At 48.1% G+C, this 71,024-nt stretch overlaps 3 long non-coding RNA genes across 5 annotated transcripts; 2 read left to right on the top strand and 1 right to left on the bottom strand.

Annotated features, from left to right (window-relative positions):
* The first annotated feature begins 14,860 nt into the window (after positions 1-14,860).
* LOC124228786 (uncharacterized) lies at positions 14,861-22,756 on the top strand. Its single transcript, XR_006885787.1, has 2 exons — positions 14,861-19,138; positions 19,244-22,756. It is a non-coding gene; the product is annotated as an uncharacterized LOC124228786 (long non-coding RNA).
* Positions 22,757-23,268: 512 nt separating this feature from the next.
* LOC124228785 (uncharacterized) lies at positions 23,269-39,105 on the bottom strand. The gene is made up of 3 exons (XR_006885786.1): positions 37,553-39,105; positions 27,302-27,434; positions 23,269-23,530 (listed from the first exon to the last, which is right to left on the bottom strand). It is a non-coding gene; the product is annotated as an uncharacterized LOC124228785 (long non-coding RNA).
* A 5,508-nt stretch (positions 39,106-44,613) lies between these two features.
* On the top strand, positions 44,614-49,668 carry LOC124228460 (uncharacterized). 3 transcript variants are annotated; one of them, XR_006885721.1, is made up of 3 exons: positions 44,614-45,321; positions 45,636-46,898; positions 47,841-49,668. It is a non-coding gene; the product is annotated as an uncharacterized LOC124228460 (long non-coding RNA). The 3 variants fall into 3 exon arrangements; XR_006885723.1 differs by having other exon boundaries at positions 44,617-45,321; positions 46,039-46,898; XR_006885722.1 differs by having other exon boundaries at positions 45,273-45,321; positions 45,957-46,898.
* The last annotated feature ends 21,356 nt before the right edge of the window (positions 49,669-71,024 follow it).

Below are 71,024 nucleotides of genomic sequence, written 5' to 3'. Positions count from 1 at the left end.
CCCAGTTGTAGATTGCCTTTTTGTTTTGTTTATTGTGTTTCAGACACACAAAAGTATGCAGTTTTGCTGAGGTGGTCACTCTGGTTTCTGCACTTGCCGTTAGCTTAGCTCTCTCCTACCCCAAGAGTATGTAACTATTAATCTGTGTTTTCTGTGACACTCGCATGGTTTCATTTTTTACATTTAAACATCTCATCCAGCTGGAGTTTCTTGTGGTCTGCCTGTGTGTGCGTGGCAGGTCTGATGCCCTCTCAGAGCCCCAGAGCTCTCTCGCTCCCAGTGCCCACCTCCCTGTGGCCAGATGGTGGCACAGAGTGGCAAGAGAGCCCCGTCAGCCTGAGGGTTGTCACAATGGGACAGTTCACTGGAGAAGACCTCGGGGGCAGGCAGGATGGTCTCCTCAGGGGATCCTGGTGGTTGCTCCTCTGCGACTCACCATTCCCCCATCTTAACTGGTTTGGACCTGTGGTAACCGGAGTGGGTGGGTGGGTCAAAAGCAGGTTCAAATGGACCGGTCTGGGTCCTACTCCTAACTTGGCCACTTGGCAGCTTTATGACTAAGGAGCAAGTCACTGAAGCTCGCCGAGCCTGTTTTCCGTGTCTGTGAAATGAGGGTCAATAAAGGTAGGATGTGTGTGGCACACGGCTGTTCTTCACCCAGTGCTTCCAGTGACCCCTTCCTCTCCTGTGTTGCCCCCCCTCAGATCTAGCCACTTTCTCCTGGCTCTCTCTCTCTGTCCTCTAGCTGCCTGCCCTGCTCTGGGCCTTTCTTTTTGTAGTGGTGATCACCGTGCATATTCTGGTCTGTTCCGGTTCTCTGTTTAATTTTGCTACTGTTCACATTTCCCTGTATCAGCTGAGTCTACAAACACGCTGGAAGTGGCTTTTTCTCAGCATTGTTAATTCTCCCACAAGAATTCCATGGATGGGCTTCTAGAGGTCTGTGGTGCTCTGAACTTGTATATTTTTCTGTGGAAAGCAGAAGCTTGCTGAAGGATCCGTGCCCCTAAAAAAGATCATGAATGAACAATCGCGTTATTTTCTCCCATTGTGCTTATGCTGTGGGATGTTTAGTCAGCCTCTCAGGTTGTAAACAGTGTGTGTTGGCTAACTTCGCTTGTGCCGCTGTGAGCATCTCTGATTTGGTGTGCTTGCACACTCCCCAGAGTGGCACCGCCTGGTCGGTGAGTGTGCACAGACTTAGAACTCCTGTCACCGCTCATATACTCTCCAGAAAGCTTACACCTCCTCGTGTGAGTATCTTCATTTCCCTGCATAGTTGCTACCATCAGGTTTTTTCTATTTTATTTACTCATTGCTACTTCCTAAAAAATTTGTGGTAAATTACACGTAACATCAATTTTACCATCTTAACCATTTTCAAGTTTACAATTCAGTAGCGTCAAGTATATTCATATTGTTGTGAATATAACCAATCTCCAGAACTTGTGCATCTTGCTGAACTGAAACTGCATCCATTAAACTACCCATTTCCTTCTCCGCCGACTCCCTGGCAACCCCCTTCTACTTTTCTGTTTCTATGAGTTTGACTACACCAGGTACCTCATACCAAGTGGAATCATACAGCATTTGCCTTTTTGTCGCTGCCTTATTTTCCTTAGCCTAATGGCCCTTAGGTTCATTGATGTTGTAGCATGTGTCAAATTTTTTTTCCTTTTTAAAAGAGCTGAATAATATTCCGTTGTATGCATATACCACATTTTGTTTATCCCTTCATCCATCTGTGAACACTTGGGTTGCTTGCACTTTTTGGTTATCGTAAATAATGCTCTTATGAACATAGCTGTACAAATCCCTTTTTAAGACTCTGCTTTCAGTTCTTTTGGGTCTATACCCAGAAATGGTATTGCTGGATCATATGGTATTTGTCTTTTTAACTTTTTTGGGAATCACCATGCTGTTTTCCATAGCCGCTGCACCATTTTACATTCCCGTCAACAGTTTACAAGGGTTCCGGTGCTCCACATCCTCACCAACGCTTGTTACTCTGTTATTTTTTTATGGCAGCCTTCCTGATGGGTGCGAGGTGATATTTCATCGTGGTTTTGATTTGCATTTCTCCAATGATTAGTGATGTTGAGTGCCTTTTCATAGGCTTGTTTTGTATATCATCTTTGGAGAAATATCTTTTCAAGTCCTTTGCCCATCTTTAAAAATAAGTTATTTTTTATTGATTTGTAAGAGTTCTTTTTATATTCTGGATATTAACCCCTTATCAGAAATGTGATTTACCAACTTTCTCTCCCATGCTGTAAGTTGCCTTTTCACTGTTGGTTGTGTCCTTTGATGCACGGAAGTTTCTCATTTTGATGTAGTCCAGTTTATCTATTTTTACTTTTGTTTCCTGTGCTTTTGGTGTCATGTCCAAGAAATCATTGCCAAATCCAACGTTATGAAGTATTTGTCGCTACTCTCAAAGGTACTTTGGTAGTCAGTCTGTATTTGTGTAATTACGGGCTAGTCTGACTATTTTACCACTTGATTTATCGTCTGCATTTATCCACTTTGACCACTTAGCATTTGAAATTTCTGTATTGATTTTTGTACTGATCATGAATTCTTTGTAGTCGGGAAGGTAAGCTTTTGCCAATTGTGATTGTCAAACTTATTCTCATTTTTCCTTTTATTATTGAAGCAGAAAGTGTCTACTATACAAGGACTTTTAAGAAATTAGTCTGTTAAAGTCTAATAATGACTAATAAGTCTGTTGGGTTTGTTTCTGACTACTTTTTCTTTAGTAGCCACACATGGATGTGCTCCCAGAGTTACAGTAAATACTTTTCTCCATTTAAGGAGTTATGAATCCAACCTAGGAATGGGTCTAAATTAATTATTTACACGGATAAAGTTGAAATATCAAACTTTTATTGAGTAAAGACTGTCTTTGCTATTTTACTCTAGGTCTGTCAATATTAGCTTCTTAGAATTATCTGCCTGCATCTGTTTCTAGAATTTTTAGTCTCTAATTTTTATCGTTTCTAATCAAATACAATGAATTTTAGTGACTGTCACTTAATTAATGCTTTAAAATCCGTAAGTCGAAGCTGTGATGCCCCTCAAGGTAAGACGTTCTCTCTCCTTGTCGGAACTTGAGTACACAGACCTGGCTTAATCTTGGCTTCATGACGTAACGTGGCTGTCTTTTATTGGCTTCCTTGATGTTTTTCATAATGTGGTAAGCATTTCTGAATCTTCTATTCAGTATAAAAACTGGGACCTTAGACAGTAGCTTCCTCCACCTGTGTGGTCGCCTCCGCCCGCCCCCAGGCCAAGGTGATCGTCATCCTGAATACTGGCTTTATCTTTTACTTGGTTTCTTCATATAACTTAAAAAAAAGAATTCTTACCTAAATGTGGTTTTTAAAATATATATTTTCATTTTAGTTATTTCTAACTTTATACAACACATATTATGTTGTATGTAATCTTCTGGAATTTTTCTCATTTGATATGGCATTAAGGTTCATCTCCTGCCTGGTGTGTATTTCCTTTGGTTGCTTGCTGGGGAGAGGCCATCATGTGACTCTGCCCCAGTTAGTTCATCGATTTTCCCATCGCTTCTCTTATTCTAAGTGCAATTATATAAGTGATTGGGGCTGCTTGCTTCTTACACAGAATTAAAACTTGAGCAACAAAGTTGGCACTGCCTATCCTGTCCCCCCACCACCAGTGGTGCCCAGTGTTACCCCTTTGCTGTGTTTCCTGCCAGACCTTTTTCTGTTCATTTATTTCCACATCTAAAAGAGAGATTGTTTTCTTTTCTTTTTCTTTTCTATATAAGTGGGGAAAATACCACTTTAAAACTGTGTGTCATTGTTGACTTGCTTTTTCAGTTAACAGTGTGAGACTCATATGAGTACAGACGGAACTGCCATCGTTCTGTTAATCACCTGCGTGTTGCTCATTGACGTGGTTGTGCTGCGAGGGATTTAGCTGTTCTGAAATTGATGGACTTTTAGACTGTTTCCAATCTTTGTGAAGTGGCAACAATACTGTGTGATCATCACAAACACCCCCTTGTGCCCACGCGTGAGTGGTTCTCAGAGTAGATACCGAGGAGTAGAATTGCTGGGTCCTGGGACGTGAATCGGACCTGTTGCTATATTCTGCCCTTTTGTCTCCCCGAGTGGGTGTACAAATTTGCCTACCTGAGGGTAAGAGTATCTGCTTGTCCATATCCTCTTCGACACTCTACACAGCAAACTTTTCCATTTCTGTCAGTTCCCTTGTTTGATCTGTCCGTGTGTTCACAGTGACCTACCGAGACTTTAATTGGTTCAATGGATTCTTGGCATCTGTGGGTTTATCTGTGGGTGTAAAGCTGATGGGAGCCACAGGTTCCTGGACACATTATCATGTTCCTGAGGTGTAATTTTTTAAATTACTCATGTCTTGAGGCTGCTGAGGATGCCCAGCCTAAACTCTGCATCCGTGTCACACTGTGGCTTTCTTCTCTGCTTATCTCTGCATTGCAGCAAGTCCTCTGAAGGGACCAAAATTTTGCAAATTTAGGTAAGGCCATGACTAATGTTGCTATATTATATACTGTTGTATGGATGGGGCTATGGAGTGTATGTTACTGGCAGAATTTATTTTAATCTCTTTATAAATTACTGGTCTTGTATTTAAAATTCAAACACTACAGAAAAACAGTAGAAAAAAATTCCTCTATGATTCCTCTCCCAAGGTAACGACTAATAACAATTTATTTTCCTTCCGTGGACATACTAAAATTTATCCTATTATTATCTCCTTTAAAATGGAATGATACAATATGTACTGTTCTGCAACTATTTATTATTTTCATGGCTCCATAATATTTAATCTTGTGCATGTTGATATAGTTCTTTTAACCATTTTCCTACTGATGGGGTTTTAGGTTATTTCTCGGGTTTTCTGGCCATTGCCAACAGTGCTACCGTGAGCATCTTAAAATGCCTCTGCAGATGCTCATGCATGCCCTGGGCTCGTGAGGCCTGGAGGAGGAGTGAGACCTGTTTTCACAAGCTCCAGGGTTCACACCCGCTCTGGCACAGCCCATCAGCGCTCCCTCCCTCGTGCTGTCTGGGTCTGAGGTGCTTGGTCTTCTGAGGTGAGTTGAGAGTTTCTGCTGCCAAAGTCGATGACTGCCGGCATTCTCCTAATGTGCCGTGGAATTCAGGTAAAATTATTCAGTTGCTAAAACTGCTCGTCTGTACAAGAATTTAGCATAGGATGGTGCCAGACTTATTTTAACCCCAAACCAGAATGGACCCAACAAGCCTCAGAGTCCACTTCCTGGTGGTCTTTCCCCTAAGCAGCTTGAAAAACAAACTGTTCTAGGAAGGCAGTTGTGGTATTTGCAAAAACCATTGTTCAATGACAACTTGCTTGTTGGGGCTGTTGAAATCTTCTCCCCTGGCATCGTCTGCAGGCGTTTCTAGGCCTCAGTGGAACAGGAGGCCCCCTCCTGCCCTGCCGCACAGCACAGCTTTGGCTGCTTTCTGGTTTACGTACATGCTACCTCTCTCCTTTAAGAGGCCACCAAGTGCCAGGAACACGGTATGGACCCCACTCTGGCTCTTACAGGGTCCCAGGGAGCTTTCTGTGGGGAACTGCAGGGCCCAGGATCTGCCCCAGCGGCCTGGTTCTCTCCCCTCGCAGCCTCTGGGGTGATCTGTGCACTGTCCCTCTTACTCTTCTGTTGATGTGACAACTGTGTGACCCACCAACTGTGTGTCAAAGCAAGGCCCTGCCTCTGCCCCTGCTGACCCCAAGGGCAAAGGCTCTGTGAGTCTTCTTCCAATTTATTTAACTGAGGGGTGTGAAATGTTCCGGGTGATCCCTGCGCGTGGTGACAGTTCAAACCCTGTCGGAGATACGGTGAGGTTTCTCTCTACTCCCTGCTTCCCTTCCTACAGAGGCAACTGTTGTGGCCAGTTGCTGGTTTCTTTCTAGAGAGTTCTGTGTCCATATTTCGCTACAGTGGTCCTGGTATACTGCATACCCTGGCTTGCACTTTGGGTTGTGTAGTTAACGGTATGTCTAGGAGCTCACTGCGATCTGTATTTATGGTCTGCCTTGGGTTTTTCAGTGCTGTATGGCAGTCCATGTTGCATCATCCATTCCTCTTTCAGGGAGCATTTGGGTTGTTTCCAGCCATTTTTATTGTGTATAAGGCTATTCTGGGTACCTGTCTACATGTGTTTTTATGTATAAGGGCAACTCTGACTGTGTGGGAAAGTTTCCTTTCAGGGGAATTCTGGGTCCCAGTCCATGTACCTTTCTAAATATGAGGGACGCCGCCAGCTTACACATCCTTAGGGAATTTGTTCCAATTGACATTCCCTACACCTTTACCGACATTGTGTTCTTGAACTTGGTGATTTATAAATATGAGAAGTAAAAATAGCATTTCATGGTTGTTTTGATGTGTATTTCTACTAGGCTGTGTACTTACTGATTTTTCAGATCTTTATATATTAAAGAAATTAACCCTTTGTCATTTGTGTTGAAAATACTTCCCCATTTGTCGTTTGATCTTTAAATTTTATGCTAAAACCTTACTGTTTAGAGTTTTAAATATATACATACTCATTTATCAGTGTTTCCTTTTATGGCTTTTGGATTTTATGAGTAGTTTAGAAAGGCTAATCCAGCTCAAGGTTATTTTTTTGTTAAACTCCACGTTTTGTCCCAGTTCGTTTAAGATTTTATTTTTATTTTCTATTTGACTCTTGGATCTATCTGGACTTTGGTGTAATGAGTGTTTTAGGAATAGTTAGCCATTGTCCCTACATAATTTACTGATGAGTACGTCTGTTCACCATTGATCTGTCAATTCATGTGCTGGTTCCAACTTTAAATATCGTAGTTCTCTACTCAATACATGGGAAGGACAGCCCTACCTCATTACTTCACTCTTCCTGAATTTTCCTGGCTATTCTTCCACGTTTACTTTTCCTTCCCTGCAATGTCTTCATGCTGTTGTCTTCCTGGGCAAGAATAAGATGTGTCTTTTCATTGCTCAGGTGTGCTTAGTGGGGCTCTGTAGTACGTGGAAAGCTGTGATCAGTGATGCTGGTCTTGGTCTGTCTGCCCTGGTGTCCGGGTGTCCTACCCTGCCCCCTGGCAGCCCCCATGCCCATCTTAATGACCACCCCTGTCACAGAGCACCTTGTGTTTTTTGCTGTGCCTAATGATTACTAGCTGCTGTCAAACTGACAGTGTCCAACTCAGTGGACTTGCAGATGCAATGCTCCTGAACACACTGGCCTGCTGAAAACGCCCGTGCGTTTGTGCAAACTCAGCTTGGGGACAGAATTGGGCCTGTTCTACGTGGAGGCCGGGAGGGTTTCCTTCTCTACCTCTGCCCCTGTGTGCTGGCTCCTGTCACTGGGAGGTTGTGTACCTGTGATGTCTATATGGAATCCTGTTCTGGTGGCCAGCACCTGACCCCGCGCTCGACCCCTGAACGGCCTTTTTCTCCTGTCCACGGCCAACTGGAAGTGTTTACAAAATGGGTCGAATGCTTCCCTGCCTTATCAAAGAGATTACACAGACCAGAATTTGCCATTTCTTCAGTGACCCAAGGCCACTCTCATGAACAGGTTGTCCTGTGTGGCACAAAGTGGTTCCTTTCGGGGCTGCTGAGGCGGAGTCCATTTGTCCCCTCACTGACTGTCCTCACCGGCCCAGCCATTCTAGTTAAGGGGCTCCTGTCACTTTCTTGTGGTCAGCCTACCCGTCCTTTACCGGGCTCGTGTGTGTTGTAGTAGAGGCCGAACTGAGGGTGCCTGGAAGCGAGACAACCAAGCCTTTGCTCCAGCTGCACCCCTAGGTCGGAGGTGGCCTGCATCTCTTCGGAAGTAATGTGTGCGGGCTTGTTTTTCAATCAAACTCTTCTGCTTTCTGCTGATTTTTTCTGACTTACTATTTAAATATAGTAGGATGCTTTTCTGTTTCCTAAGACATTGTTGTGCACAAATATGATTATTTCCTCAAGGGAATTTCTTGGCAGTGATATTACTGGCTCACAGAGTGTGACCAGTGTGAAGGTTCGACTCAGGTTGCCAAGTGTCCTCCTTAAAGTGGGGCACAGCTCAACCTTTGCCAGCCAGCAACATCAGCGGCTCTCCCATCCTTTTCCTGGCTCTTTTTGTTTTTATGTTGACTGATTGGAAGGCAAAAAACAGTGTCTCCATGGTTTAGCTTGTACCTTCTGCTTCTGTGAGGCTGAATGAGCACTGTTTGTGTTTGTGGCTGATCTCTGCATCTGCTTTGTGCTTGTGCGAACTCCTCACATTAAGGACGCTTACCCTCATACGTCATAGAATGTTTTTCAAGTCTGTAGTTGGCCTTTTTAATTTACATGCGGGATCTTGCCGACAGTTTTTCATTTTGTAGTCAAGTCGATTTTTATTATCATGCTTTCGTCCTTTGGTGTTATGCTGTGTTTTCCACTGGTTCCTTTGTGGTTTTGTTTTTGACATTTAACTCTTTCATTGATCTAGAAGTTGTTTTGGTTACAGATGAGATAAGAATCTAATTTAGTTCTTTCAAAATGGCTAGTCAATTTCCCCAACACCGTTTGCTGAATAATTCTGTTTTTTCTACTGATTAGAAATACCACTTGTTAATTATTGTTAATTAAATACTTTAATATAATTGAGTCTGTTTCTGAAATTTCAAGTGTATTCCACTGATCTGTCTTTCCTCATAGTTAACCCAATGTTTTTATTATTTTAGCCTTATAATATCTGATTTGACTATATGGTAATAGAGGTCCCTGTTATCCTTTTTTAAAGTATTCAGATTTTTATTGGAATTGTATTTCTTTTATAAATATATCACACTACTAAGACTTTCTATTTAGGAACTGGCCTCCCTGTTCATTCAGGATAGGATGATTTCCATGTCCCTCAGGCATTTTAGACCTCTCTTATGCCAGTTACGCACATTTATGAAGTTTGTTCCTGGAAATGTTATATTCTGTATATATATATGTATATATTCTGGCAATACAGCATCTCGGCTAAAAGTGTAGGCTTTCCAGTCAGATGACCCTGCTCTCATGCTGGACCCGCCTCTTACTTGTTATCTGTGTGACCATCTCTCTGCTTCAGTTTCCCCATCTGATAGAGGGGATAATCATATTATCTACTAAGAAGCAGGGTGAGGGTTAATGAAATACCATGAGCATAGTGCTTGGTGCTCTCCTGACAGCGAGCAAGCACTGTTCTCTTGGGGTTTCCAAGAAAGTGACAGTCATCTGTAATGATGACGTTGTCCCTGTGATGCGTTCCACTTTTCATGCGTCTCCCTCCTGCCGTGTTGGGATTGGCTGTAATTACTAATGAGCCGTGAGCACTGTGGTCTTGTTCCCACCTGAGCCTCTAGTGGGGTCCATCACAGTGGAGGAGGAGGGGCGGGCTGGGCCCCGGGAAGGGCGCATAACCCCTAGCAGCCCGCATCAAGTCACCCAAGGGGTGACTGTCCTGCTGGTGGTCCTCAAGACCAGTTGGGTGATCTTCCAATGGACATTTTAAATTTTAATATTTATTTATTGTAACAGGTATTTGAAAATGTCTGGTTTCCCATTTGTGGTGGTAATTATAAAGTTTCCTTTTAAAGTAAATTTCTTTTTTCTGTTTTTAATTGAAATATCATTCACAATACCATAAAATTCACACTTTTGAAGTGTCCAAATCGGTGGGATTAGGCTGTTCACAGTGTTGTGCAACCGTCACCGTTGTTCATTTCCAGAATGTTTTCATCGTCCCAAACAAGTTCACTCCCCATAGAACGATAGCTTCCCATCCCCCCTCCATCCCCAGTCACCTTTGTTATACTTTCTCTCTCTGAATTTGCCTGTTCTTGGTACTTCCTCTAAGTGGAATCAGACAGTGTGTATCCTTTTGTGTCCATGTTATTTCACGCAGCATAATGGTTTCAAGGTTCTACCTTGTTGTGGTGTGTAACAATACTTCATTTCTTTTTATGGCTGAATAATATTTCATCGTATGTAAACCACATTTTGTTTATCCATTCATCAGTTGGATATTTGAGTTGTTTCCACTTTTTTGGCCATCATGAGTAAGGCTGCTATGAACATTTGTGTACAAGTTTTTGTGTGAACATAAGTATTCAATTCTCTTTAGTATATACTTAGCAGTGGAATTGCTGGGTCATATAATACTCTGGGTTTAACTTTTTGAGGAACCACCAAACTGTTTTCCAAAGTGGCTGCACGATGTTACATTCCCACCAGCAGTTTATGAGGGGTCCGGTTTCTCTACAATCCTCCTAACACTTGTTTTTGTCTGGCCTTTTGGTTATAGCCATGCTCATGGGTGGGAGGCGGCCCCTCAGAATTTTGATTTGCATTTCTCTGATGACCAGTGACGTCAGGCATCGTTTCATGTACTTGTTGGCCGTGTGTCTGTCTGTCTTTGGACAAGTGTCCATACTGATGCCTTGCTCACTTTTTAACTGGGTGTTTGTCTTCTCATTGTTGAGTTGTAAGAGTTCTTTACTCTGGATACTAGACACTTATCAGACATATGGTCTGCAAATATCTTCTCCCATTCTGTAGGTTGTTGATTCCACTTTCTTGATAGTGTCTTTTGACATAAAATAAATTTATATTTTAAAAAGGAATTGATTTAAGGAAAAAAGTATAGGACTGACTGTACTCAGATGTGGCATAAAAATCTGAAGGTGTCATGTGAATGACTAAGGTGTGGAGGGTGTCCCCTATGAGGCCACAGGCGCCTGGAGGCAGCGAAGAGGGTGAAGCTGAAAGGAGAAGCGCTGCCCGGGGTCGGCAGTGCGAGGTCAGCGGCTCCCCTGTTGGGTGTGCTGCGACCGTTGTGTGTTCGATGGCTCGGAAGCGGTTTTGTTTTTAAGTCAGTAATAGATACTGGATGTATTAAAATGTCCTTCCTTCATCTTTTGGGATAAGCATCAGGTTTTTCCCTTTCATCTTCTGACGATTAACCATATTAATGGGATATTAAGCCCTCCTGTGATTTCTGAGACAAACCGCTCCCGGGCCTGGAACTTTGGTGACACAGAAATGAATGAGAAGGCCCACTCTGACTTCAGGGTCTCGTCAGGCAGGTTTGGTGTCACATTATCAGGAAAGGCAGAGACACAGTCAAGAGCAGTGGCTAAGAGGACAGCTTTGACAACTTGGTCTCTATTCCCTGCTTTGCCACTTAACAGCATGTGATTTGGGCCAAGTTTCTTAAATTCTTGAAGCCAGTTTTCCCTTGGTTTGTGTGACGCTGCAGCGAGGTGGCACGGTGCAGGCACCCAGTGAGTGAGGGGCGCGCTCTCTCCTGTCCCTGTGGTGACAGAAACACCGCAGGCAGGTGCCCAGGCGACTCTGCAGGGATCGCACAGCCTGGAGTGTTCTGTAACACCGCCCGGGGCCGCCCCTGCTTTCTGGAGGTTCAGGGCTGCTTTGAAAACTTTGTCAATTTCTTCCTGAGTCACTGGGCTGGTCAATATCTATTTCATCGTAAGTTCATTCTTCGAAGTGATGTTTTCTAAGAAAATTGCCTTTTCATGTTTATTAGTGTAGAATATCTATTTACATTTTCATATCCTCTTTATGAATAGTTTTTTCACTTTGTTCTTATTCCTAGTTTCTCTTGCATAGACTTCCAAGAAATCTATTTTATAGGGCTTTTCAAAGAAGCAGCTTTAGATAAAATAAGCCATGCTCCCGCTTTCATTTTGTAATCCATTGACTTCTACCTTTATTTCATTAATTCTTCCCTCTGCTTTCCTGGGATTTTGTTTTGTGGCCCCTTTTCTGGAGTCCTGCAGTGCATGCTTCATTCACGTTCAGACGCGCCTACTTTGAATGGTAGAAAGGAGAGGCGAAGTGTGGTGACAGAGGCTGTGGGTGACAGCCCCCTCCAGCCCTGCTGTGCCGTCACCGCTGTGACATGGACAGGGTCCTCCGTGTTGAGGTGTGGGGCCACCCAGGAGGGTGTGGGCGTTCCTGCTGGCGCCAAGGCCCAGCAGGAGTTCAGCAAAGTGAAGCAGTGAACTGCTGTTGCCTCATCCCACGGAGTTCTGATTTCTCATGGTCCCTCCAGCAGCATCCTCCATGCCCAGACACTGAGCTGCTCCCCACGGTCACAGGCAGACAAGATGACCTGTCCTGCCTTCATGGTGCCCTTCTCACAGGGGACAGGCCTCAGGTGGTGATTATACAAATCATGAGTTAATGCAGTTGCTTAACAGCCACAAAGGAGTGTAGAGCAGCCTGAGAGTGACAACAGAAACCCCCAACCCCAGGGAGGGAGGGGACCTTTGGGCTCTCACTTGAAGGGCAGGAAAAACTGTAAGGAAGAGCATTCCCAGCTGAGTGAACAGTGTGAGCCAAGCCTCTGAGCTGTGAAGGGGACTGGCTGGAGCCAGGGGGAGTGCACGCTGAGGCTGGCGGGGCCCTGTGTGAGGATTCAGAATGGGACCTCTGAAGGCCCATCTGTATTTGGGAAGGGTTTGTCCTTATTTTCTATGTGCTTTGTAGTTTCAGTTCAGATATATAATTTTGCCATAGTTATTTAAGAGTATGCTTTAAAATTTCCAAGTGTTCAGAAATTTTTGTTTTAACTATTGCAGTCAATTTCTAGTTTAATGAATGATTATCTGAGGACGTGACCTGCAGAGTTTCTGCCTTTTTGAATCTGTGACTCCCTTTCTTCATTGCTTGAGGTATGATTACTTTTATAAATGTCCCGTGGCAGGTGAGAAGGTATTTCTGTCATGTTCCACGTTCTGGACCAGCCTCTCTGGGTGGTTTTGGGTCCAGTCCAAATCCACTGTATGCTTGTGTGCGTCTGTCCTCAGCACCACCTCTGGTCCTCTCCCCTTCCCCCGGGACGCCTTGCCAGTGTTGTTAATCCACTCAGGGCCACAGGGCCCACCTGCCCCTGTACCCCCTGCGCCCCCACCCCACAACCTGGCCCTCTTGTTTGCATTTGACTGAAGTACCTGTCAGGGGGTTATTTTCAATTTTTGAACATTGGAATTATTTTTACATGTCTTCTGCTTTCTGCCCATATACGTGTGTGTATTTTACCCATTGTGATTGGCATTATTTTGCTTTTCCAGTTTCGGGTCATGTTGTGGGCATAGTTACCCATGCTGAAAGAACCCACCCGTTGTGATTGAGGCCCTCTGGGCCATTCCAGGGTGTGAGCCTGTCACTTGTGGGCCCTGGGGGCCGGTTCCAGCATTTTGTGATAAGAAATCCCGCTGTCACAAATGTCTTTGGACAAATCCCCTTTTAACCCTCAGGCTGCTTTGGGTTCACGTTCCCCACTGGCCTGGTTCTCCCTGCTCCCCGCCCTGTGCCCTCCACGTGGTTCTGAGTGGCCGGTTACACCTTCCTGTCTTCCCCACCGCCCTGCCGACACAATTTTTAAGTCTTTGCTCAGTGACTGTGTGTGTGTAGTGGCTCCTTGAAGCCATTTTAATGTTCACCCTTTTAGCCGGTGGCACGTTTCCCTGTGCAGGTCACCCTCTGGGTTCCCCACGGTACGGACCGTGAGGGTCTCGTCACTGACATGTTAATTCTTTGCTCATCTCACACAGGATGTTTTGACTCCCCCCATTTCTCAGCCTTTTAAGGCCAGAGCTTTGTTGCTTTGTCATCAGGTTGGGACTAGAAGGCCGCGCACGTTTCCTCTCTCCTGCTACACTCAGTAAGTGCCTGCTCGTTGTGGTGTGTCTGGGGGCTGAAGCTGAAGGGAGGCTGTGAGGAGATGGGCTAGGAGGAGGGACAGGGGTGTGAGGGAGATGGAGGCTCTGAGCCACCCCGGTGGTCCCCAGACCGTGGCGGGTGTGTGTGAAGTGAGGCAGGCTCTGCTCACATTCCTCGGAATGAGTAGAGGACCCTGTTCTCAGCCTGACCTGATGCTCTGTGACCCTGAGCAGGTTTCAGCCTTCTCTGAACCTCAGCTTCTCATCTGGACCTTGCTGGAAAGGGGCTTCTCAGCTCCTCAGGCTGACGGGGGCGTCCAGGGGCCCTCTCCCCATGAGAGGCCGGGACAGGACTCCTGGACGATGACCGTAGAGCTTGTGGGGGGCGCTCCCACTTGACCCGCTGCCAGCCCAGGGAGGGCAGAGCGTGGTCTGAGAACAGTGGGTGCTACAGGCAGCGGGCTGGGAGGGTGGCCAAGGGTCCAGGGTGGGCTTCATGTACCCCTGGGGCTCTGGTGATTTAGACTTGTCCTCCCTGGAACTCAGACTCTGGGGTGAGAGTTCATGTGAGGAGAGAGGCTGGTGGGGGCACGGTGCTGCTGACTTCCGGTTCCCAGGAAGATTCCACAGCTGCCGATGGCGGAGAGACCCGAGGACCGCAGGTGAGGCCGGGGGCGCATCTGTGAGCCCGTGCGGCCGGGGCACAGCAGACCTGGAGGGCCATTGGCCTGTGAGCGAGGCCAGAGTGCTCAGAGTTCCCCCTAGTTCTTAGATTTCCTGTTCTGATGAAAAACTCAAGATTTTTGCCTTTAATTATAAAAGTAATCTGCATAGCGTTAAAAATTCAAGCCACGGAGAAGGTATAAAATGAAAGTAAAATCCTCTCCCCTCACCCAGCCCAGCCCTACTACACAGAGGGGGCCTCTCCGGTTTCTTAGAATCTTTCTGGAACCTTGTATACACACACACAGGCTTGTCACTGCTGACGCCGTCCTAGAACAAGCAGGATTGTAACTGGTTCAGTTTGCCTGTCTGACTTCACGCGCTCCTGCAGTGGGACGTGCAGCCCGCACAGCGGGAAACACGTGGACACGGAGCCGAGGGGACACGTGTCGTGTCCCCCCCCCCCCCCCCCCCCCCCCGCTGCACTGTGAAAGGGCGTCAGGGTGGGGAGGCTGAGCCTGGGAGGGAGGGAGGTGCGGAGCCGCCGCAGGTGTTTCTTTTACTGGATGCGGCTCATGGCCGCATCCAGGTTTTGCTTTTCACCTTTGAGTCTGTGAGAAAAGGAGCAGGAAAAAGCAAAAGGCGCTGGTGGCAGCACACCCAGCACTGCTGGGCCGGGGTTCAAGTCCCCGTGGCGTCCCTGCTTCTTTCCTGCTTCTGCTCCAGGCCCTTGCCCACCCCCCCATCAGGGGCTTCCTGGTCCCCCAGGAGAGAGGTGTCAGGGTGGGGTACCTGGGGCCCTCTCCCAGGAGCACTCCTGCTCACCCCCGTGGGGCAGTGGGGCCAAGACAAGAGGGCAGGGTCCTGCGGGTCCTCTCAGGAGCTGCCCGTCCCCTGGGCCACATGTAGCAGGTGAATTAGCACCATCTGCCCACTCCTGTGGGAAGGGGAGGAGGAGAGCCTGGGACCTCCGAACCCCAAGGCTGAGGGGCCCTGGAGTGGCCACACTCCTCAGGGTGTGCTCCCCACCTGGCCTCTCCATCCCGGGCTCCCAGGATCAACTCACCACCACCCTCATCTCTGCCTCCGAGGACCAGGATGGCTCTTCCAGGGAGGACTGGGTGGATGAGGTCAAAGGGGAAGTGGTCTGGCTAGAGGCTAGTAGGGCCAGAGTGGCCCTGGGGGAGCAGGAAGAGAAGGACCAAAAACAGGCCCTGGTGCAGGAAATGCAAATGATGGTGGGTGGCAGGAGGGGCCAGGGTGGGCACTGCGGTCTGAGCCTGTACTCCAGGCACCTGGGACCTGGAGGAGGATCCAAGGAGACCCCCCCCCCCCCCAGCCCCACGGCTTGGGACCCAGCAGGAGCAGTGTGCTGTGATCTTAAGCTCCCACGCAAGCTCACAGCGGCTGCCTCCTCCTTCAGTCTCTGACATTCTCTGCTCCTCTCCCAGCTTGGGCCAGCCTCCCCATCCCTCCCACCCCCCCAGAAAGAGGTCAGAGGGTCACAATCCACTTCCTTGGCCATCATGCTGATGCTTCAGCACCTTGGAACAGGGCTGCTGGGCTCCAGCCTGACCCCATGATTCCCCAGGGGCCCCTCCCATCACTGCAATCATCTCTTCCTTTAACAGCCCGCCTCCCAGAGGGAACAGCTCACCCACTAGCCAGACGTCTCCCTCTCTTCTCACCTGGAGCTTGCTGTGGGTGGTCCTTGTAGATACGGTGGGTGATGTTGGGCACCTGGAAGCATCTCATAAAGTGGGGCAGGTTGGGTGGGAATGGGGGGTCTGAGAAGGGTAGAGATGACAAGGCAATTCTCCCTAGGCCTCATCCCCCCAGAGCTGAGGACCTGTCCCTTCGAAGAGTCTGCAGAGGGGCAGGGCACTAGTTGGCCAAGCCACCTTCAGATTCCAGGTCAAGGGCCTCCCGTCTCCCTAAGTTTAGAGCCAAGACAAGATAGTTCACCCTGGGACCCCAATGTCCAGCACAGGGCCCAGCACTGAGTAGGTGCTCAATAGGCATCTATGGAATGAAGGAAGAAATGAATGTATGAAGAAAGAAAGCAGGGCCACAGCTGCTGTGGGTCTTTAGGTGGCCCTCTGAGAATGACCTCTCCCTTCTTTAGGCCAGGAAGTCCCACATAGATCTCTGAACAAAGGAACAGCATTCTAAGTGACTTACGTGGATCTTCATTTTATCCTCCCAACAGCCCTCTGAGGTCAGGTGCAGCATTAGCTCTATGTTGCTGAAACTGAGGTTGGGAGAGGCTAAGTGACTAACTCAAGGTCACACTAGCAGTTAAGTGGCAGGGCCAAAATCAAACCCAGGTTCACTGACTTCCATGCCTGTGTTCTTCTCAGCATGCCACACGTCCTTGAATTAGAAACCACAAGAAGGGATGGGAGAGGGAGGCTACGGCAGCAACACAGGCCTGCTGCAGGCATCCATGCCCTTGGTCCTCTCTGCGCTTCCCTTTCTCCCATCTGGGAAGGCCCTGCCCTAGTTGTGCGGGTGGGTACCAAGGAAACAGAGGACTCTACTTCTGGGCCCTACCACAAGCCTGAGGTAGATGCCAGCCCTGGGGGATCTTACCACAGGTCCTGTTTCCACCAGGCAGACCACAGGTTAAGGCAGGAGTCCATGGAGTGTGGGGGTAGGGCTCTTCTACAAATTCCAAGGGCCAAGGTGATGGATACTGCTGCCCTCACAGTACCCTTAGAGGTCCCCCAACCTGCAAGCTACCTCATGTCCTGGGCTCACATGAGGTGGAGGTGCCAGGCATTCAAGATGAGACATTGTGTGTGTTTGGGGGCTTTGGGATGCTTCTGGGAGCAGCAGGAGCTCCACAGACAGCACTCAACCACAGGCTCCACCATGGTAGGGTGATTAGGCAGCCCCCGGGTCTGTGTCTGAAGCAAAGAAACAACCATCTTCCTCTCAGCCGCTGGCCTCCAGGGATGGGCAGAAACTCAACAGGTGAAAGGAGAGCATGCCAGGTGGGGAGCAAAGCAGCAGCAAAGGCCTGGAGCTAGAAAAGCATTGAGTTCAGTTCATCAGGAGCCCGGGAGACTGGTGGGACACGAGGCTGGAAAAGGGCTGGGCTCTGATGAGCCTGCTTCTCCAGAGCATCTGCGGGGCTCAAGTGAGGAGATGCATTTGAAGAATTCTGAAAAAATGTCTGGATCACAAGTCTAACTCAACATATTTCCATTTTATTTACTTATTAACAGTAATTTATGTTTCGCTTACTCTGTGCCAGACATTGTTCTAAATTCTTTATAAATATATTAACTTACTTAATTCTCACAACAATGAGTAGGTTCTATTATTTCCATTCTCAGATAAGAAACCTGAGGTACCAAGATGACGTGACTTGCCCAAGGTCATACAGATTGTATGTCATGGAGTTGGGATTTGAACTCAGTCTGGCTCCAAAGTCTGAACCATCACACCAGGCCAAGATCTAAGGTTTTCAATATTTAAAAGTCTATCTTTCTGGGACAGGCTTTTTCCCAGCTTTCCCCAGTTTTGGTTTTATGCTAAGTGGGAGTCATATGTATTTCTTTCAATCTTACAAGACAGTAATTATTTCTACCCAGCTTCACAGAAGAGAAGAGTTAGGCCGGGAGAGAGTAAATTCTGAGTTGGGTTTCAGACCTAGATTTTGTCTTAAGGATCCTCTTCGAGTATTTCTCTTTCCAACAACCCCCCACCCCCACCCCACCCATCGCTGGACTAGGCCTGATGGCTACAATGGGAGAGGCAAAGCGGGACGGGTTGGGGGTCCGAGGCTCTGGGACGCACTGATCCTGGTCAGTCTCATCTCCCCCGCTGTAGCTGGAGCCACCTGGGACGTCCCGGGCCGCCCGCTCCCGGGTTGCGCCCTCTACATCCTGGCCGCACCTGAAGCCCCGCCGCGGGACCGTCTGCCTCGCGCACCCGTCGCCAGCCCGCTCGCTCGCTCTGCACCCTAACTCTGTGCTTAAACAGAGATGTCCACCTCGAATGAGAAAACCGAGGTTCCAGCGGAGCACTCTGCTCCAAGGTCCCGACAAATAGCTAGGCTTCCGTCCGAGCGCTAGGCGAAGCGGCTCGCATCCTCTGCCGCGTGCCAGGCCGGCAGGGAGCCCGCTTTCCACCTCTGCGGGACCGACCGGAGCGCAGACGTCACTATCTCAACCCGCCCCTCTGAGAGGCTCGGCGCGCCCTGGACAGCTCCTGCGCCTGCGCAGACCGCGGAGGGGCGTGGCGAGGAGGACGGGGGCGTGGCCTTGGAGGAGGGCGTGAGGCGGCGCGGGGCAGTGACGCAATGCGCCCCTAGTGGCGGGTGTCGCCCTCACTGTGTACCCTCGGGATTCGGTTTCCATGGTTACGGCGGCGCGAGGCAGAGTCCCAGGTAAGATCCCCGTAGAACTGAAAGGTGACACCTGAGGGACTGGAGCCAACGGGGCTCGGGAGAACGGAGAAGCAGGGCCGGACCCCGGGCCGGCGGGAGGCCCGGCCCGCCCCGCGCGTGTCCCTCCTGCGCGCTCTGGTCCTCTCTACCCCGCGGGTCCCGTAGGATGCTGTCCCGTCCACAAGCGCCCTTCGGCCCCACGAACTGTCCTGGACTCCCACGCCCCTCCTCCTGTCTCCCCCAGCTGCTGACCTCACTCTTCTCCGTCCTCAAGTCGCCAACATGCAGCTGTTTGTCCGCGCCCGGGAGCTGCACACTCTTGAAGTGACCAGCCTGGAGACAGTTGCCCAGATCAAGGTGAAGATAAGAGTGTATCCCTGAGGGTCCGTAACCCACGGCCCTTTGCCTGTCCTCCTCTGGCTTCCTCGGAGAACATTCTTGACTCTTCCTTTCTTCCTTAAGCCTATGTAGCCTCCTTGGAGGGCCTCACCCCTGAAGATAAGGTGGTGCTTCCGGCGGGTTCTCCCCTACGGGATGAAGCCGCCCTGGGTCAGTGTGGGGTAGAAGCCCTGACGACCGTGGAAGTGGTTGGCCCTATGCTAGGAGGTGAGTGAGGATACAGAGGCCCCAAACTGGTGCCCAGGGACTATTCATGACTTATTTTGATTGCCCTGCACGATGTCTAACATTTTTTGTTTTAATTCACAATATCTAAAAGTCAGCCGATTTTTGTGTTAAAATTCATGGCTGGCTTTGCTTCCAAAATTGGGAAGATCTGGCGACAATGGGCCTGTGGTCCCACATACCAATAGCTGACTAGTGCCAGCCGCCTTTGGACAGTTCTGCAGTTTCCTGCAGTCCCCACTCCTTCCTGTTGCGCCTCATAACCAGTGTCAGGTACCATTTAGCATCAGGCTTGTGCTGATGTTTCTCTTATAGTAAAGAAAAGTGAACTCTCTTTTTGTACCTATGTCTCTATGAAAAGTGAGAAAACGAAAGGTGAATTGAGAGCGTCGCATGTTTCAAGAAAAGTGGGAGCGAGCGTATTTCTTTGTGGAAGTAAAGAATAGCCCTATGTGTTTAATATGTAACCAAACTTTGTCGGTGTCAAAAGAATACAACTAAAGACACCATTATGAATGAAACCATAGTAAGACTTTTGACTGGTATACAGAAAAGATGCGTCATGAAAAACTTAAGGAACTAAAAAAAGGACTAAACCTTCTCCAGCATTTATGATCGAATGCAAGTAAAATAAGTGATGCTGCTGTGAAATGCAGTTATGTAATAAGTGAAAAAATTGCCGGGCCATCAAAACCTTTTACAGATGGTGAGTTTATCAAAGACTGTCTATTGCGTGCAGCTGAAATCATGTGTTCGGAACAGAAACAAGCATTTGCAAACATAAGTCTAACTGGAAATACTGTTGCTCAGCGAGTAAAAGATATGGCTGAGAACTTACAGGACAAGTTGTGGGAAAAAGTGAAGTTATTTGTGACATTTTCTATTGCAGTTGATGAGAGCACATACATAAATAATACAAGCCAGTTAATTATATTTATCTGTGGTGTTGATGAGAATTTTGACATCACTGAAGAACTTTTGGACGTGGTACCCATGACAGACCCAACATCTGAAAATGACTTATTTTTATATGTTGAGAAAAGTCTTGAAAAGTTTAATGGTGACTGGTCAAAATTAGTGAGTGTGACCACAGACGGTGCTCCTGTGGTCTGTGAGAACACTGGACTTGTTGCAAAACTTAAGTCCAAGGTCAGAATGTTTTGCAAGGAAGCAGAACTTAAATCCATTCACTGCATTATTCACCGGGAATTGTCTTGTACCAAAAAGTTAAAACCAGAACATGTCATGGATGTGGTGATTAACACAGTGAAGTGGATACGTTCCCGTGGCTCCAGCCACAGACAGTTCGGTGCTTTGCTTGAGGAACTGGCTGCGCGATAGGGTAATCTCCTTTACTATACTAAGGTAAGGTGGCTTAGTCGTGGCATGGTGCTGAAGAGATTTTTTGAATTGATAAAAGAGATGGATTCGTTCATGTCATCCAAGGAGAAATCCCTTCCCCAGCTCACCAGCAAAGACTGGCTCAGAGACCTGGCCTTTTTGGTTGACATTACAAACCATCTAAACATTTTGAATATTTCTCTGCAAAGACATTCACAAGTAGTTACACAAATGTATGGTACAGTTTGCTCTTTCCTAGCAAAATTGAGTCTTTGGGAAACTCATTTGGCAGTAAATAATCTGGCACGCTTTCCTACACTGAAGTCAGTTTCCAGAAATGAAAGTGATGGCTTAATCTACATCCTCAGAATTGTAGAGTTGAAGATTGAATTCCAAGAAAGGTTCTTTGATTTCAAACACTATGAAAATGAACTCACATTGTTTAGCTCACCTTTTTCAATTAACATTGACAGTGTTAATGAGGAATTACAAATGGAAGTTATTGAACTACAGTGTAATACGGTACTGAAAACTAAGTATGATGCCACTGGAATACCAGAATTCTACAAATACCTCAGCAAGAGTTACCCTAGGTATAGAAACCACTGTGCAAAGATTCTGTCCATGTTTGGAAGCACCTGTGTCTGTGAACAGCTGTTTTCTGTTATGAAATTGAGTAAAACTAAATTTCGCTCCCAGTTAAAGGATACAAGATTGAATTCAGTTCTGCACATTGCAACTCGAAATATGAGACCAGACATTGACATCCTGGTGCAGAAAAAAAGGTGTCAGGTTTCAGGTTCCAATTCAAGGGAGTAACAGATTATGAAATAAAATTTTAATAATTAAAGATTTCTGTTTTTTGATATGTATTTTAAAATTTTATATTTGAAATATCTAGTATTATAAACTTTGTATATTACGTGCTGGCACTGTGGTTCAATAAAAAAATAAGTTTAGGTGGGTTTTTTCTCCAGGCATTTGATTTTTCATAAACCTGGCCCATTGTACTTTTTTTTTTTTACCTACTTGGCTGACCAACAGTAGTTTGAGACTTCTGCCTAATAGAGTTAGTTACCATGACTAGTTTTTGGTTTTTTTGCTGAGGAAGATTCGCCCTGAGCTAACATCTGTTGCCCATCTTCCTCTATTTTGTATGTGAGCTGCCACCACAGCATGGTCACTTATACATGAGTGGTGTAGGTCCACGCCTGGGGACCAAACCCGGGCCACCAAAGCTGAGTGCACCAAACTTAACCAGTAGTCTGCTGGGGCTGGCCCCCATGATTAGTTTTTATGGATTTTTTACTTATCTCAAGCCAGGGAAAAACTCACTTGCTGCCTTGAGAAAAATGTGCCTGAGCTGTAGAATTTCTGTGGATGTTGGAGCCAGGTTGTGCTAGTTATCAATTTATTGCCTCTCAGCTCCAAATTCAGCCTTCATTGTCTGCTCTCCAAAAGCGGATCTGAGCCCTTTAAATATCTTTCCTCTGACAGCAGGCATGATATTAAATTTTGTCAGTAGAGGGCACTGGAGACACATTGCAGAAGAAAGGCGTTTTCTTTCCTGCTTTGCCCACTTGGCAGGCCTCTGCAATGTAGGTGGCTTCTCTTGCGCCAGGCTCCTGCAGTGCCCAGCAGTCAGCAGCACCCAGGAGCCAGCAGCGTACCCCTTCAGGCAGTTTTGTAATGGAGTCCTTCTGCTGAGACACTTCCCCTTGAACAGCTTTCCCCAGTACCCTAAAGGGCAGATTTCCAGCAAATTCTGTCAGTGTGGCACTGCAGTAATTTCTCTGCTATTCTGTAAGCCTGAACCATGTCCTAGCCAACAAGGCCTGGATTTCAGCCCTTCAGTGGGGAGCCTTTTCCTTGGGCATCTGCTCAGCCCTGGGGTAGTGGCCACTCCTTATACCTGCTGTTTCTTCAGAATTCTTCTTACAAACCAGTTCCTTTTTATTTCAATCACTTGTTGTAGTTAATAATTTTTATATTAAATCACTGTTCAAATTACTGTGTGGTTTCTGTCTCCTGCTTGGATCCTGACTGATATAAGCCCTATTTCTTAGCTGTCTTGGGATTCCCCCCAAAATAACATTTGGATTCTGGGCAACAAAGAGGACAGATGTCCACACACACAGGTCTTGGCCTTTCCCTGGGTCAGTGAGTCACCTAATGGAACAGATGTCCCTGGGAGCCATTACACTTGATTAGGCATACCGACTCTTATTGTGGTTATAATAGCTGGTTTTAACTGCTCACTGTTGTAGCTCAACTTTAACCTAACTTGATATCAGAAAAATATGATTGGTTGAGCCAATTCAGTAAGTATCTATTGACAACATACCACCTGTAAGGCCCTACTCTGACTGCAAGCCAGTTCTGCCATTTGTTCATTCCAAGACCTTGAGCTGGTCGGTCACCTTGTCCCTCTGAGCTTCACCTTCTTCATCCATAAAACGAGGCTCTTACCACAGGTATTAGTTATCTGTTACTGCGTTAAAGTTACCTCAAAGTGTAGTGGCTTAAAACAACAACTATTTATTATCTCACTGGTTTCTGTGGGTCAGGAATCTGGGAGTGGCTTAGCAGGGTGGTTTCAGCTCAGAGTCTCTTAAGAGACTGCAGTCAAATTGTCAGCGGGGCTTGCTGTCATCTGAAGGCTTCATTGGGGCTAGAGGATCCACATCCAAGATGGCGCACTCGCATGGCTGTTGGCAGGAGGCCTCAGTTCCTGGTTACATGGACCTCTCCATAGGACTTCTTGCAACTTGGTAGCTGACTTTCCTAGAGCAAGATGAGAGAGAGAGCACACTGAAGATAGATACAGTATCCTTATAACCTGATCTTGGAAATGATATACCATCACTTCTGTCATATTCTGTTGGTCACTGTATTAACCATGTCTTTTATTTTCTGTATTCTAATACTTTGATGTCTGGGGCCTTGCTGACCCTGAAGGGACTGCCCCTCCCAGGATTAGCCAATTCCCAGGGATAGTAAATAACTCTTTGAGAACTTGCCCTTCAAATACGGACCAACCAATCCAGAGTCCACATCCCCAACCTCCTCTTTTATCAGGCTCTAGGCCACTGTCCATCTACACTAATGACCTCAGGGCCAGGTAGTAGACAACTAGGGACAACCCCTATGCCCCAGAGCCTGACAAAATTATTTAAACTAGCTAATCCAAAACCTGTTTGTCCTGCCTCACCCCTTCCTTCCCTAGAAACTGTAATAAAAGCTCTTGTCCACAGTTCCCCCCAAACTGACCCCAGTGCTACCCTGTGTGCCTCCCCCACCCCCTGGTGTTGCATGCCCTCTCCTCTTGGAAACTGTAACAAACTCTCTCTTTTTTCCTTTATTTTTCTTTTTTTTGCTGAGGAAGATTCACCCTGAGCTAATAATCTTCCTCTGTTTTGCATGTGGTCACTGCCACAGCCACCAATGAGTAGTGTAGGTCCGCACCTGGGAACCGAACCTGGGCCACTGAAGTGGAGCATGCTGAACTTAACCACCGGGCCACAGGGCCGCCCCATGAACTGTCTCTTCAATGGCAGTTATTTCCTGATCTTTTGGCCTTACTGTACCTCAAATTTTCTGTTAATACATTGTATTTTAGAACAGTCAAACAGACTGTTCTAATACGGTGTGGAAGGGGACCACACTAGGGCGTGAATACCAGGAGGTGGGGATCCTTGAGGCCATCTTAGAGTTTACCCACCACACCACATATCCCCCTGGGAGAATTAAACAAAACAGGGTAAATGTGGCAAAAGCCCCTCCTACTACAGTCTTGCATCACTTAACTATGAGGATATGTTCTGAGAGACGCATCGTTAGACGATTTCATCATTGTGCGAACATCATAGAGTGCACTTACACAAACCCGGAGCCTACTGCACACCTAGGCTGTATGGTACTAATCTTGTGGGACCACCGCACCAATGTGGGGTACATTGTTATGCAGCACATGACTGCCCAATGACACAGACAGTTGGTCGTACAATCTGATTCTAAAATTCAGATGACTATGATACAGTCGCTCATCCCCAGGAACTTATGACCAAGAGACAAATTCCTGGGTTTATTTACTCATATAACAAGTATTTCCTGGATGGTTGGGCTATACCAGGCATTTGTGTGCCTGAGGCTCATTGGTAAACAAACGCAGGATCTTTGCATTCACAGTCTGAGAACTTTGACTAGGTCTTACTTCATAAAATCTCACAATTTACCTCAAAACTTAGTGGCTCAAAACTACAATTTTACTTTGCTCGTGGTTTTGTGGGTCAGGAACTCAGGAAGGTCTTGACTGGAAAGTTCTCTCTTGGAGTCTGTCGTGTGGTTGCAGTCAGATGTCTGCTGGGGCTGCGGTCAATCTGAAGGCTCAGCTGGGTTGGACGTTCATGACGCTCATTGACGGGGCTGCCGTGGGGTCTGGTTTAAGCTGGGAGCTCCGGTGGGCTATGGATGAGCTCTCCACATGGTGGTCTCAGGGCAGTTATAACAAAATCTGACACGGTTGACGTCGCCCTCCTCTGAAAACACTTCCTTTGCTTTCCTCTCACCACATGGGTGACTCTTTCATAGCCTTCCTTTCTGGTTGTTTTTCACCTCCACTTCTAAATGTTGGAGCTCCTCAGAGCTCTGCTCTTCCCTGTGTACACTCCTTCCCTTGGTCTTGGTCTCCTGGCTTTAAATTAGTATTAATATGCTCCTGACTTCCAAATTTGTACCTCCAGCCAGACCTCTCCTTCCTAACTCCAAAATGGAGCTGCTGGTCTTTCCTCAAAATCTGCTCCTGCTGCAGCTGACGGCAGCTCCCACTGGAAGCCTTGGAGCTGTGCCTGGTTTCTCTCTTCCCCAGAGCCCACAGCTGTTGAAAATTGCCCACGGGGTTTAGAGACTGGAGTGCCTGGTGACCTTGGGGAGAGCCCTTTGGTGGCATGATTTGAGGCAACATCAAATCTCACATTTCTCAAAACCACTAGACCATTTATTCACTAGGCACTGACTGTGCCACTGCCGTTGGTGAGGTGATGCTGGGGTCGGGCAGGTGGGCAGGTACTACATAACCAGCAGCTGGCCTCCCACACCCCAAAAGGGAGCCCTGGAGGCCTCTGAGCAGTTAAAACCAATAGTGCGAGATACAGGAATGTAGCTCCCGGAATCCCCACCTCTGACCTTACTGACTTCTGTTTTACGCACCTTTCTATCAAGTAGAGTCTGATTCCCAAGGCCAGAGCCACTAAAAAACAACCAGTTACCAAAGGGTGGCAGGACCGCTGCAGATGGGCTGTTGGCTGCCTGACCCAAGGGGGCGGGGGCAGAGAAATTAAAAAGCAGAGTTCAAAAGGCACAATTGCTGAGGTCACTTAGTGTAGGACAGACATCCTGGCATACTTCACCAGGTGGCAATGGTGTCAAATGTGGAGAAGGTGCCAACAGTCTAGGGACGGTCTGGCCTGTCTCCTGACAGTCACAGCCTCATTGTGTGACCTCCAGCAACTCACTGCACTTGTCCACAGTGTTTTAGTTTGTGAATTAGAAATATTAACCACTGCCCTGCCTATTAATTAGAAAAAATACCAAAAATAGACTATATAAATACAGTTAAAATGCAGCATAAACACAGGGGTTATTATAAGACACTGGACAGGATACAGTCTGAGAAAACAGAAAGGGCTTAACGTTTATTTATTTATTTATTTATTTTTTAGGAAGATTAGCCCTTAGCTAACTACTGCCAGTCTTCCTCTTTTTGCTGAGGAAGACTGGCCCTGAGCTAACATCCGTGCCCATCTTCCTCTACTTTATACGTAGGACGGCTACCACAGCAAGGCTTTTGCCAAGCGGTGCCATGTCTGCATCCGGGTTCCAAACCGGCAAACCGTGGGCCACTGAGAAGCGGAACATGCATACTTAACCGCTGTGCCACCAGGCCAGCCCCAGGGCCTAATGTTTATTGATCACCTTCTTATGTGCCAGGTGCTGGATGCTTTCATCCTCCGAAAAGCCCCTTAGTATAGTTTTAGTGATGAAAAAACACAGGGTACAGAGAAATTAACTAGCTTTCCAAAGTCACACTGCTGGAAAAGGGCAACAGTAGGTCTTCTCAAAAGATCAGAAGTAGCCTCCATCTTCAGGTCCAGCTGGATCCAGCAATGAATGACAAAATCAATAGAATTTTATATCCTTGTATTAGTTTTCGGAGGCTGGCATAACAAAATACCACAGGCTGAGCAGCTTAAACAACAGAAATTTTGGGGCTGGCCCCGTGGTTGAGTGGTTAAGTTCACACGCTCTGCTTCAGTGACCCAGGGTTTCACCGGTTCGAATCCTGGGCGTGGACATGGCACTGCTCATCAGGCCATGCTGGGGTGGCATCCCACATGCCACAACTAGAGGGACCCACAACTAAAGTACACAACTATGTAGCGGGGGGATTTGGGGAGAGAAAACAGAAAAGCAGAGGGGGAAAAAAGAAGATTGGCAACAGTTGTTAGCTCAGGTGCCAATCTTTAAAAAAAAAGAAAAGAAATTTTATTTTCTCACAGTTGTAGAGGCTGGAAGTCCAAGATCAAGCTGCTGGCCAGGTTAGGTTCTTCTGAGGCCTCTCTCCTTGGCTTGCAGATGGCTGCCCTCCTGCCGCCTCTTTACGTGGCCATCCCTGGCATCTCTTCCTCTTCTGGTAAGGACAGTAGTCATATTGGATGAGGGTCCCACCCTAATGGCCTCATTTTAACCTAATCATTTAAAGACCTTCTCTCCAAATACAGTGTCATTCTGAGGGTTGGGACTTCAATGTAAGAATTTGGGGGGGACACAATTCAGCCCATAACAAGCCTACATACTAAAAGATAAATGCCCACCTAACAGAAGGGGTCCTAAACATTTATTCCCTTAAACAGCGTGATTCCCTCTACAGATTTCTAACGCCATAGTTCTCCTTATTCTTCTGGACAAGAACTTTGTTTCCTTTCAAATGTACATCTACTTCTCCTTCCGGTTTTATTTTACCTTATTTACTCTGACTCTGTTTTCCAAAGGTACTCTTGAAGTGCCTTTCCAACTGTCTATTATCAGCCTTTTGAAGCTCTATAGTTTTAATTCAAGGGTCTCCCTCCCCTGTGGATGTCCAAACGATTTCTGGAGTGATTGGGAGGCATCTTGAGGGTACCCATGTTTAAAAGAAAACCTATAAAGTTGGTATGTTAAAAAGTCTGAGCAACACCAAGTATGGGCAAGGGTGTGGAGCAGGAAGAACTCATACACTACTGATGAGATTGTAAAGTGATACAACGGAGAAGGATTTTGCCGATTCTTATAAAGTTAAACATATACTTACCACATGACTTAGCAATTTACTTCTACATATTCGCCCAAGAGGAACGAAAACATATATCCACACAAAGACTTGTAGCTGAGTGTTCGGGGCAGCTTTATTCATAGGAACCCCAAATTGGAAATCCTCAATGTCCGTCACAGATGAATAGGTAAACAACTTGTTCATCCATGCAATGGAATATTACTCAGCAATAAAAAGGAAAGAACTACTGACACATGCAACAACGTGGGTGAATCCCAAAAATGTCTTGAGATAGAGGAGCCAGACACAAAAGTCTTGCATATGTTTGTATGACTCCATTTATATGAAATTGTAGAAAGCCACAACTAATCTAACGTAACAGAAAGCAGATCTGAGGTTGCCTTGCTGGGTGATGGTGGGCAGACTGACTGCAAAGGGACACAGGAAACTTTGGGGAGCGATAGAAATATTCTCTGTCTCGATGATGGTCATTACCTTTGTCTACTCATTGAACTGTACACTTAAAGTGGGTCCATTTTGTATACATAGATTATATCTCAATAAATTGATTTTTAAAAGACTGAGATAGGATATTCTCCAGCTGCTGTTGGTCATTCCCCTTCATAGTAAACCTCTGCACACAGATCTTATGGAAGAAACAAAAGCCGTGTTTCAAAGTTTTCAAGTCTCTGGGCTTATCATCACAACAGTTTGACGTGGTCTTCACAAGAATTGGAGCGGCAGACTGTGAGAACAAGGGAGCCTGGCAAATCTTGGCGTGCCAGGTAAGGAAGGAGATTGTGACAGATAAATAGGGTCAAGCTGAAATAACAGAAGCCATACTAAGAGGGCTCCCGCTGACCAAAGTGAGACTATTTGAGCATCAAAAGCAGACCACTGGCCAAGACCACCTGACATACAATAAAGCTGAAAAGTCATGAGTCCGTTTTGATATACAACAAGAGAAAAAGTTAGCATAACGTATCTTGAAAGAAGGTAATTGGGATGGAATGTATTCTTGAATCTGCCATTAAATCACATCAGTATTATTGATTCACTTATTGTTTGGAACAGTAAGTGAAGTAAATGTAAATACATTAAATTCCCACTTCCAGCAAAGAAGGGGCAACAGGGAGGGGATTTACCATGCCGCCTCAAACAACTAAAAAACCAGACAAAAGATCAGAAACAGCAGTTTTTAAGATATTGATCATCAGGCAACGAAGGACTGTGAACTGTGAGAGGCAGGACAAAACACGGTGAGCCCTGTAAATCTCCCCGCTTACTGTCTGAAGAAAAGTTCCAGGCCACAGCATAGTGGGGGGAAGCCAGGCAGAAGGAGCTAGGAGACCAAGGAGCCTAGAACTCACAGGGCAGAGAACCAGAGAGGAGAAAGGACTCCGAAGGTCTGCAGAGGGGCTCCCTCAGGCGTTCAGGTGAGTTCTGATCGGTGTGTGAGTGTGTGGAAGTTATCTGGAGCCAGGGAAAAAGCCACCAGAAGGGATTAGAAGGAGGAATTCCCAGAGACCACACAACACTGACATCCCACCAGCCACGGTGGAAAAGCTCATGAGTCAGTGGCATCAGGTAGGTACTCCAAAGGGCTTTGCCCAGACAGTGAGACAAAGTTAGCCTGAGATTAATGCCGCCCGGTCTTAGCTCAGAAAGCTCAAAATCAAGATCCAAAAGCAACAAACTGTTTCCAAACTATGAAATTGTATCTCAGAACAAAGTTCAAGAAGATTTATGATAATATAAAAAATATTCAGGGGCCTGCCCAGTGGCGCAGCAGTTAAGTGCACACGTTCCGCTTTGCCGGCCCAGGGTTCCTGGGTTCGGATCCCGGGTGCAGACATGGCACCGCTTGGCACGCCATGCTGTGGCAGGTGTCCCACATATAAAGTGGAGGAAGATGGACACAGATGTTAGCTCAGGGCCAGTCTTCCTCAGCAGAAAGAGGATTGGCAGTGGATGTTAGCTCAGGGCTAATCTTCCTCAAAAAAAAAAATTATCAGAAACAATTAAATATTGCATAGAATCAGTGAACCAGAGAGTAATTATGTAATGCTTAAATAGATAACGGATCCTTTTCAGAGATGAAATGAAATAATCCTAAAACAAAGAATATTTTTTCCATAGGTTTGTAGATACACATTACTAGAAAAATGTTTAATTCTGTTGTTATGCCATCTTCTTTTAGCATATATTCATCTTATAAAATTATTTGATTATATATCAAAATTGGGTTATTTTAATTTTTATTTCAAGCCCTCTTTTGATTCACGTATGTGTTCTTCAGGTGCTACTTGTTTGGTCTGTTGATAAATAATAAAGGTGTTCGTTTGTGTCCATGACCCATGATGAAGAGAAAAAACAACTGAAACCGACTCAGAAATTACATGGATGATAGAATTAGTAGACAAGGACATTAAAACAGTTATTATAGTTTTATTCCATATGCTTAAGAAGCTGCAGGAAAGATTGATCATGTTAATTAAAGAGAATAAGAGGGAAAAAAAAGACTCAAATCAAACTTCTAGAGTTGAAAACTACCATGCCTGAGATGAAAACCATATTAGATTAGATCAACGGCATGAAGGACCCAGAAACGCAGGAAGAGCTCATCGGGGCTCAGCTGGAAAATGGAAAAGCGCTAGAACAAGAGGCAGGATGCAAACATGAGGTATGTGAGGCAGAGCAAGCTGCAGGAATGGAGGAGGCCCACGTGAACCACACACTGGGTTTGTGTGCCGCAGCCCTCCAGTTACAGAGCCTGGGAAATGAGTCGAGGTCAAGCCGTCCTCACCTTTGACTTAAGGCTGAGCTGGACCCATGTTCACAAAATGGCGGCATTAGCACGATCTGAGGGTGGGGTTTTTAGCCTCTTGATGTGAAAAGGTCACTTAGACATCTGCACAGGCCCAGTTGATGAGTTGGTGGTCTCAGCCGGCCTGAAGTGGACAAGAGTTCTAATTCCTGAAGAACAGCTCACACACCCATTTCCATGGTGACCCAGGCTCCAGGGAGATGGTCTCTATGGGAGCCTAGTGGAGTCAGCACATTGCCTGACAGCACAGTTAACAATGGGCGGGTTAAACAGCTAAAAGCTACAATCAGCAACTGCAAAAAGGAAAAAAAAACCTTCAGTTCCTGGCTACCTAATCATCACTGGCTGTTGCTTGTTTCACTACCTCTGGGTTTTTTAGTTACGTGATACAATAAATACCCTTTTCTTCTTAGGTTCTTTTGAGGTGGGGTGGGAGTTTCAGGTGAACCGAAGGTCTGGTAGGCCTAGGCCTTGGCCCAGTGCACTAACGGTGGCATGCGTGGCTGGGCGACCTCGCGATTTGGGCATGTCTCTTAAGGGGGAAAAAGACCAGCCGTAAACCTGACCTGTCTAAGGGGCAGGAAACCTGAATTCCAGACGGGCTTCTTTTGCTTCCTCACTGAAGGACCAGGAGCTCTTCAAAGGGACTCCCAGGGTCAGAACTGGCACTTATGACTCAGGACAAAAACATCTATTTGCCAGTTGATGAGATGGGAGAGGGGGAGATGGGAGAGAGACAGGAGGCTGATCTGTCTCGCCCACCAGCTCCCACTGACTGCCAGTGGCTGCCTGCAGAGCCTCGGGGCTCCCCTCTGGGCGTGCCCTGGGTGGAGGGGGCTGCCTGCAGAGCCCCGGGGCTCCCCTCTGGGCCATGCCCTGGCATGGAGCAGGCTGCCTGCAGAGTTCCAGGGCTCCACATGTGGAGTAGAGGGGGCTGCCTGCAGAGTTCCAGGGCCCCCTTCTGAGTGCCCTGGGGTGTAAGGGGCCACCTGCAGAGTTCCGGGGCTCCCTTCTGAGTACCCTGGGGTTGAGGAGCTGCCGGCAGAGTTCCCAGGCTCAACTTCTGGGCCGTGCCCTGGGGTTGAGGCCAGGGTTGCAGCATGAGTACCTCCCATTTCTGCGCCAAGCATGTTCCCAGCTCCGGCATTCTGGAAAGACCCTTTGCAGGGAACAGACATTTCCTCTTTGCAGTGAAGAGGAGCTCCTCTATGGTCCCCACTCTGAGGGATGCAGGAGCTTCACAGCCTGGATTTTCCTGTTTCTTGGAACTGGAACTCCAGCCCCCTGTCTGGCTGTGGCCACAGGCTTCTAGACTGGCTCAGCCCCACACTCCTCTCCATGGGCCCTCAGTCTCATCCATTGTCAGGCCTTTGCCATGTAGAAATGATTATCCCACCTCCAAACCAAGTGTTCTGCCTGGAGAGTCCTGCCCAACTTACCCCCGACTCATCCTTCCGGGCCCAATTAAAGCGCCACCCGCCCCCAGCCCTGGGCTCATGACTGCCTCCCTGACGCAGGTTCCCAGCACACAGGGTGCCTCAGCTCTGGCATTTCACAGGCCCACGCTGCGTCACAGCTATTTATAGATGTGTTCAACTCCCTGTAAGCAGGCACCTTAACTCAACTCCAAAAGCAAGTTCCAGAAATACTCCGAGAAATGTAGAGAAGAAGCCTGGTCAAATACAACGCTGTTGCCTTGGGTGGGGGCTGTGTCTGTGTACTTTTACTTTTTGCTCCATACATTTCATTGTTGTTTATAAAATTTGTCTATTACAAGGTTGTAAATATTACAACCTTTTGTTTTAATTTGTTATAAAATAACAAAATACTTAACTTTCTACATAAAGTTTTACATTTCTTAAGTTTATTCTTAGGTACGTTATGGTCTGTGTTACCATGTTACTGGTTAAAAAGAGTAACGTTGGTCTTATGTACCAAAAGAGACCTCCAACCGTATTTTTTTTTTGAGGAAGACTAGCCCTGAGCTAACATCTGCTGCCAATCCTCCTCTTTTTGCTGAGGAAGACTGGCCCTGGAGCTAACATCCTTGCCCATCTTCCTCTACTTTATATGCGGGATGCCTGCCACAGCATGGCTTGCCAAGCGGTGCCATGTCCGTACCCGGGATCCGAACTGGCAAACCCCGGGCCACCGAAGCGGAATGTGCGCACTTCACTGCTGCGCCACTGGGCCGGCCCCTCCAATGGTATTTTTAAGGAGAAAAAGCAAGTCGCAAAACAGTATCTCCAGTATCATACCATTTATGAAAAAAATCCAACCACTAAAATGATAATACATTTCTGTATATGTATATACCATACACATATACTAAATAGGGTGTCTATATGTGTATATGTGTGGTATCTAATATACACACATATACAAGCACCCTATTTAATATATGTATATATGATCTGGAGTATATACATCCTGCACACTGCGATATAGCTATTCCAGGACAGCAGTAGTCAACTTTAGGACAGGCGTAGGATGGGAGCTGATGGTCCAAGGGACTTTAGCTTTTTAAACTTTATAACAGGAAAGTATCTGTGTACTTAAGTGTTTCTAAATAAATAATAATAATAAACAGATCACAGAGTGGAGCCCAGAAGCCTGAGGTGGGAGAGGCAGTGTTTCAAATGAGTCCACTGGAGACATTTCTGCAACAAAGTTTAATCGGTCTGCCAGCAGAGTCCAAACGGACCTCATCGGGAGACAGTCTCCAAAAGTGTCACAGTCTATCATTTTCAAAGGTAGAAGCAGTGACTCTCCTTCATGCAGAGTATGTGTCAAAGATTACTTATGCTTTAAGTAGGGTACCAGAATGGTGCAAGAGCTAGTTCACAGAGGACTGGAGAGGGGGCTGGCCCAGTGGCATCGTGGTTAAGTTCGCATGCTTCACTCTGGTGGCCTGAGGTTTGAAGCCCAGATCTCCAGCACCGACCTACACACGGTTCGTCAAGCCATGCTGTGGCAGCATCCCACATACAAAATAGAGGAAGATGGGGCCGGCCTGTGGCCAAGTGGTTAAGTTCTCATGTTGTGCTTTGGCAGCCCGAGGTTCGCTGGTTTGGATCCTGGGCGTGGACCTAGCACTGCTCATCAAGCCATGCTGTGGCGGCATCCCACACAGAAGAACTAGAATGACTTACAACCAGGGCATACAACTATGTACTGGGGCTTTCGGGAGGAAAAAAACCAGGAAGATTGGTAACATGTTAGCTCAGGGTCAATCTTCCTCACCAAAAAACCCCCACAAAAAAACAGAGAACTGGAGAGACAGAAGTATTTAGAGGGACCAAAAAAAGGTGCTGAAGTAAGATTTCTGAGTTACATACAAAACTGGCCAGTGACCGACGGGGCAATAAGTAGATTGGTAAGATGTAAATAACTTCTGTCATGGAGGAAGGATGACATGTAGGTAATGGTTGTATCATCTGGCCCTCAGCAATGGTGAACAGGTCAGCGAGGTACCGTCTCCTAGAGAATCCCAAAGAGCCCCCTCCGGCTGACCTTTTGGGCCTGACAGTCATCCTTCTGCCTTATTTTCAAATTTGGAATTTCTTCTTAACTGAGGAGTGTTATTTAACTCTAAATCTTGCCTGCTGCTCCCAGTGACTCTCAGCGAACCCAAGCTTTCCCTGAGTTTTTGGTTTGAGCTGGGTGGAGAGTGGACTGACCACACTTGGTGACAGCTCTCTGAGCTCTGAGGAGCCCCCCCTGGGCCTGCTGCCATTGGTCCCCTTGTCTGGAGGCCTGAGCTGGGCCACAGGGAGCAGGGATGCGCCAGCTCTCTCCCAAAGGCAGGCAGCCCGGCAGCCTGCCCCTCACACCCACATCTTCAAGGAGGCTGCAGGGCTGAGCTGAGATCTGGGGACAAACGGGAGTTGGCCAGGGTTGGGGAGGGGGTGTCTAGGGTGAGCCAGGAGCACCAGGAGGAGCCGGAGCAGGAAAAGGCAGCCGAGTCCTGAAGGGCCTGATGTAACCCAAGAGAAGCCTGGGTTTATTCAGTGCTGGGAGCCGTGGCTACATCATTTGATCGGCTGTTTGACAGGGTCCAGCCGATTAACACCGAGGGGTGCAGGGTCGCCCCTTGGTGAAGAACAACCGGCCAGCCCTTCACATAGTTCTGAAACCTGTGCTGCTTCTAATTGCCCTTCATTCCTTTTCCTTTCTTAACCTCCAGTTTTCACTCCTTTGGGTGGCTGCTTGGGAGGCACTACCTCGTGGGAAAATTAGATATAGTAAGAGAATGTGACCACCTGCAGGTAACTTTCAAGATATTTTTCAGTTAATTAATGGAGGAGCACACAGTCCCATTTGAGACAATCAGAAAGGAATCCTGCCCAGATAAGATGTCGAATTAGGTTCGTAGCCTCCATCTGGTTAATGTTTCCTTCTCCCTCCAGTTCTTTGTCTAAATATACATATGCATCGTCCTTCTAAGTTTGCTGGTTAATTGGATGATCAAGAAGTATCTATATATTATTCTTGACCTTCTGCTTTCTGTTAAAATGTTATAGAGGTTTTCTCCTAAAAGCAATAAATAATAAATAATTGGTGAGTAGAAGGGCCGAGGGGTGCAAGAATGCCCCTCGGTGAAGGATGGCCGGCCGACACCCCTGATATTTTCTGAATTATATGCATGCTTTCTATCAAGGTTATGTGTATACTTATTTCTCTTTTTTATTCTTGAAGATATATAGTTTAGCTTAGCTTTTCAGCCCTTTACTTTACTAACAAAGTGATACTTTCTCCGGCAGTGTACTTAAGGGACTGTTAGCTCTACAATCTAAAAGACAAAGGAATGCTTCCACCCCCTAAAGGGCGCGAAAAAGTAAAGATGTTTAACTGCCCGCTGAGAATGCAGATAGCCCTGGGGATAAGACACCCTGGGGTCGCCTTTTGTTCCCATTAACCATCTACACTAATGGCGTAAATGATTGAGGGAGGCAGGGATGGCTTCACCAGGATGCAACCAGACGGACTGCTGTCCTGTCCGGAGGCCTGGACCTTCTCTCTTTGATTTAACTTTACCATGAATTACAACAGACGCCTAGGTACCTATCTCCTTTAGCTTAGAGACAACAAACACTAGTTAATTGCGGAGAAGACGATCATTAACCTTATGCTCTATAGAATGGAATGCTAATAAATATTCTTGTGCTCGTTTTTTACTTCATTATCTCTCTGAGAATATTTGTGAAACTATTTCTGTACTAATCCTGAAAAATATATAAACGACACTTGTGCACAGTAAAGGCGGACTTGCTAACACCAACCCAAGTCTCACGTCCCCGTTATTTTCCCCCTCCCTCATCGCGCCGACGCCGTCCATCCCTCAGGAACCTGGACTCCGCCGGGGCGGGACCCCGGCAATTCAGGAGGGCCATGGATGAGACAGGACCAAAGAGTGGTTTATAAAGCGCTTCTGAAGGCAGATGATGTGGGGCTCAGCGGAGGAGGTAGGAGGTCCAGTGGGCAGAGACTGCGGAGAGGCCCAGGCCGGCGGAGGGGAGGGTCGGGAGGGGAAGTGGAGGCCACAGAAGCAGCAGAAGTTGTCCGTGTGAGGGAACAGGGGATGAAGAGTGGGAAGGGAGCATCAGGGTGACAAAGCTGGGACAGTGGCCCCGTCTCACCCCCTCTGTCCCTGTGGTCGTTCGGAACCCTGAGAAGGAGCCCCGGCCTTGGGCTCTTCCCACCACACTTGAGGCCCCACAGGGGCGCCCCCGCCCAGGTCCCTCCCGTTTCCACGCCTCTGGATCAGGGACCACGATCCCCGGCCCCAGTACTATTAAGGGACCAAGCCGGCAGGAAAAGCGTTCTCAAAGGCCAAGTCTGACATGGACGCTGGGGTTGCCTCCCCCGAGGCTGGAACCACGCGCAGTGGCGCCGCCGCCGCCTCCCCAGCCCCTGGGAGTACAGCCTCCTTCCGTGCAGTCTCAGATGCCGCCCCGGCCTCGGGACACAGGCCGCCCCCAAGTGACAGACGCAGGAACCGCTCAGGCAGAGGGGACCTCGCTGATGGGAGGCGGCCCGCCCGCCCCAGGCCCATTGGGGCCCGGGCGGGGGGGGGGGGGGGGGGGTGCGGGGGAGGGGAGGCAGCGGGTTTCCCCGAGGCCCTGGGACTCCCGGAAGCCCCGAAGGTGTTTACACGACAGTCACGTGAGGCGCCACGCGGACTGAGTCACCGGGAAGGATCCGGCGGGGCGCTGGGGTCGGCCGGGCCAACCTCGGGGCCCCACGGCCTTCTCCCCTACCCCGCCTCGGCCCTGGCCTCGCAGGCTGGGAAATCCAAGGCGTGCCAGGCCCGGAGGCAGTCCACGAGCAGACGGGGGCTCCAGAAGGAGCAACTCGGGGGTCATCACACCATGCCCTCAGTTTCGCACATGAGAAGATGGAGGCCCAAAGCGGCTCATAGCTGGGGTTCAGGACGGATGGGGGGTCGTCAGGAGTGACTGGAGAGAGAAGAGCGTCCCAGGTTTGGAGAAAGGATGCGGGAGCAGCTTGGGAGGGACACTGGGGTGAGACCCAGGATCAAGTGCCGGAGAGGTGGAGAAGCAGAATGTGTGTCCTCAGAAAGGTTGTTTACACTCTGCGCCCCACCACCCCACCCCCACCCCCACCCCCACCCCCGCGCTCCAAAACAGCTTCCACACCCTTGCCATACCTCAGCTGGGGCTGGCATCTCCCGCGTTGTCGTCCCCCAGTCCCACTTCCCATACACTTACAGGCCAGCGGCCTTCCTTGGCACCCAACTCCACCTGCCGCCTGGCATCGAGCCCTTTCACATCCCCGCCCTCTCCAAACCTTCCTTCTCTTCTGCACTCTGCGCACGTTCCCCGCCTGTTGCCACAGGGGCGCTCCTACACACCTCTGAGCCTTTGCACATGCTGTTCTCTGCACCTGGATTGCCCTCTCCGCACACCCTCTTCTCTCCCTGGTGAACTCTGGGGGGCCGTACCCAGCTCTAGAACAGTGCCTCCTGCAATGCCTTCTCTGGGGGCGTCTACCAGCTCCACTCTCGGCCCCACTTGCTTTCTGACCTCCCCAAGACCGGGAACGCACGCGTGTGTGAACCCCGGGGCACTGGGCCTGGCACTTGCAGTGAAAAGGCTTTGGGCCCCGGGAACCGCACAGAGCTGGGAGCTGAGTGGGCAGGTCACTCGGCCTCTGTGGGAATCGGGTGTCAAGGGACGCTCGGGAGGGGGTGGAGGGTAGGGGGGCATCGTCGGAAGGAAAGAGGGGTGGGGTGCCCGAGGGCTCCGCTCTGTCCCAGGTTGGGGCCGGGGTGGGGTCCAGAGCTGCGAAAGAGGCTGGTGCCTGTCTCCTCCTCCCCCTGCCGCAGGGGCGCGGGCGCTGGATGCCGGCTGCATCCCTGGGCGGAGATGACGCGCGAGTTCCAATTGCGGCCCCCGCGGCCCGCCTCGCCCCCCCGGAGCCCGCGCCTGCCAAGAATGCTCGCAGTGGCGTCATCCGGCCGCCCTCCAGACGCCTGTCTTCTCCAGCCTGAGCTTCGCGAGGGGGAGGCGCGGGGGAGGGGGCCTCTCAGGTCTGGGGGTCCTGGGGGGCAGACGCAGCCTCCAGTGCGTGAGTGCTTGCACTAGGCCGGCGCCTGCGGAGGCGCAGAGCGGTCTGGGGTTCGAAGGGGTTAAGCAGGCAGTCTCAGCGAATGTGGATTGCTTTGCTTGGACTTGAGCCCCGATCCAGTTATTCTGAGTTAGCCTCATACCGCTCTGGGATGGAAGGTTCTCCTAGGCCCTCACTACTTCTCAAGACGTGACCCCAGACATTTAGCAGCTCCTTGGTTCCTCCCACTAATAGGGAGCTCACTACCTATTGCTACTAAGAAAGTTCTTAAATTAACACCCTCTTATGCCTGGCTCATTCATTCATTCAACCAATGTTTACCCAGCCCCTACTGCGTGGCAGAGACTAGGCACTGGTTTAAAGAGGATGTAGCCGTGACAAAACCAATGATGTTCCACTATTCTTCTGTGCATGTGGATCTCCAAGCTCTGACCTCCGGGTTAAGCCCCTCTTCTGTGTTCTGGTAGCTCCCAGGCTTCTCCCCATGAGCACAAACAACACCTGGGTTCCATAAGCCAGAGAAGGGGAAGCCTTTTCTGGTTTGGACTTGACCGAGGTGTTTGGTGATGACTAATGCACCAACGCCCGGTGAAAGCTGAATCCTGAGCTCTGAAATCTCCACAGATTCCATCTCTTCTCTCTGGAGGTAAAGGGGGGTGGGAGAGGGGGCAGAGAGGGGTGGCTCCCCTGGGGCTGGGCTGGTCCAGGAAACCTGGCTCCAGACCCATGGCACAGCCCCTAGAGCAGGCATCATGGGCAGAGCACGCGTGGTGCAGGAAGCCAGGACTCCAGGAGCTGCCTGCCTGAGGTTAAGCCCAAGGGTCAGAAGGCCTGGGGCTCCCACCCACTAAGAAGGAGGTGGGCATGTGTTTCCTCACAGGTGGTGGTTGGAATCTGGGGGCAGGGAGGGCAGATGGCCTGTACTGGAGACTTCCCACCTGGGTTCAGGGGAAGGGCCTCCCTGTCCCCATCTGGGGAGCAGCCCACCTCCCAGAGGGACATCCCTGTGGTCCTGACTTCACCTGTCCACCCTTGTTCTTTTCTCCACCTGGAACTCCCCCATCTCTTCTCAAAGCTGGTTCATTCTCATCCTTCAACTCTTCTCAGATGTCACCTTCCTTGACCATCCTATCTAGAACCGGTCCCCTCTGGTTCTCTTTGTCCCACCATCTTCCTTTCTTCAGATCACTCACACTGCAGCTCTTCACCGGGACTGTTGCCTGTGGACTCCACTAGAACACAACTCCGGGAAGGCAGAAACCTGGCCTTTTTCCTTCCTTATTTTCACTAGCTGTGCCTGGCATGGAGGGTGCTGGTGAATGAATGAAGTTCTGTTCCAGGGTCATATAAAGAATTAAAGCTAGAGGTCAGGAAAACCAGGTCCTGTTCTGCTACTCGTTTTGTAATTTCTCTCTTTATAGCCACCTTTTACACAAAGGATTGGAGTCAGCTTTTAAACAGACAGCGAAGGTGAGCTAGCTAACCAGCTAGATAACGATCAGGCGGAGAAAGTTCAGGCAGGCTTAAAAGACCAGGGGAAAGGCCATAGAGTCCTGTATCACTGCCAACGTTGTGCCTCAGTTATGACTTTGAGCTTCCTGGGGGCCAAAAAAAAAAGGAATAGAATTTGTTACATGATTCTTCTTATTCATAAGGAAAAGCATCTGAATTCCTCAGGGAAAGCGAACCTTTTGCTGGCAGTTAAGATATAAGAAATTTCTCGGGGCTGGCCCCATGGCAGAGCAGTTAAGTTCTCGCGCTCCGCTGCGGGCAGCCCAGTGTTTCCTTGGTTCGAATCCTGGGTGTGGACATGGCACTGCTCATCAAACCACGCTGAGGCAGCGTCCCACATGCCACAACTAGAAGGACCCACAACGAAGAATATACAACTATGTACGAGGGGACTTTGGGGAGAAAAAGGAAAAAACATAAAATCTTAAAAATAAATAAATAAATAAGAAATTTCTCACTAGGTCTTCATATAGGGATGTGGTTGCTCTCCATAGCAGCCTTCCTAACTGAAGGCATTGTTCCCGGGGCACTGCAACATCCAGCGAGTAGGATGCCAAGAACAACTCAGCACACGAGCTCTGCAGGGTCGAGGAAGGAGTTCTCCGGGGCTCTGGCTGGACCCGGGGACGAGGCCTAGAGTGGAAGAGGAATGGATGAACTGAACTCGCTTCAGGGCAGTGTGGCTCCCAGCTTTTTGGTTTACGTGGCTAATGATTTTATTTTTAAACTAGAGGTTTTCAACACCATCTATAAAATATTCTTGTAAAAAAAAAAAAGGAATCCAATTGGATCAAGCTTCTAGATCTAATCACTTGTTTATAAGAAACACAGAGGGGATGGGGGAATATGTTGCACCAGACCACGGGGATGCAGTCAGCAAAATCCACAGCATGGAAAATTCCAGGGGCAAACAACCCAGATTCTTCAGCAAATAAATTACAGGGGAAAAAAGGTGGGGAGGGGAAGCCTATAGAATATAATAGAGTCTTCAGAGACATAGATCAAAGGAAATGTGTGGACTCTGTTTAGATCTCGACTGAACAAACCAACTGCCAAAAAATTGAGACAAATTGTATATGTGAAGATTTATATTAAAGAAGTGTTAATTTTTTTAAGTGTGAAAATGCTAATGTGGTTATGTTAAAGACAAATGTTTACAGATGAATTTATCTGATGTCAGGGATTTGCTTCAGAATAATCCAGGGCATGGTGGGATCGGGGAATTGGGGAACAAAAGTGGCCAAGGGTGAGTGTTGTTGGAGCTGAGTTACCTGGGGATTCATCAAACTATCCTTAATACTTTTTTATATGTTTGAAACTTTCCAAAATAAGAAATTTTTAAAAATTGGGTATATTGACAGAAAGTTAGCCAACTTTTCCCAGTTAATCAATGTTTCCCAAATAAGAACATCACAACAAAATAGCTACCATCCACTCCCACCATCATTGCATAAGAAAAGGAACTTCGTAAGGGCAAACACACAGGAAGGGCTTAATCTCTGAATCAAGGCCAGTCTTCAAAGGGAATGTAAGTTGATTTCTGGAAAAATCACAGCAGACACGACCAGGGACTGGCACTGAGCTGTGGGCCCCAGCTTCAAACAATCATCCCCAAATTTTTCAAAGGTTGACATGAAAGCTGGTGGACAGGCCATTTGAGGCTGCCCTTGCTTGCTCTGGGACTCCAGAAGGCTGTCACTTGTCTCCTCTGGACCATTTTTCCTCTCTCAAAGACTCACAGTGTTGAACTTAGAAAGGGCCTCAGAGACCTGGTGTAACCTCTTATTTTTACAGATGGAAAACAGGCCAAGAGAGGAAAAGTGACTTGCTGGGGGTAACACAGTCTGACTCAAGCAGGGCTTTTGACTCCTAGCACAGAGTTCACTCCACCCAATGATTTACCTCCTCTGTGTCGACTCACGTTGTTTTTGTCTTCAATTGGTGCCTGGAAAGATAATTGCAAAAACTTGGTGCCAGACCACCAGGCTTTAAATCTTGACCTTGCCACTTGCTGGCTGTGTGACCTTGGGCAAGTTTCCTTAACTTCTCGGGGCCTCAGTTTCCTCATCTGTAAAATGGGTAGGTGCTGCATAACACACTCACCTTGTAAGGTTGCTGTGAAGATTGAGCTAACGCGCGTGCAGTGCCTGCCACATAGCAACTGCTCCGTGTGGGCTGTTGCCTGGGCTTTCACCTCCTATGAGGAAGATGAGCTGCTCAGATTGATTGTGGAAAGGAGGCTGGCCTTTAACTTCGGATCATGGAATTTCCCGGGCTGGAAAGGGTCTCCTGAGATCATACAGAGGAATCCTTTTACAGAAAGAGGAAGTGAGTCCCCGGGGGCTATGTGAGCTGCTGATGGTCCGGGAAGGCAGTTGGTGACAGAAGATGAAATAAACCCTAAAGGGGCCCCAGGGTCCCGGGGCTCTGGGCTTTGCTAAGCAAGTCAGTGAGGCCCCCAGCTCCATCTCATAGGCCCATTCCACCCTAAGCTAATGTCAGTGCCGGTCAATTAAAGGCACATGGTGAGTGCGCAGAGCTTTACAGTTTATGATAAGCATTTGCAGACTTGGTCCAGTGGGAGCCTCACTCCAGCCCCAGAAGGTTGTGAGTCCTGGAATGAATACCCCGTTTCACAGGAAGAAACAGGGGTTGGGGGCGGGGGGAAGGGATTGGTAACTGAAGCCACAAGTAAAGACTCAGAAGTTCCTTGAACTATGGAAGATGAGGGAGTTCTCCTTCAAAAGAAGAAGGTTAGGTCAATGTAAAATGGCTGACGCCTCCTCTGCCTTTGGAAAAGTACTTGAACTACCAAGAAGTCAACTTCCCAAAGAAGTCCTAACTCCAAGGAGGGCAGGAAGGAAAGCAGTTGTTATGGCAACATCTTTGGCAGCCTATTTTGAGTCCTCCCCAGGTTCAAAACAACAGCTTCCAGCAGGTTCCCTTGAGGAAGAGGAACTCCAGCCCAGCAACTGCCCTTGGCCAATCTCCTGCCAGATTTCGGTGGCAAGAGGAAGGTGGCAGCCAATGAGGAGGGCTGCAGCTTCTGTCATCGGGCCCTGAGCCAGACTGGAAGAACCAGAAGGCAGGCGCACGTGACTGTTTCCATGGTGACCTCCCTGAGCAACCTGACTGGTCCTGTTTTTGAGCACTGGAAAATTCCACCCAGCCTCTGGCCTGATTTTGTTATTTTCTCTGCCTCCTTCCTGCTCCAAGGCCTGATGAATTCACTGCCAGTGGTTAACCCCTTCCTGAGATGTGCCTGGCTCCAGTCAGATCTGGGGGTCTGGGCAGGGGGGCTGTGTGCCCTGCACTGTGCTTAGTGCTGGAGTGGGGAGGGAAGGAAGCCCGAGACATGGTAGTGACAGCCACCATTTATAGGACACGTTGTTCCAACCAGGCACCTTCCTAAGCTGCTGACAACCTCACAACCCTGAGAAGAGCGTACTACCCAGATAATTTCTATTTCACTGAGGAATAAACTTGATTCAGAGAGGTTATGTAACTTGCCAGCATCAGGGAGAACAGCCAGCAAGTGGAGGAACCAGGCCAGACCTAATGTGTGGACCCCTGGGGCCTCTCTCTCCGTGGCCCCTTTATAACTCGCACAGTGTCATAGAACCAGATGGTATTGGGGACAGGGTGCAGAGGAGGGAGAGATCCATGGTCTTGGGGGAGCTGAAGGAAGGTGACATTTAGGCTGAGTGGAAGAACAGGGAAAGACCCGTGGGCTCCAGGACACCCAGGTTGCCAGGCTGGAGCTGGGGGCTGGTGAGCGAGGCCACACTGGCCCCAGGGAAGGCTGCGGCCAGGGCCCAGGGCCAAGTCCTCACCATTTGGCCTCCAGAACTGGCCATGCTGGGATTCTGGCTGGGGGTGAGGAGGGAAGTCAAGCCTATGAACATTTCTACTGGACTCCGGCTGGGGAAGGGCTGGCTTGGGCTGGGGGTGGAGCTCAGAGCCAGCAGCAAGAACCGGGAGTGAGCCTCTCAGAGTCCCTAGTAGGGTCGCACAGATTCGACTGTGTGGATGCCACATAAGCTGCATGCAGAGCTGCTCTGAGCTGAGGCAGGGCTATAGGAAGACTGAGACTCTGTTTTTAAGGATGTCAAATGACGATGACAAATAATAAATCATGTGCCAAAGTTCAAGGTAACAGCACACAAGTCACCGAGTAGAGGGTGTGACCATAGGAGTGCTGGTGAGGTCACTGGACCACGAGGGCCACAGGTATCTGCAGGATGGACTGACCATCCAGCAGGGCGGGCTTCCTGCAGAAGGAAAAGGGCCCCTACCTGGTTCCTAAAGTGGGGGCTCCCACTGGCAGCGACAATGGGCATGTCCTTGGGGGAGAGGTGGTAGGATGTCCCAGGCACTAGGGATCTGCCAGCAAATGGGGCTGGAATAGAGGGGCACAACTGATTGAGCTTTATGGCCCCGGCTCAGGGTGGGGCAGTGGGTGATAAAGATCTGGGGCACGTTGGGCTTCAGCTGAAGTCTTTGCCTAAGCAGAACAGTCATGGAAATCTCCACCTGGAGTCCCCTTGACCCTCAGAGGAGTGAGGGGACATGTTAACAAACAATCATCCAGGAAAAAATAGGCTGTGTTGTGACAGAGAGTAACTATGGGGTGGTGATGCACGACGACTTTGGATATGCTGGTCAGGGAGGCCCTTTCTGAGAAGTGACATCCAGGCAGGGCGATGAGAATGAGTGTCATCTGAAGAGTTGGGAGGGACATTACAAGCAGATGTGTCATCAAGAGTAAAGAACATGAGTCTGGAAACGGCCAGGGCCTCTCTCAACTCAGAAGCCATCCTTCTGCCCAAGGAGCAGAGTCCAAACTCCCTCTCCAGCCCGTTCAGGCCCTCCCAGACCTCACTCCGGTCTGCCCTTCCTGCTTCCCCTGCTTTCTAGGGCGTTCCCACCACCTGAGGAGCTTTACAGTCCATTCCGCCTCAATCACTGTATGGCTCTCCTCTTACATTAGCCCTGGAGAAGGACCCATAATGCTATGGGCTTCTGTTTCTACCTGGTGTGTGCTGAGGAAAAGTTCCTGGAACTGAGTGATCTCTGCCCCCTTGTTCTGCGAGACTTGTCTGTGGGATGTGGGCCATAGTTGTGTTGAGGAAGAATAAAGATGCTTCTGTGTGCATGTAGAAGGTGTGAAATGTTTAATAAGCATCATCCTGCGCATGTGGTGTTAACACAAACATCCACGTGACACCTCAAGTGGGTGACTGCACAGATGAGGGATACAGGAATGCGATGACTCACCGGGAGGCCTCACTGTGGCTTCAGGCAATTTCCGAAGGTCCACTCAGCAGGCCGTGGAGGGTGAGTAACTGGAGGCCCAGTACAGGTGAGGGCTGGGGGCAGCACCTCCCGCAGGGAGTCACCCAGACCAGTGACAGCGAGGCCTGGGCCTGGGCTCCTCCACCCCGGAGGGCGAATCTTCACCTGGAGCTCCGTGGGGAGGGAAGGCGGCCCTGGGCTTCCTCCCCCACCTTTGCGGGTCCCAGTCTGTCTGCGAGTCTGTCAGAGAGGAAGCGGCTCCCACTTTCCCACGCAGTTCCTCTCAATGCGATTTCACTCCATCCCGATGGGCAGGCGTTTGCGTCAAATCTAAACGCATTTTGTTCCCATTGCAGCACTTCGGGTCTGCCTAGTCACTTCCTTCTCCCTTACTAACACCCTCCAATACCTAAACGGCACGACAAACTGCTGAGAACCTCACATCATGACAAAGCTGATTTTCACAAGTGTCTCTGGACCGGACATTCCGGGAGGTGAACGCGTCGTCCCTCCGCAGCCCCTCCTGCGCTGGGTCATCAGTGACGCTGCACTCAGGGGGTTCCACCACCCGCACTCTTTTCACTGTGCTGCTTGGGTTTTAATTCTGAGAGCTACCATTCCAGTTGGTTCACTTAGTCAGTACTCAATAGACATAATGAGTTTCTATTGTGTGCCAGGCACTAGGGAGACCAAGAAAGACCTCCTAGGCCTCAGTTTCCTCATCCGTCTAAGGGGACAGCAGCAGCATCTCCTTCACAGGGTGGTTGGAAGAACTGAAGGGAGACCATGCACGGAAAAGGATGTAGCACAGTGCTCCACAAATGCTACAGGAAAGAAGGCTTTCTGCTGGATTTACTGTCCTGCAGACCCAGCAGGGACAAAGGAGGGACCCAGGAAAGCATGGGAGACTCTGTTCTCTGCTGGGGAGAGGAGGACAGTAGAGTCTCCACTGAAGACTAACTGGGCCCAAGAGGAGGGCCCAAAAGGAGGGTGGACAGCCTGGGAAGGAAGGCCTAGGAGTGCTGGGGTGAAGCCAGTGAGGGGCCTCGCTGAGCTTGAAGCTGGGAGAGATGGGGCCGATGCAGCTCCTCTGGAGAGCCACCTTCCGCCCTTTGTCGTCACGCTGTCCTCCCACAACTATGGTGCTACAGATGGGCTTCCACAGCCAGGCCTTCTGGAAAGATCCACAAACAGGCTGCAGGGCCCAGCGCCAAGGACATCATGTAGTGAATAATGTGCTGCATAAACTAAATTATGAATTTATGTGGTGAATAAACTAAAGAAGGGAACCGGCAGCAGGGAGCTCTCAGGCTGGGAGTGGGGAATGTTCTTTCAAGATATTCCCCCCGCCCCCCACCCCCAGAGGATTCTATCTCACAATGGTTCCTTCCTCTGAGTCTTAGAGGAGGCTCTATGAGAAGATGGATGCCTCTCTCAGGAAGCTAAGAGGAAAGTGTTTCCCTCACTCTTCTGCCAAGTGATGTTCGGTGCCTGTGAGGGACAGCCCCAGAGTTGCCTCTCCTTCCTGACAGCATTTTGGGGAAGACCAACGACACAGCCACTTCTAGTTTCTGCAACTCGTTTTTGCTGGAATTGCCCTCAGCTCTTGCCTGCTAATGGTGCGTCTGCGGGGTTTCAGTGGTTGATTTTAGACTTTCTCCAGGGTACATTTTTAACTGTCCAAAATCCCCTAGAAAACAACCATCTCCCTTCCGTGTAAGAGCTCTGAGCTGCGTCATCTCTGTGGGTTTCTTCCTGCCGCAGGAGCTGGCTGCTGTGCAAAGAGGAGGGAGCCGAATGTGTGTGCGGTCATTGTTCTAGAAATGAGCTCTGGGAAGGTGGGTGGCAGAAGGGGGCTAAGAACTGCAAATTCCTGGAGTCTTTAGAAAACAAGAAAGTTGTGTTTTTGAGACTCCTCTTGCCTTTTATTTCTGACCTGCATTTCCAGAACAGTCTTTGGTACTGCAGGACTAGATAAAAATCACAGGATTAGATAAAATAGAACAAGAGTCCTGGGAGAATCTCAGTGTAGCTGACGACTCACCCAGACGGGCCTCTGGACCCCAGACCCAGAAACGGAGGGCCTCAGGAGCTCAGAGCCTGCTGGCCTTGCTAAAAAGGGAAAGAGGTGGAGTGGATTCTGGCATTCTCTGGAGGTTTCTGGCCTGACGTGAGTCAGGAGGATTAGGCAGGGCCTTGCTGACAGGAGGCCTGATTCTAAATTTTTGCTACTTCAGTCCTTTCAGTGCCCCAGCTCCTTGAAGCCACACCAGGAGGCCTAACATCTTCCGTGTTCTCATGCCATCTCTTTGTTTACTGCATTTTATAGAATCAGCATCATCACTTCTTCCATCTAATCTCCTCATTTTATACAGAAGGAAATTGCCACTGAGAAGTTATTTGGGTTCGTGCCCAAGGTCACAGGCTGTCTGTCAGGGGAGTGACTGCAGAAACCAGAACCAAGGGCCTCCTATTTTTAGCCTGGGATTTTTTGAGGGTGGGGAGCAGGGAGCACGAGATGACTGGCTAAAATGGACTTGTCCTCTTAATTTGTGTCCCAGGACCCAAATGAAGACTAGGTTTCAGACTGAGGCGCAGGGCAAGAGACAGAATGCTGAAGCACCAGTGGAGAGAGCAGACGCAATGGGACATTCTGAAGCTAAAAGGACCATGGATGCAGGCCAGAGCAAAGATGCCTTGAAAAAATTTAGTTTTACGTAAAAGGGATCCTGAGCTCAAAGAACTGAGAGGAGGGCACATAATCAAATGTATTATTAATCTCCTCACCAAAGAACATGGTGACTTTAGGCTATCTTGTTTAAATAAATCTTCCAGAAAAGAAGAAACTCACTATATAAAAAAAACAAGGAAGGAATTCGAATATTTTGGAGACAGCCAGACAGTTTTGTGAAATGAAAGCTAGGAGAGATGAGGGCAGTAAATGTTTGGGCCGAAACAGTAAAAACGGGGATTAATACTGCCCATAATCTTCTCTAAAATATTTTTCATTTACCAACTGGGGAAAAACAATTAGAATTTTCTCTCCGGCCTTGGCAAGCCATCTCTTTTGGCATAAGAGATTCCTGAGTGCTGAGCTTCATTCAAATCTCTATTTCTTTTCCCAAACCCAGAGCGAATTAAGCAAATAATATACAGTTCAGCCATTTTAACAGTATAAGGAAAATGCTTTAATCTGTAAAAGGAATGGAAATGACTAGTTTAGCGACACTGACAATTACTGCAAGCATCTTAGGGCTCTTAACATTTACTTCATGGGCTCCACAGTGGGAGAGGGAGCAGAGATAACAGAGGGGGTCCTAAATCCACCCCCAGCCCTGGAGAAAGAAAGGGGAAGGGACAGAAGGGCTGGGAGACGGCAGCAGCTGGGGGGCGCAGAGCGGAGACAGGGCGGCAGCGTGAAGTCAAATCTGGGGATTCCAGAATCGGTTCTGGTACTAATTAGCTGCGTGTGATTTTAGGCAAATCACAAACTCCCCAGGCCCCCAAATTCCATTTGTAAAAGGAGGTGACCCAACTCAGTTTTCCTCCTTCCAGGGCTCAAGTTCTACCAAAACTTTTCCAATCCCAGAGCAAACATCAAGACTGTGTCTGAAGGGAAGGTCTGCGTCTCAGGAATATTCCACTCTTCAAAGCAAGCGGGGCGGGGAGAAGAAAGAAAGATGAAACAAGAACAATTTTGGCAAGGTCACCCTAGAATAGCTGCTTTAAAGGCCCTGCTTCTTCGGGGGTGAGGGGAAGGTGGGGCATTAGCATACGAGACCCCCAGGCGACCCCCAGGCCGGCTCCCCGACCTTGTCACAGCCACTGTCACTTACAGGAGCCTAAGGGGTTTTTAAAATACAGGGTAGCAAGTTTAGACACGGCCCATCACTATTTATGCCATCCTAACCAACACCACGTCACTAAACTCCTTCTTCCTCTCTTGAATTTACTGCCCAAACACAGGCCATTTCGGAGGTTCTAGAATAAAGACCCTGGAGGTGAGAGAGGAGCGGAGGGTGGGTGTCACCACCCCTTCCTGTCCTGGGCTCCAGGCTTTAAACGACGCTGCGCCCGGAGCTCTCTCCATTTTCTCTCACTGCTTGTTTCTTGGCTGCTGGCCCAGTCGGAGCCCTCGCCACCGCCAGCGTTTCAGACGAAGGCGACCTGTTGACAGACCAACACCCAAGGGACGTTACAATAAAACATGGCATTTGCTAATTACAAGGGGGTGATGTGTGAATTTTTAATTAGTGGGTGACTGAGACGATAATGAGGGAATGACAAAGGACAGGAGAGGGGAAAGAAGGGCCACGCGGGGCTGGAAACGGAAGGAGGGCGGCAGCCCTCGGCTGGCAGGAGCCCAGGGTCGACCGGGAAGCCCGCGCCCCGCGCCCCGCGCCCTTCTCTGGACCCGCTCAGGCCCCGGGGGCGGGGCGCGCATGCGCACTGGCGCGCTGCGCCAACCGCCACCGCTCCCGGAGGCGGCTGGGACCGGCTGGAGCCGGTTAGAACCGGCAGCGCCCGCCCGCGAGCCGACGCCTCACAAAGGCAGGCGGCGGCTCACGGCCCGCGGATCCCTGCGCGGGGCGGGGTGGGTGAGGGCTCGGGCCGCACCCCTCCCCCAGCCTTTGTCCCGGTGTCCCGGCCGCCCCTCCCTGTCGTCTCCGCGCCCCGCCCGGCCTCGCCCGGTGCTTCTCTGCGCCGCCGCTTTAGCCGCGTGGAAACCGGGGCCGGGACCCCCACCCGGCGCCATTTTCGTTTCCAAACCCTCAGGCCTCGCCCGGGCCCCGGGTGTCTCTCAAGTCCTTGAGGCGCAGCGGCAGGTCCTGGCGTCCCGGGGTTAGGTCAGCTTCCTTTACGGGGGTAGGGCAGAGGATGTTCCAGAAAGGAAACTGCTGGAACTGCAGAAGGCCGCGGCTCTGCGGAAGGGCTTCGCTTCGTTCTCGGCTCCAGTTTTAAATGTCTTAAGAATGAAGCCAAAGCAGAGAGAACACAATCTGTAAAATAAACACCTGGAAAAACAACCTCCTAAGCGAAAGGTCACAGACATTTGGGAACGTGGTCCCAGACTGGTGCCCCAGGTCGCTGTCCTTGCAGCAAAAGCACTGACTTTCCTGGTAAAGAGGACACTAAACCTAGGTGTTCACAGGGGACTTAGATTTGGCTTTAAAGAGAGGGAAGCCGGGAAGTGTAGACACGGGTCACTTTTGCAAACAAAAAGCTACTCCAGGCTTGATGTAAAATGTCACAGCAGGCAACCCAAAGCCGAGGGGTCGAGCTGGCATTTGGTAACTCCAGAAGCTGCCAGAAGGACATGAAACATGTAAGACAGGGAACAGCCCAGCCGCCACCTCAGAGCTTAGCAGGCCCCCGATATGGGTTGTGGCTTCTGGAGACATTTTCTTAAGTGCATTTCCAAATTTAGGAGAATTTTAAAGAAGATAACCCAGATTTCTGGAATCAAAGGGCCATCCAAATGTGTACAGAGCCACAGGACAACTGGCGGGAGTTGACGCAGTTTGGGGAGACCCCCCCCCCACACCACTTTGTTACAGCTTCTAAAATGGCTGGGGTGTTGCAAGGCTGAGGCTCAGCCACGTAATGGAAACTCAGGCCGTCAGAAACGCCATTGTAACCCCCCTTCAAAAAGCACTAACGAGTACCTACCGGGCTCCAGAAAGCCTTAAAAGGTACTCAAGAATTATCAAGCAAGTCCCAAGTAATGGCTCTGAGTTTTTGTGAACTGTTGGAGGGTCTACTTCTATGTGATTTTCACCTAAATTTTGAGCTCAAATCTACTTGCTAATAAGTCTTAAATATTTCTGGATACATAGTTTACAGACAAGTTGCATAAGCTTTTAGAAAAATCTAGAAAGGCTTCTAAACGAAATTCTATTTTTAACACTTCCGAGGGACTATTTTTGCTTCCCCTCACAAAGACGGCGGAGGGTTATTAAATTCAGCGGGGTGAGTTGTCCTTGATCTATAAAATACGTGGCTCCGGACGCAGCGGCAGGCATTCAGGCAGCGAGCGCAGAGGTCCTGGGCAGGCACGAGGAGCGGCTTAAGGAAACCGCAGATAAGTTGCTGTGTTAGAAATGATAGAAGTTAGTACAATTGTTTAGGAGATGTAAATAGCGAGAATACTTAAGTTAATGCTTAGCATTAAATTTTTAAAGTAGTTTCGATAATAAGATCTTGCCGAAGGGAAAATAATGAAGACTGACTTGAAAAGTAGTTTGAGAAAGGAGGAGAGAAGAAAAAAGATATTTCTAGAATATGAGGGAGGTTAAGAGATGAAGCTTAGTAATGGAGTGAGATAATTTTAAATAGCTGAAAGGACTGCGAAGTCCGAAATCAAAACGGCATTAAATTGAAGAGCAGCGTTTTAGATTAACTTTAAAACGTAGATGACGTAAATAGAACCTAAACGTTTTAGAAAATGAGGTTTTAGATGACGAAAATACTTTAAACGCCTTCTGTTAAAAAGATTAAAGGTGATTTAAGAGCGAGACCTTCATATTCGTGGCGCAGGAAAGGTGATTTGAAGCCTAGTTGGTCTTATGGCATTATTTGCTAAAAATTGATGGAAATAGTAATTGGGAGTGGCAGGATAAAAATTTGGAGAAAGAAGATTAGAAATTAGAAGTGGAAAACACAGAAGACAGAAGTACAGGAAGGTGAAGAAAAGACTTAGAAGATAGGAAAAATAGAAGATAAGACGCCTCTAGAAGACAGAAAAACTAATTTCAAAGCCAAAAGGTAGGAAGCAGAAGAAAAAGTACTTAGACAAATTAGGAAACCAAAGCAACTAAAGGCCCAGATAGAAATTAAGTAGGAAACCAGAAGAGAGAAAAAACAAGGTTGAAAATACAGTCAAGGAGAAGTGTTTCAGATAGAAAATGAAAAGCTAGGACAAACTATTGGATACGAGCATACAAGATAGACATGAGAAAATTAGAAAAATTTAAAGCTAAAAAATTGGATAAAGTACAAGAGCAGAAAAGCAGAGGAAATTAGCTTTTTATAGTGATAGGAATTTTTTAAAAGCCTATCAATTTAATCTCCGGTGATGCGGAAGTTAGAATTGAGAAGATGAGGGTTAAACTACTGTAGACCAGGACCAATTTAGAAGAATTTCCGGAAGCTAGAAGAGAAATCAGTTAAAAATCTCAGCCAAAAGCTACTAAGAGGACTGAAGTAATTTAATAAAAATTAAGAATGGTTTTGGAAGAGTTAAAAATTTGAAATGCCTTAAATACAGTAGCTTAGTTTTCTTTGGAAAATTTAAAGGACTTTGATAACAATTCAAGATCAAGAATACTCAGCAATTTAACCATTTGGCGCTGGACTTTGAGCTCAGATGATTTAAATGCCGAGGACTAGCGTTAATTGACAGCTGACGCAGGTGCTACGCAGAAGTGGATTCAGTGATCTAGGAAGACAGGAGCGGCAGACAGGATCCCGGGAGCCAGTGTGCTGAAGCTAGGACGGAGGCCGAGCGGCCGTTCGCGGTGAAGATAGGAAGGAGCCCGGGAGCCAGTGCTTGTGGTGAAGGCAGCTAGGAAGAAGGAAGGAGCGCTAACGCGTGGAGGCGCAGCTAGGCCAGAGTCCGGGAAGCAGGAGCCGGTGCTGTGTGATGAAGCTAGCGGGCGGCTTGGCTTGGCGACCCCGCGGCGGCGGCGAGCAGGCGGAGTGGAGGCTAGCTAGAGCATCCTAGAGCAGCGCCCGGTGTGCGAGGCCGCGGGGAGAGCGAGTGGCGTGGTAAAGATCCGCGAGGTCGGCAGTACCGTGCTGGGTTGTTTTTGGTAACTTGAGCGTGGTAACCTTTCCTTATTTTCCTAACGGTAACGGGGGAGTTGCGTACTTAAGCGTCAAGGGATTTACTACGGGGATGTAGGCCGATTTCCGGGTGTCGTAGGTTTTTCTTTTTCAGGCTTGTTTTCTCATGCATCTTGTCTGAAGCTTTTGAGGGCAGACTTCCAAGCCCGGAGGAATGGTAGATGGCAAGTTTTTTTTTAAAAAAACCGATCTGAGGGAAACCAAATGAATTTGATAGAACAACTTTGAGACAAATGTTGGCAAGTTTTATACGCAGTTTCTATTTTTAGCTTGGAGTAATGAAGCATTTCAGTTCTGTGAATAGATGACCTATTTTTCTGTCCTCACCCTGTATTAAAGTTTTCTAAAGGTGGAGTTGGGGTGTGTAACTTTGGGGGGAGTTTTTGTGGGGTTGGGGGGCAAAATATGTTTTGAGTTCTTTTCCCCTTAGGTCGGTCTGTCTAGAATCCAAAAGGCAGATGACTCAAGTTAACAGAAAAAAGGAAAATCCAGTATCAGGATAATCAGAACACCACAGGTTTACAGTTTCTAGAAACTAGAACACGAGCAGCTCTCACTTTGAGGTGTGTGGCGGAATTATCCATTGGAGAAATGGCTGGTAGTTATTCTTTTTTCCACCCCTTAATCAGATCTTCAAAGTATGTAACCCCTTAAACATTATTTTTACTTGGAGTATTTTGGAGTGGTCTTACCAGGGAAGAGGGTGGGGGAGGAAATGTGTTTTTTCTAAGATTTCCACAGATGCTATAGTGCTATTGACAAACTGGGTTAGAGAAGGATTGTACTGCTATGCTGTTGGCACGAACGCCTTCAGGGATTGGAGCTGCTTTTTCCCTTGGAAGAGTATTCCCAGTTGAAGCTGAAATTACAGCACAGTGCAGCTTTGGTTCATATTCAGTCATCTCAGGAGAACTTCAGAAGAGCTTGACTAGGCCAGATGTTGAAGTTAAGTTTTCAAATAATGTGACTTTTAAAATACCTTTCTTAAAAGGGGGTGGGCAAATTTTGGCAATTAGTAGTTGGCAGTGGCCTGTTATGGTTGGGATTGGGAGGGTTGGGTTTAGGTAATTGTTTAGTTTATGATTTCAGATAACTCATGCAGAGAACTTAAATACTTAGGATGGAAAAACTAAGGAAATCTCAACTTCCAAGTTGGCAAGTAACTTCCCGTCCTCTAGGTTTTGTTTTCCCCCAATTTTTGAATTGGGCAACTGAGGAAGTTCATAAAGTTCCTCTGGATTCAATGTGTAGGGCCTGGGGAAGGAAAATGTTAGACTGGGGGTTGGTCTAGCCCTCGGGGCTGACTTAGATAAAATCTTGGGAGTATTTTAAAATGCCAAAGTTGTTCAGCTATGGAAGTGTGTGGTTCTCTTTTGGAATTTTTTTCAGGTGATTTAATATTACTTAATACTGCTATAGGAGCTTCAGAGCAAAGGAAGTGGCTTAATGATCCTGAAGGGATTTCTTCTGATGGTAGCTTTTATATTATCAAGTAAGATTCTATTTTCAGTTGTGTATAAACAAGGTTTTTTTAGTGTAGGAAAGATTTTTCCTTCCTATGAATGCAAAAGGAGATGTTAAGGTATGCTTCAAAATTATTGTGAATTGTGTATTTTACATTTGTATCTTACCTATTTGTAAATCATAACTGATAAAAGAGGGCGGGCTTTTGTTGATGAGGGAGGGGAAACCTTTTTTTTTCTGTAGACTTTTTTCAGATAACGTCTTCTGAGTCATAACCAGCCTGGCAATATGATGGCCTAGATGGAGAGGGAACAGCTCCTTGGTGAATGATAAGTAAAGGCAGAAAAGATTATATTTCCTATCTCCATTGGGGGAAAAGCGTAACCCTGAGATCCTTACTACTGATGAACACATTGTCTGCATATGTCAAAAAAAAATTGAGCCAATGAAAACTACCAATTTAAAGTTAATGGAATCTACCATTTTAAAGTTAATGGAATCTACCAATTTAAAGTTAATGGAATCCACCATTTTAAAGTTAATGGAATCTACCAATTTAAAGTTAATGGAATCTACTATTTTAAAGTTAATGCTTTATCAAGCTTATACCTACAAAAGTAACGAATTGATGAGAAATACAATGAAGATCAAATGTCCATCTCCAATTACTGCTTTTACAAAAGCAGAATAAAAAAGCGAAATGAAATGAAAATGATACTACATTAATCCTGGAATAAAAGAAGCTCAAGTAATTCAGAGATGAGTGGGATCAAGTGGATTGAGAGGAAGCTGTGCTGTTGCCAATCTTTCGTTTACCTCAGACAGGTTTCTCTTCATTATCAGAAGAGTTGCTTCATTCCATCTGGGAGCAGAAAACAGCAGGCAACTGTTAACAGATAAGTTTAACTTGCATCTGCAGTATTGCATGTTAGGGATAAGTGCTTATTTTTATTAAGAAGTTCTTAAATATTGAACTTGGCCATTTTTCCTGATCCCTTCCCTAGGGGATTCCAGGATTATGAGGAATTTTCCCGTCTAGCCTTTTTAAAATTAGACACAACTCGTGCCTGTGGGCTTCCATGATGGGCTAGCACACCTCACTCAGAGGCAAGTAATTCCTTAAAAGCCTCTTGAGATTAGTGCCTTATTCATAAGGTAACATAAACTAAGAGAATTTGTTTAGCATTGAATCTCTGAAAACCCTATGAAAAGATAGCGTAAAGTGCTGTTAAAACAATCAGATATTTTAATGTTGCTAAAATTTAAATGTGATGTATATTGTATAGAAAACCATTAAATCGTTCAAAATAAAACATTTTAATAGAGAATGTATGCTTTTAGAAAGCTGTCTCCTTATTTAAATAAAATATTGTTTGTTTGTAGTTAGTGGTGGGCAATCTTGGGGGGATTCTTCTCATCTTTCAGAAACTTTGTCTTCGAACACTCTTTAATGGACAAGAAAGATCAGGAATTGAGCGGAAGAACGAACTTAACTTTCTTAAGGCAGGAAAGACAAATTTTATCCTTCGTAAAGTGATGAGCATTTTAATAATTCCAGGCATATGGCAATAGAGGCCCTCTAAATAAGGAATAAATACTACTTAGACAGGTGGGAGATTATGATCAGAATAACAGGTAACTACACCTACCCTGTTTCTGGACAGGAGTCTAAATTGAGCCTTGTTACACGAGAGTAATGATTCTGTCACGTTTCCAAAGTTTGCATGTTAACTTTAAATGCTTATGAACCATCTCATCTAGTGTTAGCCAGTGTTTGTACTATTAGGCACTTGGGGGTCTTGTGGGTTTTTAAAGAATTTTCCTTTGCAGAAGCTTCATTTCATCCTTCATGAAGCTGTTCAGAATATTGACTTGCATATAAGCGCTTGGCTCTGCCTTCTATTCTCCTAGTGAGTGTGTGAGAGACCTTGCAGTGAGTTTATCAGCATACTTGAGTACATTTTTTCCCCCTGATTTTGGAGGGAAGGGAGGAGGGGGGTGGGGCTTACTTGTTTTAGTTTTTTTTTGCAGACTACACAGAGAACGCAGTTGTCTTGACCTCAGGTCTGTCTGTTCTGTTGGCAAGTAATTACGCAGTACTGTTCTGATCTGCTGCTATTAGAATGCATTGTGAAACGACTGGAGTATGATTAAAAGTTGTGTTTTCCCCCACTGCTTGGAGTAGTGATTGTTGAAGGAAAATCCAGCTGAGTGATAAAGGCTGAGTGTTGAGGAAATTTCTGCAGCTTTAAGCATTCATGTTTGTGATTGAAGCCAAGTACCTTTTGCTGTGCTTAGGTAAAATGCTTTTTTGTTCACTTCTGGTAGGGGGGTGGGGAGGGCACTGAAGCCTTTAGTCTTTTCCAGATGCAACCTTAAAATCAGAGTCAAGAAATAAATTCCAAACAAGCCACAGTCTTCAGGAAATTTAACTGGCAAGTGGAAATGTTGAAGAGTTCAGTGGTCTTAGTGTATTGTCTTTGTGGGTTTCTCTCTCCCCTCCCTTGGTGTTAATTCTTACACACAGGAACATTCAAAACAGCAGACGTACACGAAGGGCCAGAGAAGCCAGACCCAGTAAGGAAAAATAGCTTATTTACTTTAAACAAAGATTCCATTTTAAATGTGGGGATTGGGAACCACTAGTTCTTTCAGATGGTATTCTTCAGACTATAAAAGGAGCTTCCAGTTGAATTCACCAGTGGACAAAATGAGGACAACAGGTGAACAAGCTTTTTCTATGTTTACATATTAAGCCAGATCCGTTGGGTAAATCCTTTAGTGTTACAGACTTGCAGCTTTATGCTGGAGTAGATAGCATGTGAGCAGGTTGGTTGTTGGCCTGGGGGTGGAGGGGTGAGGTGGGCGCTAAGCCTTTTTTTAAGATTTTTCAGGTACCCCTCACTAAAGGCACCGAAGGCTTAAAGTAGGACAACCACGCAGCCTTCCTGTGGCAAGAGAGACAACAAAGCGCTATTACACTAAGGTCACTGCAAATGGCGTCGGCCTCATAACGCGCCCCGTCTTCTCGTAGACCTCTGAGGACTTGCCTCAGCGCCCTTGGCAGACATGCACTGAGGCTCTTTGGGCCTGAAGCATCCAGAGGAATGCTTGAGTACCTTGTATACCCCTGGGCTTGTCCTAACCCGTAAGCTGTTTTTATAGCAGCTGTTACTAAAGCCCAAACTTCAAGTGATGCTTGAAGGGGAGGGAAAGGGGGAAAGCGGGCAACCACTTTTCCCTAGCTTTTCCAGAAGCCTGTTAAAAGCAAGGTCTCCCCACAAGTGACTTCTCTGCCACATCGCCACCCCCTGCCTTTGGCCTAGCGCAGACCCTTCACCCCTCACCTCGATGCTGCCGGTAGCTTGGATCCTTGTGGGCATGATCCATTGTCAGTTTCAAGGTAACAGTGGTGCGAGGTCTTCCGGTGGGTTGCACTACTAGAAAAGGCCATTAACGTGCTTGCAAATGGTTAAGGTTATTAAAACCACAACTAAAACCTCTGATGTTTTAAGTGTACAAATTTAAACCAGTGAATGGAGAGCAATGTTTAAGAACTGTAATGTTGGGTGGGAAGATAGAACGTAAAAACTGAAGGAGATAGGCATTTTATTTCAGTGGTTGAGAGGGCGTTGGGTGGGATTGCAAAAACTCTCTGCTAAGACTTTTTCAGGTGAACATAACAGACTTGGCCAAGCTAGCAGCTTAGCTGAAGCAGATTCTCCAGCAGTGCCCTTCCATAGGGTTGTAAAAGGTTTTTCTTTTCCTGAGAAAACAAAATCTTTTGTTTTCTCAGGTTTTGCTTTTTGGCCTTTTCCTAGCTTAAAAAAAAAAAGCAAAAGATGCTGGTGGTTGGCACTCCTGGTTTCCAGGACGGGGTTCGAATCCCTGCGGCGTCTGTGCTTGACTGTACCCTCTGCCTTCAGGACTCTCCTTTCCGTTTCCCTCCTCCTGTTCAGGAGGCGGCTCTGGAGTCGGGGGAGGGGCAAGCTGCCAGTGGAGGAGCTTCGAGCTGACGCTCGGCTGAATTGTCAGAGCCTGGAGTCCGTTTGCATTCACATGGAAACCGGAAAACCTCATATAACTGCCCTGTCTTTCGTTTTCAGGTGTTCCTTGTGCATCTGGCATTTAGAGAAGCCTCACTCCTAAAACCTTAAGATTTCGTATTAATAAAAATTGAAAAGCTCCTCATTGGTGTGATTCTTGTGTTGTAAAACCAGATCTGCTCTGAACGTAGGTGGGAGAAGATGGGTGTTTGGTGGGGGCTCCGCCTTGTTCCTGGGTAACTTGTGGGCTCATCACAAGCAAGTACACACAGCACAGCGATGCAGCCTGAACTTCATAGGGGAGGCACTTGGAGGGGGAAGTGGCGGAGGTAGTGGGTGAGCGACCTCAAAGACCAGTAACATCCCCACAGAAAAAAATGGGAACTTACAGGGGATTGGTGGTTACCGGGGGGTGGGGGGTGGGCACAGAGGGTGAAGTGGTGCACCTGCAACATGACTCACAATGTCCAACTGAAATTTCACAAGGTTGTAAACTATCATCATCTTAATAAAAAGGAAAAAGAAATTGGAACTTCCTTTAAGCAGCCTACTTTCCCACTGTTAGCAGTTGGCAGTGAGCCGTGCTGCGTGGAGAGACGGTGGGGGATGGGGAGGAGGGGTGTTTCTTTGGCTTCTGTGAAAAACCTGAAGTTTAGAGCCACTTTGAGCCAATAGAAAGCGAGCTCTGGTGTTTACTCTTAAGTCTTGGGTGACTAGGTCTCACTGTCCTTTTTCAGTTGTCAGTGCCCAGACAACTACAACTCAGTCGTGGTCCCCTGTTGTCCCGTGGAATGGCCTGGATACTTAGGTGATGTTCCCTCATTCTCAGATAAAATGTTGAAATACCCTCACCATCCCACCTGGCGTCTACTCAGACCCTGTTCCCTGGACGGTTGGGGGAGGCTCACCCCAGTAAACCCAGAGTGGGGCCCAGGTGTGAAGAAAGCTGCAGCCATCACACATCTCCGTTCCGGGGAGCCAAGTGGAGGGACCTCAGTGAACAGCTCTTTCCTGCATTAGCGAACCCACCGCTCAGGAAGGTGTTATTCATGTGTTGTAAATAGCGAAGCAGGCTCTGGTGGGGCCACTTGGCCAAGGCAGCAAACCTGAGATCTGAACCCTAATCCATCATCTTGTTGCTATTACTTCAGAGCATGAATGTCCTCAGATGAAGCCACTATCCAGATGGGTCAGCAGCAGGTCAACCCCCAACCCCCTTGGCCTGGGCAAGGCCCGGGCAGAGGATCTCTCTCTTTCCGAGGAGGGATCTAACCCAGGCAGGGGGCAGAGAGAGGCTGAACCACACACTCTGGTCTTGCTTAAATGCTTATTCTGAACTGATGCCGAGACCCAGCATCTTATGGAGAAAGGTCTCCCATGTTTTTCCAGAGCTGGAAGCCTCCCTCGAAGCACAAAGACTTCATTGGAGAGCAAAGAAGTAAGAAACAGGGCTGGGGATTCGCCCGGAGTTACTTGGTTCCTGGTGTGGAACAGGGTTAAAGTGGGCCAGGATTGGAAATGTAAAGGCCAGAGAGTCATGACAGGAGTGGGCAGGAAGGTAGACCAGAAGCCACTTCCACCTTCTGAGCACAAAGGGAGCAGAGAAGGAGGCCAACGTGAAATTCCCCCAGAGGCTGTGTCCCAGTAAAGGGGCAGGTCTTGATAACACAACCCCCAGGTATGTCCTTTTATACTCTTCCAGCTGTGCAAAGGGCTCTCACACCGGTTTTTCTGGATTCCATCGTTTTGATAATCCCAGTAGGGCTGACTAAAGCAAACCTGAATTCAAGTGGTAGCACCACCATTTCCAAGCCTCTCCAAGCTTCCTTTCATGCCTCTGGGCCCAGGGCTAGTTGGTGTGGACTTGGGCAGCAGACTTCTGACTTCAGTAAAGGGGCCATACCAGGAGAGTGAAAGGATCTGAGGGGAGGGGACAAGGTATGGAGGAAAGCAAGATGTAGGAGTGTCTACCTGGGTTGTTGATGCAGAAGTCCAGAAAATCTAGGGGTCATGGGTCAGGCCGTGGCTCCTAGCTCAAACTTGGGGTGTCACCTGCCATTTCCAGGCCTCCGTTTTCCCACCCGTTAAATGGGGATAGTGCCCTGCCTGCCTGCTGTGACACAAGATGTGAATTGATGGAACTAGAAATGATTGGGCTTTTGCTGCCATCTAGTGACTAAGTTCAGTATTGGATGCACCGTCCTTGGAATGCCTCATAATACACTTCAACAAACATTTGTTTTTATTGCTGGGTAGTATTCCATTGCATGGATATTGTAATTGGAGTGGTTTCCAGTTTGGGGCAATTATAGCAAAAGCTGCTATAGACATTTGTGTGCAAGTCAGTGTGGACATATGCTTTCCTTTTTCTTGTATGTTGCATAATAGTGTATGCATAGTTTTTAAGAAATGTCCAAACCGTTCTCCAAAGTGGTTGTAGGATTTTGAATTCCCACCAACAGTGTATGAGAGTTTCAATTGCTCTACATTCTCTCCATCATTTGGTATGGTCGTATCTTTAAATTGTAACCATCCTAGTGAATACGTAGTGGTATCTCATTGTGGTTTTAATTTGCATTTCTCTAATGACTACTGATGTCGAGCATCTTTTCATGTGCTTACTTGCCATTTATGTATCTTCTTCGGTGAAGCATCTATTCAATTTTTTTTTGCCAGTGTTGTTATTGGGATGTTTATCTTTTATTTTTTTAAAGATTGGCACCTGAGCTAACAACATCTGTTGCCAATTTCTTTCTTCTTCCCCTTCTTCTTCTTCTCCCCAAAGTGCCCCAGTACATAGCTGTATATTTTAGTTGCAGGTCCTTCTAGTTGTGCAGTGTGGGACGCCACCTCAGCGTGGCTTGATGAGTGGTGCTAGGTCCGCGCCCAGGATCCGAACCAGCAAAACCCCCGGCTGCGAAGTGGAGCGCTCGAACTTAACCACTCGGCCACGGGGCGGCCCTGGGATGTTTATCGTTTTATTGTTGAGTTGTAAGAGCTTTTAGATATTCTAGATACAAGCCCTTTGTCAGTGTATGTTTTGAATATATTTCCTCCCATTATGTGCCTTGAGTTTTCATCTTTTGTAATTGTATTTTTGAAGAGTAGACGTTTTAGATCTTGAACGAATCATCGATATGCACAATAACATGGAGGAATTTCAAAATAATTATGTTGAGAGAGAGAAGCCAGTTTTTAAAAAGTACATATGGTCTGGTTCCATTTATATGAAATTCTCAAAAAATGAAAACCAATCTAAAAGAACAGTGGGTTAGGAGTCACGAGGGGGTACAAGGAAACCTTGGGGATGATGAATGTGTTCATTGCTTTTCTGTGCTGTGGTTTCATGGTGTACACTGATGTCAAAACGCATCAAATTATATCCTCCAGAAACTTGCACTTTATTGTACATCAACAAAGCTGTAAAAGAAAGAGTACACACACACACACACACACACACACGAACAAGCATCTGTTGAATACTCACTGTGTGCCAAACCCTGAGAAGATGCTGCGGGTGCACAAGAAATGATGGACACTCTTCAGCAGCTCCAAGAGCGATTTAAAGAAACAGCGATCGGGCCGGCCTGGTGGCACAGCGTTTAAGCGCGCACGTTCTGCTTCGGCCGTCCGGGGTTCGCCGGTTCAGATCCCCAGTGCCGACATGGCACTGCTTGACAAGCCACGCTGTGGTAGGCGTCCCACATATAAAGTAGAGGAAGATGGGCATGGATGTTAGCTCAAGGCCAGTCTTCCTCAGCAAAAAGAGGAGGATTACCAGTAGGTAGCTCAGAGCTAATCTTCCTCAAACAAAACAAAACAAAACCCAATGATCTTTCACTTCCATACAACAAAGTAAAACTCCAGCTCCAAACTTGGCTCCTGCACACACTGGCTGTGTTCACTTGGGCAAGTTACTTAACCCCTTTAAGCCTTATTTTATTCTTCTGTTAAATGGGCATAACAATACCTTACCCAGGGTGCTGTTGCAAGGAACAGGATGTGTGTGTGTGCACGTGTGTGTGTGTGTACCTAGCACTGAGTACGAGCTTAATCAAAGGCTCTACTAGCATTTCCCGTGAAGCGCACACGGGAGGAGCAGTGAGGCGATGCTCTCTACTTGAAGAATTCAGGGAGGGCTAGAGAGAGGCAGGAGCCCATGGGCTGAGCCTCAGAGAATGAATAGGAGTTTGCTGGATGGGCAAGAGAAGGGTGGCCTTCATCCAGAGAGAGCAGTCTGGTGTGAAAATGCAGGGCATTAGCAACCCAGGGCGGCTGCCGGGAGGCTGAGAGAGGGGGAGAGAGCGAGAAGCTGGGGTGGCTGGTTGGAAGCAATGGTACGGCCCTAGCACACCAGAGAAGTTAGAGCTTTGCCATGGGGAGCAGATGGTCAAACAGGTGCTTCTGGCTGCAGTGTCGGCAGGAAAGAGAAAGAGGAGGCCTGGAGACCAGAGCGGGGAGGGAGCAAGAGAGCCAGTCCAGGACTGCGGGAGAGAATGGCTTTGAGGAACGTCCCTGGTTTCCAACTTCAGGGATGCGGGGGATGGAGGTGCCATCCCCGAGACAGAGGCGGGGCGGGAAGGAGTGGGTTGGTGAAGACAACGAGGTGAGTACTGGGCGGCTGAGTTTGACAGGCCCGTGTGGAGATGTCCCGGGGTGATTGGAATGGAGTGGCCAGAGCTCAGCAATGGGTCTTGGCTGGATCTGCCAGCTACCAGGGACCACCCGGATGGTGACATCGGAGTGGTTACACGCCTGAGGACCGGGTGCAGGAGGGGGCCTGGGTGGGCCTTTCTGGCTTCTCTGGTCATTCAGTCAGCTTTGAGCTGTTTCCTCTTCCTCCTGCCTCTTGACTGTAGTTTCATTCATTCATTCATGCATTCACTCATTCAATGAATACTGAGCATGAGCTAGGCACACTCACAGGGCCTGGAGACACTGAGATGGACCAGGTGTAAAGGTGTGTACCCCTGTGGAGCCGACACCTCGGGGGATGAACAAATGACAAAGAGAGTGTTTCGTGGTCACGGAGCCGGGAAGCACGGTTTGGGATGGAGAGCTGGCACGTGGGCAGGCAGGGAAGGCCTCTCGGAGGTGGGGCCATTGGAACTCAGTTTGCGCTCTCTCTCAGTAGCTTTGACGTGGGATGTCTCCCGTTTGGAGATTCTCAACACCCCCATTTCAGCTCCGGGCCGGACACATCCACTTGGGTGTCCTCCTTCCTCCGAAAGGTGCTCCCTGACTGCTCCATTCCTCCTGATGGCATCTCCACTGCCACCCTGCCAGCCCAAGCCGCCTCCTACTTCTCACTCGCCTCTCCTACCAGCATCCCGCCCTGCTCACTGTGACCCTGCTGCTCACTGTGGCCCTGGCACTAGGCTGCCATGTCATCTCCCCGAGGCTACTGCCACCACCTTCACTGACTCCCTGTTAGGATTCCCATCCAGATTCTGTCCATGCCCTCCTCACCTGCGTCCATCCAACCTCTGACACCCACATCCCTGCTTGACCGGCAGTCCCTTCCTTGCCCCTAAAGGAGCCACCTACTCCCCACACACAGCCCCTCACTGTCCCATCTCTCACCTTCCCTCATGCCTTCCTCCCTTTCTGGAATGTTCCCTGCCCCCCATCCATCTCCAGTGTAAACCCGACTCCTCCTCCAAAGTTCTGCTCAGAAGATCCCTCAGTAATGAAGACTTACTCTGCCCTCTTCCCTCACTACAGCTGCTCTCACCTCGCCCTCCCTCCCGAATGTTCCCTGAGCCTCTGGCGGCCTGTGTTCTGGTCTCATGTCCAAGCCCTGCCTCGGCACTGACTGGACCTGAGGCCATGCTCTGGTTCACTCAGCTAAGATAGGAGGACCTTCCCCTCCTGAACAGATGTCTGTACACGTGTGTGTGTGTGAAAGCCCTGGTCACAGACCCCGCGTGTGGCTACACACTTGCGTCACATAAAGACCCTTCCCGTCCCAACTTTTCACCGGAGCAGCTCTTACAAAGATGCCATTTTGGGACACTGACTTCTTTTTCAGTATAATTACCCGACCCCCCAGCTTTTCTTTTTCATTTTAATAAACTTTTTATTTTATAATTTGTTTGTGTGTATGAGGAAGATTGGCCCTGAGCTAACATCTGTGCCAATCTTCCTCTGTTTTATGTGGGACGCGGCCACAGCATGGCTTGATGAGCAGTGGTAGGTCTGCACCTGGGATCTGAAGCTGTGAACGCTGGGCTGCTGAAGCATGGCACGTGAACTTAACCACTACCACCGGGCCGGCCCAATATAATGATTTTAGACCTACAGAAAAGTTGCAAAAAATGTATGGCGAGTAATAATGACTTTTTTTGGTTGAGAAACTCACTAAAAAAATGCACTATCACATATGATATTTCAACATTATGGTTTCAGGCAGAGAAATTCATCACTGAACTCAACACAACAGTTTGGAACAATCTGGAATGAATGGGATCACAGACCACATTTGGTTGAACCCACAGTGCTTTGCTTTGGACAGCAGTCCTGCCAAGCGACAGGGTGGGCAGAAAGGAAACGGGACCAGGTGGCACTGGCCTGGCAGGCCAAGGGCAGGAGACTGACTTCACGCTGAGTGAAATGGGGGCATCGGAGGATCTTATGCAGTGGGGTCGTGTGACCTGACTTACATTCTCTAGCTATCTCTCTAGCGGCTGAGAGGACAATAGATTGCAGGGGGTGAAGATTGAAGTGGAGAGACCATTGAGGCAGCTGCCACTGGGGCCCAGGCAAGTGAGGATGGTGGCCTGGCAGAGCCAGTGGTGCCTGGGGGCTGCAGCCCGAACCACCTGCTGGTGGCCTGTGTGGGACATGAAAGGAAGAGTTGGGGTGACTGTGGCTGCTGGCCTGGGAGGGTAGAGTTGCCATTTGCCGCTGGCCGAGGCTGACCTGATTTATGGGGATCCAGAGCTCAGTCTGGGGGGGGGCCCGTTGCATACCCGGGAGAAACCACGGAGGCTGGGCTCCTGGGAGGGTCCCGCCGTGGCTGGGGTGCAGGTGGCAGTTAAAGCCCCGGAATCTGAGATGACCTGGGGGCTCCTGCCTGGGCCAGATCACCTGCCTGGCCTTATGTCTCAGCTCCAAAGCCCTGCCCCCAAGCCACCCTCCTCCCCCAGCCCACCTCAGAGCCTGTGCCCGAGACACTGCCAATGCCCCGCAAATAGCACGGTGAGAGGGACCGTGGCCCAGCGGCCCCAGTTCTCACCCGAGTGCCCTGCCCACCCGCAGCCCTCTACCCTCCCCCTCTGCTCTCTGCTCTCCCTTCTCCTCGGACCTCACCCCTTCATTTCCCACTAGAGAGGGAAGCCCACACCCAGCCTTCCTGGCAGCCCAGGCGCCCCCAGAGGTGGAGTTGAAAGAGAAAATGGTGACTCATCTGTGGAAGAGAAACAAATACAGGGACAAAGAGAACAGATTAGTGGTTACCAAAGGGGAAGGGGGGCTGCATGAAAGGGGCAAAGGGGCACATATTTATGGTGACAGATGAAAACTAGACTATTGGTGGTGAGCACGATGCAGTCTATACAGAAACTGATATATGATAATGTACATCTGAAATTGCACAATGTTGTAAACCAATGTGACGTCAATTAAAAAAAAGACATAAAAAATAAAAAAGAGAATGGTGAGGTGGTCCTGGCCTCTCCTGAAGCCCGGCTGCCTCCCAGGGCCTTCCTGGAACCTGAACAATGGCACAGCGAGATGCAGGGCGATGGGGGGCTGGCAAGCCTGGGCAGGAAGACGTGAAGATGTGGAGCAGAAGGGTGAGGGCGGCTCCCACCCCTACGCTGACCAGGGCCTCTTTCCTTGGAGAACTGATGTGGTGGTTGGGGAAGAGCGGCATGAGTGGAAGTCAAACAGGTTCCCAGGCTAGCCCACCTTGAAGCTGAAATGGGTATCCTGAGGACCTGGTATCCCTGGGAACCAGGCATTCCTGGCCCCAGGCAACTGACAGGCAAACAGGTGGCTAGAGCTGGACCCATTTCTGCCGAGGTGGAGCCAGGCCAGGGGGTGACGATGCTGTCCCTTCATCCCTCACCCGCCAGACTGGTCCCATCCCGCTCTCGCTGCTCATTCACTCACTCATAACAGTAGCACACATACTGCCAACAGTCAGTAGCTGAGATTTGAACCCAGGCAGCCTGGCAAACACGCACTCACACCCTCAACAGACATTAGCCAGCCAACTGTGGCCGGGCCAGGTGACAGGGCAGACATTGGCTCTGTTCTCAGGGAGCCTAAGCCATCAGCCCTAACTTATGCTCATGAATGCTGAGTGCCCAGGAGTCAGGACAAGGGCCAGAGGGGCTGGGAGGAGGGTAGGCTTCCTGGAGGAGGAGGCATCTGAATTGGGCCTTGACGAAATGTTGGGACTCACCCATGCGAGGACAAGAGGAAAGTCGCCCCAAGGGAGGCGCACAGCATGAGCCAGGGCAGGAGGCTGGAAGGCTGCTTGTCTGTGGGATCACGCCCTCGATTCCAGATGGTTCCCTGGTCTAACCCCCTCCACTTCTCCCCTAAGCTGTGGGGCCCCCCAGCTCCCCACCGCCACCTCCCTTCCCAAGCCTCCCCCACCTTCACTGTCTCTTGATTCCTTTTTTCCTCTCCTTCCACGACTTTGAAAGCCACATTATTGCCAATCTTTTTTTTTTCTTTTTTTTTTCTTTTTTTGAGGAAGATTAGCCCTGAGCTAACTACTTCCAATCCTCTTTTTGCTGAGGAAGACTGGCCCTGAGCTAACATCCATGCCCATCTCCTTCTACTTTATATGTGGGACACCTACCACAGCATGGCTTTTGCCAAGTGGTGCCATGTCTGCACCCGGGATCTGCACCAGCGAACCCCAGGGCGCCGAGAAGGGGAATGTGCTAACTTAACCCCTGCACTGCTGGGCCGGCCCCTATTTCCAATCTTTTGATGCCACCCTTCCATATGTAACCAGGGCACTTGAAACTGCAGCTGGCTCTGTACCCTCCTCCCCAACACAAGAACCCAGCACACCCCTGCCTCCTGGTATGTTGTTGCTGGGGTCTCGTGCCATTTTGTTCCTCCGTCTCCACTTGTCCGAGCAGCAATGCTTTAGACCGACCCACTTGTGTCCCAGCCTCTCTGCTCACCACTGCATTCTTGAATCTTGTTCCTCACTTCTGGGCTCAAGGTCTTTCTCCCTAAGGTGCTTCTGGAAGTTCTTTCAGGAAGGGTTTCTGAGCGGCAAATACTCAGAGCCTTTGTGGAAAGTGTCTTTGTCTTGCTCTCCGTTTTCGTTGAAGGTTTAGCTGGGTATGGTGTTCCAGGGAGCCCTTCCTTTCCTGTGGCACCTGAAGATGTCATTTGCATGCAGTTGTTTTCAGAAATGGCCTTCTGTCCCCGACACTGCCCCCTGACCCCGACCCCTCACAAGCTGCTTCTGTTTTATCTGAACCTTTGGTGGGGGGCCTCCAGATGGGAACCCTTCCAAGTATGAAGCTCTTGACACCTTATGCTGCCCCAGCTTCCTGGAGCCACTCCTCAGAGCTGCCCTTCGACGCCCCCAGATCACACAGCCTGCCTCTCTGCCCCATGTGGTCCTGCGGCCTCCTTCCTTCTCCACGGCTCAGCCCTGCCCTCCACCCACTCTCCTGCTCCCCGCCCCAGGCCCCCTTCCCATTTCTGACCCTCCACCTCCTACACAGCTTGGGCACTGCCCACCGCCTCTGCCCGGCCCAGCCACAAGCTCCCCTCACCGGACATCCGCAACCCTCCTGGGCGTTCTCTAGAAGAGACTTTTACTCCTTTCCAGTCCTGATGGATGTTTCTAACGTGCAAGTCTGATTGGGCCACCCCCCTCAATAGCCTCTGTTTTCTTCCAGATAGTCAATCTCCATAACCTGACCAAGGGGCCTTCCATGATCTGCCTGTGTCTACCTCGTGGCTCCATCTCTGGCCCCCCCCTCCCCAAAACAAGGACTCCTTCCAAGTCTCCCCACAGGAATCATCTGTTGGGACAGATTTTTATCCACAAACAAGCATCATCAGATAAGCCAAAAGCAGAGAAATTGGTACATTGTCATACACCACAATCTGCTGTGGGTAAATGTGAAACTTTGGGGCTGAGTGAAACGCTGAACAACGTGTGCTTTGTGAAGATTCTGTGGGAATTTGGTTTTCCTCTCTGAATCAGGAGGCATTTTTTTTTTCTTGGTGAGGAAGATTGGCCCTGAACTAACATCTGTGCCAATCTTCCTCTATTTTTGTATGTGGGTCACCACCACAGCATGGCTGATAAGTGGTGTACATCTGTGCCCAGGAACTGAACCTGTGAAACCCGGGCTGCCACAGCAGAGTGCTCTGGATTTCACCACTATGCCATGGGGCCAGCCCCCAAATTCACATCTTTTAAGTGAATAGGTTGATGAGTTCTGACAAATGTGTGTACCTCTGTAACTGCCACTACAGTCAAGATATTTCAGGACTCTTCACTCTATTCCATTTCTCTATATGTTTATCCTTATGCCAGTACCACACTGTCCTGATTGCTATGATGCTGTGGAGTAAGTTTTGAAATCAGGAAGAGTGAGTCCTCCAACTGTGTTCTTCTTTTTCAAGATTGTTTTCGCACCTCTGAATCCCTTGCAATTCCATATGAATTTTAAAATCAACTTCCCAACTTCCACAAAGAAGCCACCTGGAATTCTGATCAGGATTGTGTTGAATCTGTAGATGAGTTTGGGGAGTATTGCCATCTTTTTTTTTTTCCCTTCTCCCCAAAGTCCCCCAGTACATAGTTGTATATTCCAGTTGTAGGTCCTTCTGGCTCTGCTATGTGGGACGTCACCTCAGCATGGCCTGATGAGTGGTGCTAGGTCCACGCCCAGGATCCAAACCGGCGAAACCCCGGGCCACCCAAGCGGAGCACACAAACTTAACCGCTCAGCCACAGGGCTGGCCCCGTGCCATCTTAATATTAAGTTTTTAATTCATGAACTTGGAGTGTTTCCCCATTGACTTAGATCTTCTTTAATGTCTTTCAACAATGTTTTTGTAGTTTTCAGAGTATAAATTTTGCTCTTTGTCAAATTTATTCCTAAATATTTTATTTTTTTGTGCTATTGTAAATGGAATTGTTTTCTTAATTTCATTTTCAGATTGTTCATTGCTAGAATATAGAAATACAATTGATTTTTATATTGATCTTGTAGCCTGCCACCTTGCTGGACTCCTTTATTAATTCTAATAGCTTTTTCACGAATTCTTTAGGATTTTCTATTTATAAGGTCGTGTCATCTGCAAATAGAGACAGTTTTACTTCTTCCCTTCCAATCTGGATGCTTTTTATTTCTTCTTGTCTAATTTCCCTGGCTAGAACCTCCAGTACGATGTTGGATGGACATGGGGAGGTGGCTATCCTTGTCTGTTCCTGACCTTAGGATGAAAGCACCAGTCTTTTATCGCTGAGTCTGATGTTAGCTGTGGGTTTTCTGTAGATGCCCTTATCAGGTTAAAGAAGTTCCAGTCTATTCCTCATTTATTGAGTGTTTATATCATTAAAGTGCATTGGATTTTGTCAAATGCTTTTTCTGCATCTATTGAGATGGTCATGTGCTTTTTTGTTTTTTATTACATTAATATGTTGGATTACATTAATCAATTATCAGATGTTAAACCAACCTTGCATTCTTAGGATAAATCTCACTTGGTCATGTTACATAATTCTTTTCATATGTTGCTGGATTCGCTTTACTGGTTTGGGGATTTTTGTGTCCATATTCATAAGAGATTTTGGTCTGCAATTTTCTTGTGATGTCTTCAAGTTTTGGTATAGGGTAATATTGACCTGATAAAATGAGTTGGGAAGTGGTCCCTTCTTTTCTATTTTTTGGAAGTGTTTGTGAAGAAGTTGTATTAATTCTTCTTTAAATGTTTGGTAGAAGTCACCAGTGATGTCACTTGGGCCTGGACTTTTCTTTGTGTATAGTTTTTTTTGATTTCTAATTCAATCTCTTTCCTTGTTATAGATCTATTCAGATTGTCTATTTCTTCTTGAGTTAGTTTTGGTAGTTTGTATCTTTCTAGGAATTTGTCCATTTCATCTAAGTTATCTAGTTTATTGGCATATAATTACTTATAGCATTCCTTTATAATCTTTTTTATTTCTATAAGGTCATTAGTAATGTCCCCTCTTTCAATTCTGATTCTAGAAATTTGAGTCTTCTCTCTTTTTTAGTTGGTCAACCTAGCTAAAGCTTTATTAATTTTACTGATATTTTCAAAGAACCAGCTTTTATAGATTTTTCTCTATTATTTTTCTATTTCATTAATTTCCATTCTTTTTTTAAATAATTGACTTTTTTTTAGTTTCAGGTTTCGATATGACTTGAT

Source organism: Equus quagga, chromosome 17 (assembly GCF_021613505.1).
Source record: "Equus quagga isolate Etosha38 chromosome 17, UCLA_HA_Equagga_1.0, whole genome shotgun sequence".
NCBI classification, from domain to species: Eukaryota; Metazoa; Chordata; class Mammalia; order Perissodactyla; family Equidae; genus Equus; species Equus quagga.
This window is presented reverse-complemented; position numbering and strand designations above follow the sequence as displayed.